This window comes from Amia ocellicauda, chromosome 3 (assembly GCF_036373705.1).
Source record: "Amia ocellicauda isolate fAmiCal2 chromosome 3, fAmiCal2.hap1, whole genome shotgun sequence".
Lineage (NCBI taxonomy): Eukaryota > Metazoa > Chordata > Actinopteri > Amiiformes > Amiidae > Amia > Amia ocellicauda.
Window position 1 is genome coordinate 34,730,727 of NC_089852.1, and position 67,238 is coordinate 34,797,964.

Genomic DNA, 67,238 nt, shown 5'->3' on the forward strand with positions numbered 1-67,238 from the left:
AAAATCTATACAATTTTCCCCAGCACTCACACTTTCTACAATCCCAGAAACATGTTCCTATAGTTCTGTAACCATAGGAACAGCTGACACTGTGAGGTCTCTTCAATATTTCAGCTACGAACGAAAAAACTGTGGGTCTTGCTGCGGGCGGCTCGAAAAAATGCTTAGCTAATATTATGGTTTAGGCAACTAAAAATAAAATAGTCTAGGTATGAAAATGAAGAAACCAGAAAGGATTTTGTTCTCTTTAAAATGAAAAACAGAGGCCTCTCCTTTAATAAGATCTGAGATGTCAGCTGTGAAATGATGATCTGGTGAATAATTTTAAGAAGACCAAAGGCAAAAACATTTACAATAAGAAAGCCTCATTATTTCTGCCTGACCTTTCTTAGGCTTAATAAGTCTTCCAAATATCCATTTAGCAAAAACATTTTCAATCTAAACTCCTCTGGGCGCAGTTAGTGTTCCTTCAGAAAGTAGGTTTACCAAGATAAAGAATATTCACACTTCACATCAGACGTTGAGCTGTGATATGTGCAGCAAATATAAGATGACATTCATCACAAATGCAACACTGAAAACTTTGGTGAAAGTATTTTAAAAGGTGCCAGTTTGCTTCACTAATAGTCAAAAATTGGAAATCCATTAACACATCTTTACAAACAAAGTGGTTCATTCCTCAGTTTCCTCTCACATTTCAGAAATTCCAAATGGGCACAGTCTAAGCATGGTCTTAAAGCTATAACACCTCAGTGAATAAGACATTTTATAGCCATTGGATTGTAAAACATTGGATTGTAAAACAGGTCCCAAGCAAGCTCCCTCCTGGATATACATTAAATCAGCTGGACTAAAAGACATGATGTCAGTGCAGCTGTATTTTGCAGTAATAAAAGTAAAAACCCAGCCTTTTCTGCTCAGAAATATATTGAATTTACAATGCTATCTGTAGTTGATTTTTCATTTATAATTTATAATTGAACATAAGTCCAATAGGTTTTTCAAAGCAAAACCCACATTGGCACAGCACTACAACATAAACAGTCCAGTGTATCCAGGATATCTTTTAACGGGTTCTCTGATTAATGTATGCAGTGTATCTGTACAGATTCATTTGTTTTCATCGAAGCGCTTGAGCTGGGGGTGGAATCTGGAATGCTGAAGCGATCTTGTGTTCTCTGTTACATTGTATAGCACTGAATGTATTTATATTGGGTCACTTACAGGCGAGACGACATGCCCGTTTATTCCTTTCTTTTATTTAGTCTTTAATATACATGCAACTTTCAGAGGCAGAAGGGTATTAGGAATTGAAAGTTGGCTGGGGCAATCTTGGAGATATTTCCATAGCATGTGATGTGACTTCCACATACACCCCTGGAAGCCAATATAGCAGATGATTCAGGATGCCAACCAAAACACCTCTTGTGCACTACTGAACTGTGGCATTAGATGCAAAGTTTCCAGAATCAGAAAAATCCTTTAATCATGATCTATGGGAAAACGTCTCACCAATGGGGAGACGAGTTCTTAATTAAGTGATAAACCCCAATCTGGAGTTGGCCTTCTGTGCAAAACTGGAATGGAATTACCTAACCTCATCCAGCACTCGAAAGTGTGTTACACTGGTAGTGTGTTTGCAGTGGCACGCTGGAGAAATATAGACAGAAGAGGACTGTATCTCCATTTGGCAAACATGCTTCTTGTGCTGTGGGCACCAACATAACAAGATATTATTATTATTATTATTATTATTATTATTATTATTATTATTATTATTATTATTATTATTATTATTTATTTCTTGGCAGATGCCCTTATCCAGGGTGACTTACAAAATATAAGCACAATACAAAATATTATTATTATTATTATTACATTACAGTAAACTGTGATTGACAACTAGTAGCTTGGAGTGAGTCCATTTCTGTGATTTAGAGACTAATGGAGGGGGAAAACTCCTTTGAGGTGCTTGCAGTGGGTTTGATAATAACTTTACTAAAAGTAGGTGTTGAAAAGTAATTATCCACAATGTTATTATTATTATTATTATTATTATTATTATTATTATTATTATTATTATTATTATTATTATTATTGCCAGCTAATACAAAGTATGATTTCATTGGAGTGTAAGGAAGGGTTGGCAAGCAGCCAATTGCTATCTTCCCTGCGTTGTTCTCAAATCTAATAGGCTTAGGGGGGGTTGTTCACCCTACAGACGATCTGCAACAGATTCTGCATTTCCCACCGCTGGCATGCCGCACAGGATTCACACCATCTGAGCTCCCTGTCAGTTCAAGAAGCGGCTGTATCCCTGTATGCCGTGTGCATGTGTGCTTGAGCTCATTCGGCTGCAGTCTCGCTGCCCCTTCCCTCGTAGGAGAGACGTTTCTCTAATGGACATGTTGGCTTGCTGAAAGGTGCCAGCTCAAGCTTTCCACAGCTCAGAGGATCTAGACCGCCGTGAGGCTCCTGCATCGCTGACCACTCACTCTAACTTCGTTTTCTTACCTGAAAACAACCAGAACAAAACTTTGCTTTTTATTCTTTTATTTGTGTCGGGTAATCTCTGCAAATGCTTTGGTCCTGCTAAGTTTGAATGTTTTTGAAAAACCACCAAACGCAAAGATGATTCAAGAGAATGCGCACAATAGGTAAGTTTGATATCCATATCTATGATCCGTGTGCACCCTACCTCCCGTTTGGCCATGTGTGTGTAGATGAATTCACATTATTGTTGGATGAATGTGATGTTGTGTGCGTCTGTCTACCCAAAGCACACGATAACTAAATCAACTAATCCAGCTTTTTCATGTTGTAGTCTTTGAATATTTGGGTTGCTCAAGTCTACTGCACTTCTGTGATGGGAACTCCAGGTTTGCGCAAATGTGCTTCTGTAGTTTTGAAAGGCAATGGTTGAACACCTGTTAGAATCCATTTCAGCACTGCTTGCGGACAGGTATTATCACTTTACCAAGCGATGTAATATCCTTGCAATGGGCAGAGCTTTCATTTCAGATGTTTTGAGAGTCTTTATGATTTCTGTTGTTTGATTGTTATATCGTGCATGTTAAAGCTATTTACAAATGTGATTGCATTTTAGTCCTGCTGCACATGCACGGATGCGCGCATGGTGTGCATGTCTGGCTAGCTCTGTATTATCATTGTTGCATTGGCTGTGTCATCATACCTGCACAAAGGGTCTTGGTTGGATGTTCGTGCTGAAGATGTGTTTGGCGATGAAGCACATCCAGTGCATCAATGAAAAACAGACTTGGCTTTGGGAAGGAAAAGGAGGACATAGAGAGAAGCAATATGCGCATCGGTTCCCCAGTCTTTATGGACCGGTGTTGCTTGCAGAATGTTTTTTCTAGGTAATCAATTAATTAATGGCTTAGTGAGGAGCCGGTTACCTTGACTACCTTGAGATATTTATGGATACTGTGCACTTTTATTTCATGAATTAAGCAAAACTTTAAAAGCTATGTAAGCAATGATTGTGTCGTTAAGGTAGTGTGCATTCAAACTTCATTAAGAAGTCCCCACTTTGTGCTCACTTAGTTATTTAGCCCATAGTATGTTTTATTGCTTGTTTAGTTTCAGTTTTACAACGCAAACCCAGCTGTCTGATGGAAGGAAATTTAAGGAAGTCTCCGTTGTGACAACTTTTGTCTAGACCAAAGGCACTTGACACTGTAATATGAAATCAATTGTAATCTCAGAGATTAGAGTTCTGCAGGTCAGGTCTGTTCTTTTGTAGCTGAAGGATTAGGATAACATATTATCATACTGGATTAAAGATCAAAATGCTTATATTTTATGTTGTGTTACTGTTGGTTTTGTAAATTTGTTTCAGTTAATCTATAGCCTACATAGCAGTATTGAGACATTTTGCATGCATTTATAGAATATATAGAATGAATCTGAAATGTGTGTGTGTTCACCTGTATTTGAGAAATTATGTATAATGTAAGTATGTAGCCTATATGTGTATTTTGAGATGCCCTTTTCGGTTATCCAAGGGGATTACTACACTTAATATGGTTTACCCTCTTTTCCTGGGATTATGGCGTCAATTACAAGGTTTTGCTCACTGGAGAAGAACATAAATTAGTTTGTGTTTGTTCTTCTGTTGCCCCAGAAAATAGACTGAATTAATAAATGTTCTATAGAGATTCACAGCCAGGTCACAGAATATTTGTATTGATCTGCACAGCTAGAGCAGTCAAGCTTATCCATAATGGAAATGATTCTCAGTTAATGTAAGGACATCTACACAGATCCTTTATAGAGAAAACATAGTGACCAATGAGAAAATTAATTCTAGAATGATATCCTGTCATGTTATAAAGTTCAAGCTCCTACACCAGCCCTGCTAGGCTCTGTCCAAATGATTGCTCAGTTACTTATTTAATTGAATCTTTAATGGAAATATTTTTGTAATTAGAAAGGTTGATTTGCTATTAGATTTTAAATCATAAGCAATTTCATAGTCCTTGTGAGATGTCAGATGTAGCTTGAAGTCACAGTCTTAAAAATACAGTAATTAAGTAGGTTACTAAAATACTTGTGTGAATTAATAAGGTACTCAAGTGGAGTAAAAATCCACAGCCTCACAGGTGCTCCAGGACCAGGGGTGAAACCCAGGGGTCAGACAATGGTTTGACATTTCGAAGTCTGAAGGTCAAGAGACTGTAGAGAAGATGGCTGTGCTTGCAACTGGCCATTGCAGGGAATTCGATTAATGGGCGTGAGGTGCAGTAATTACACAAAGCCATAAGCAGCCTGAATGTGGTAGCACATAAAAATAAGAATAATAAATTATGATTGTCGGCAACGAATGCATGACATTACTGAAGAGGATTTTATTATTTAATTCACTTATTAAAACAAAAGTAATGTCCTCAAGGCTCTGTTTTAATTTTGCAGTAGAGAAGTGTCTGTGCCTGGGGTTGCACTGATGTCCCACTGTCTGAAAGACAGGGAGAATAAATAATTCAAACCTTCTGTATTTATTTTATGTATGTATGTATGTATGTATGTATGTATGTATGTATGTGTGTATTGACTGTATTTAATTTGATTTGCTTTCCCAGCAATGTTTAAACTCTGCCTGCTTTCTTGAAGACACACTTATGCTCCATTTTCATTTGCACTACATCAAGATCAGAACCAGGACAACACATTTAATTTAGAAATGTGTTTAGAATTCAGATCACTTTAACAGCAAGTGAAGAAAGCATTTCCTTTGTTTCAGCAGAAACAATCTAAGTCTCCTGACCTCTTTTTTAATAAAACGCCATTGTTAGCAACTGCTAGTCAGACAACGTGGCTGTAAATGGAGGGGAGGGTCAGGGGAAACTACACAACATGGAATTGTTCATTTTGCACCCAGTCTTTTGATTCAGATTATCATCTTGTTGCAAGGAATAGTCATGTTTTGCAGAATCGGCAGGATCTAGAAATACAGAGAACAAACTTAAATTGTACGATTCCTGAATAGTTTCTGTAGCTCTGCCTGCAGTAACATTTCATTTATGAGATTTCAGACTGCGCTGAGGATTTTGTAAAGCTATGCCACTCTTTGTTTAGATGTATTATTGCATTGCATTGCCTTTATCTTCTGTTATGTCAAGAGCAGTAACATTGTGGAATCCACGAAATATGAATATGAGGTAAGTGCTGAAAATGACAAGAAATTCCTAACAGTACTTTGGCCTTAAAAGCTGTATTGTAAGTCCTGTAATGCCAACCAAATTTAATATTTTGTTGTTGACTTTCAACCAGTTTCAACTGTATTATACATAAATAGGGAGTGGCTGTGTAGAATCCATATCATCGTAATGTTTTCAGGAAAGACAGATGTCATACAATGCGATGATCCCTATCTTTGATAATTGTCATTCCCCAAAAAGTTGTGTCACTTTACTTCTTTTAATTATTACTTTTTTATTTATTTGTTTTCATGGTTACCTTGAGGGGTGAGGTAATATATATAAAAAAGTGAATATAATGTTCTTTATGTAGCTGACTAAGGCAGTGACTAACGCCACTGTAGAGACATTTCTGTAGGAGACTAGTGGTAAAAAACTGAAAGTTCACAGTTCAAAGCAAGTAACTTTTCTTCACTGTTACATAATCTCCCTTTGCTTTGGACTTCTGTAGAGACATAAATTCAGTCAATGTATATTTCTAACCCTAGTTAATGACTTATTATTATAGTTACAATTACTTTATGTTTCCTTGCATATCCAAAAAGGTAATTTGTCCACAAACTATTGTAAATAAAATACAACATTTTTTGAAGAATCATTTTGTTAACATTTATATTTGGGGTATTTTTTACACTGGGTTTCTTATTGCTCTCATTTTAACATCGACAAGAGAAAGATAGCATTTATATGTAGCAGAGAGCAGTTAAGCAATGTATATTTATTATACATATAAAACATTAAAGACATAAATATTTCCTAAGTACATTTGAATCATTCATATAAAATTATTTCCCTATTTATGTAGTCCCTTAAATCTCTTTTAACTGCATTCCTTTCCTACAAATGCACAAAGAAATACAGTGTAGCTTTATCTCTAAGCCATTAATTATGACTTTGATTTGACTCCCTGTCAATCTGCTTTAGTTTTTTCAGGGCTTCAACATTACCCTTGGTGCAGTGTTTCTTGCTTTATTATTATTATAAGCACTCGGTTAGACTAATTGCAGAACGCATTCTGTTAATGTGCCTGTTATTGCAGTATAGCGATATCCATCATAGAGGGGGGAATAAGTGGCTTAGTAAATTATTATTATATTTAATAATGCATGTTTGTTTTATGACTCTACTTCTTCAAGACCTGTACAATCTCCCTTAAAAAAATGCACAAAAGGTTCCATACATAATATTGCTCCCTGTCATCACACGTGTCAAATAATAAAAATATATATATATATATATATATATATATATTAGCAAATGTATGGGCAGATATTTATATTTATATTGTTATGTAATTCATGTGTAGTTGTGGGCATGAATTGTGGTTTAGTAACCCGAGTTTGCAATTTCAAAGGAATCAGCAAATGTTTTTCACAGGCCTTACACTTTACACATGGTGTTAGGACTTTGTGATTTAGCTCTCCGAAAAGACAGTGAGCCAGAGACTTCTTGGATCTGCAATTGTGAGGTCACTGCAATGCTGTGTTGTGCTCTCTTCATATTTTCCACCCAGATTATTGGAACTATTCATTCTGCAGATTACAACATATTTTCCTATTTTCTTTAGTTATTTTTCCACAGTTTTTTTTTTTCTGTAAGATTACTACATGTGTCTGTCATGTGTTGGCCGGCCAATACATATTATTTGTTTTTTTAAGTGGTTGTTTTTTAGTTGCTCCCTGTTCATTTTTGTGTAACCATTTGTGTCACTGTGTACAAGAACTGCTCTGCAGCTGAAAATCCAGGCTTTAAACTACATATAGTGAAGTAATAAAAAACAATATAGGGCTTCACATTTCAATAGCACATTGTTATTAATTGTTAAGTTGACAGCTCAGTATAAAATAGTTTTAATTATTTTAATTCTCAGTTGCAGTGCTCCTGGGCGGTGTGGGGTCATTCATTAGCTGGCAGTAATTGAATGTTAGACCTTCTCATATACTTATTTTCCAACAAATGTAATTAGCTGTGGCTAAATTAGTAGTTGTTTTATTTCAGTGGAGATGGCTGTCAAAGCACTTTGAAATAAAGAGGGATATGATAGCATCATCAGTGCAATATTGCAATCAGGGGTTAGCACTGAATTACACTGTGGAGTCTACACAAAGCTTTGTTTGTTTGGTTTTTTTTGTTTTGTTTAATTCTTTATGAAATAAAAGCCTGAAAATGAGGTTGCTTGTCTTGAGTTATTTGTATTTATCCATTTTGTAAGTATTATGTGTTACTATGCTTTCATGCAATTATTTTCCATATTCAAATCAATCAATTTATTTTATTTTGTGTTTTTGAAAATATCATAATAAGTACAATTTAGGAATTTGGCATTATTTCATTAAAAAAAGTTGCGGATGATTTGCAGTGGCTAAGAGGTTGAGACGAGTTGTGCAATTAGAACAGCACCCCCGCGCCTATTCATAATGTCAGAATTATCTCAGATGTCTCGATTTAAGATTTTTTTTCCTCCACTCCTCCAAAATTAAATTTGACCTTTGTTGTCACAGATCTCCCATGGCACATTCTTGACAACTCCTTGTTGAATTCTGATATTCAGCTTTTTTAAGGTGGCATTTCAAATGCCCTTACTAAGCAGGCCATATCCGATACTATAAAAGAAATTACATTATATTAATAAAACCAGGCTTTAGGAGAAGAACCCTTATCTGAGCATCGCCAATCGTATCATTATTGCAGATTTCATTTGATCTTATTTGAGGCTTTCGTACTCATATCCAGATGTAACTTTGAAAAGTTTGAGTTGAATTACTTATGCGTTTAGAAATGCAATAAATGATGGGCAAATTCATGCATATGTATAATTTATATTGTTGTAATTTTATCTACATGTAAAATCAATCCGTTGTCACATTTTCTGTTTATTCCAGCTCCTCTCTATTGTTGGTAGTGTTTTCTATTCCATATGGAGGTCTCTGTCACTACAGGCTGGCCTCTTATCAATGCTGGAAAGTAAAAACGCTCTGTAATTAAAAAAACCTTAGTAAAGAGACACAAAAGCTTTACTTCTGAGAGTGCAGCTTTTTTATCATCTGGAGCCGGGGGAGTGGTGTTACTCAGCAATAATATTTAGGTCAAAAGCATAAGAAAGAGGAACACATTTCAACATGTCTTATCAATAAAATAGGCTGATAAGACAAAACCCACAGTGTTGATGGAGGCTTCTGTTTGAGTAATGCCTGGACTGATCTCACTTCTTGTGAATTTTTGCAATTTTCTTAAAAATAAACAAGAGAGTGCAAAATGTATTTCAGAGATTTAAAGTTCCCATAACTATGCTGTCTTGTCAGTTACTAGAATAATTTACAATAACTTTAGATAAACAATTGAGATCAGGTTTTACTGTGGTGACAAGCTTTGAGAATGAAAATCTGCCTGTAGTTGTGTGTGTGTGTGTGTGTGTGTGTTTAACTCAATACTCTCAATCCACCTTCTCTGATGAGGAAACCTCCTCGTTCCCTTTGATTCAGCTCCAGACTCCCGCAGTCTGTGCTCATGGCCCCGGAGCCTGCCCTTTGCTCAGAGCTGCAGGCCCGGGGACCAAGACTCAGTGTGTGCTCCTGGCCGAACAGCCTCCTGGCTCCAGACTTCATGACTAAGCAAACACTCTGTGGCCTTGATAGGAAGTCTCTCTGCGTGTTGCTGGAGGAAAAGACAGAGAACGACAAGCTAAAAGAGTGATAGGAGAAAAAAATGATAAATGATAAATAGATACCTAAATAGGTAGATGGGCAAACAGACATATACATCCGTACATTTGTTTGAAAATATAAACGTATATGTGTTGTATGTTTTCCAGTTCGGCCGCCTATTCTACAACTTTGCTGGATTGTTTTGGGAGCGCTAGACCTACTTCCGAGTAACTTAGGTATCTGCAACCACCGTCAGCCCCACCTGCTGAGAAATTTAGCCTGGCAGAGTCTGCCTCGGCTCTATTTTTAAATGAAGGTCAATGATTTTTTTTTTTTTTTTTTTACCAGCTGTACAACCAGTGGGAAACAGGAATGCTACAGGGCTTTGAAGTACCTAGCCGTTTTTTGTGTTTGTTTGTTTCCGTGTTTATTTATATAATTGTGTTTTGGCTTGTTGTTGGTATGTTTGTTCGTTCAATTTTCAGATGTTCTTTGCTTTATTCCTGTTGAACAAAGAGGTACAACATTTTCTGGTCTAGCTTTTGGTATTAGAGCACAGGAAAACAGGGGAAATTACAAATGAGAGAAGACCGTTGGGCTTACCTGACTCATGCTGGGTATCTTGTGTCTCGGCCATGAATGTGATTGGGTAACTTGTTCCAGACTCCCAAAACTCTTTGTGTAAAGGGTGCCTCCTGTAAATTCTGTAAAGCACTTCCTTTTCGGGTCCACTTGTGTCCTCATTTTCGTGTGTTGGAAGTCAGCTGGGTTGACTCTTCCAGTTCCTCACAGAGTCTCGAACACTTCTACTCTTCTACTTCTACCCTTGTCACCATCTCCGTTCTAGACAGAAGAGATTCTCTGCCTTGGAAAATTAAAATCAAAGGGGACAGAGCTTTATTCTTCCACTGGGGTTGTTTGATTTTCCTCACACATGGACAGTGATAAACAAAATGCATTAATGACCCAAACACCGTCTGCTTTGCATTCCTTCTGAATTTCAATATGGACGAGCAGAAGAAGACAGCTCAGTGTAAACCTTGTGCGGCATGACACAGGACAGAGCTTTCTCCAGACATCATGTCCTCCTTGGCCCTCTGTGTTTACACAGGCTATGAAACTCTACAGTACACTTGTAAACCAGAGATTGATAGAAGGAATTAACTGTAAGAGCTATAATTTGAGGTGGGGAAAAAAATAAAATTAAAAAGGCTGAAGCCAACATATTGCAGACATCCATCAATAGCTGTGTTAACTTCATTACATCCATGTGATGGTTGGGATTATATCTAATAAGCTCAGAGTTATATTGATATAGATATAAATGATGTGCATCTGTCAGTCTAATAATGGCTCTGTGGAAGTTGTCTTCAGAACATCCCGAATATGCTGTGAATGAAAAATATGTATCTAACCTCTTATAGGGATGGACCATTTATACAAGCCCATAGGCTGCAGTGTGTTTGATAGTAGCTTCATATGAAGACAAAAAGGGAGATGTCAGTCTCATTTCATTCTTTTCTTTTTAAAACTGAGTTCTTTCAACAGAGTCAAATGTTTGAAGCCAGTGCCCCTTTGTGAATTATTCTTCAGGAAAATTAATGATGTATCTCCCTTTCATTCACATTCATGTGATTCATTAAACTGGGCAAAATTCGATTGCACTGGTAACAACCAGTTTGTTTTCTAGTGGGTTTTGACTGTGAGACGACGTGGAGGATGAATAGATAAATATCACCCAGTTTCACCATGCAGCCTGTTCCATTCAATCACCGTTTTCTCCACTTCTACTGTTTGGTGCCCTGGGCCAACACTTCCTACTTGCTCCCTGGTGTAACTGCGCTCTTTCCTGCTTAATCACAGGTAGTGTCGAGGAGATGAGACGAGGCCCTGCGCATCCTGCAATATGCCGAGAAGAAGGAACATTCTCACCACGCTGTTCATAGTGCTGCCCTGGACCATCCTGCTCAGCATCTGGCACCAGAACCCGGCCACTCGCTACCTCACGATCCTGCGCAGTAAGCATGTGAAAGGACAGAGAAACCTCGCAGTAGCCAGTAGGGTCAGAGGTGGAAGTCAGACTGAGGGCTGTTGTGTGTCTAACTGTACAGTCTTGTCTGAATGCTCCAGAAATGCCTCTGAGTGTTTGAAATAAAAAGGTCAGCAAAAAAACAAAAAAAATGTATTGGAAATAAATTAGCCGTCACACTGCATATAGCACAAAGGGGCGTCTCAAGCAGAAATCGGCAGTTTCTACTGAGCACCCTGACAGGAAAACCTTTTTTTTTAAAATGAGATTTGTAGTCCCCCTTTGTCATTTTTATCCAGCAAGTTAAAGACATAGCTGTTTGAGGAAACTGGAGTGTTTTGGTAGGTTTTGTGGGCGAATATTTAATCTGCTGATTTTAGGGACAGGAGGTAACTCTTCTCATGCTTAAATCAGATGTGCCCCATGCTTTTCTGTCCTGATGTGCTTCTGTCTCAAGTTCTGCTATGCTAATGCCACCCCAATCCAGCAGACAGGGATTTCAATGCAAGCAGCGCTCAGTGCTTACATTGAAATCCCTTTCTGCTGGATTGGGGTACCAGCCTGTCCCAGAGGCGGCTTCCCAATGGTGCCCATGGTCTGTGCTGGTCTCAGTGGGGTTGACTGTGCACTGAAGGGCTCATTAGAGTCTTTAATCTTACTCTGTAAAGCAAGATGTAATTTTACCAAGCTGCCAACGGAGACAATGATGATGATGATATTTTTATTAATATCATAAATGTTTTTACTCCTGCTCCTCTCCTTCCTCTGTGCAGAAGAGACATATGAGAACCGCAGCGCCAGGAGCCTCCAGCCGCTCGTCAACTCCACCCAGCCCCGAGAGGAGCATGCCCCGTGCGTCCACCAGCAGACAACCATCCCCCCACAGCCGCCGCCGCCCAGATATGTGTACTCCCGCCCACCTGGCTGGTCCCGGCTGCTGCCCACCATCTACATCATAACGCCCACCTACACGAGGCCAGTGCAGAAGGCAGAACTGACCCGGCTGGCCAACACCTTCCTGCACGTCCAGAACCTCTACTGGATCGTGGTGGAGGACTCGCCCCGGAGGACCAACCTGGTGGCCCTGGTGCTGGAGAGGAGCGGTCTGAACTTCACCCACATCCACGTGGAGAGCCCCAAGAGCGTCAGGATCGGCCTGGCCAAGTCATCCACCCACACGCCCCGGGGGACCCTGCAGAGGAACCTGGGGCTGCGCTGGCTGAGGGACAACCTAGTGCTCAACGACTCCCTGCAAGGGGTGGTGTACTTCGCCGACGACGACAACACCTACAGCCTGGAGCTGTTCGAAGAGGTATGCGTCCCACCAGCGACCAGAGGATTTATTAAAGTTATCTAACCGTAAATTGGGAATAGCAGAAGCATCTAGGGGGAGTTAATTTTAGAGCTCACATGGCACCTTGGAGTCCGTAGCCGAGAATATTATTACCAGAGTGACCTGTTTTCATAAGTAGACTGTTCTAGTTCAGCATTGGCCAGGAATGTTTAATAATGTCAGCCCAGTTTGTTAATTGTTTTAAGACAGTGATGTCACACTTTTCAGCAGTTTCTGAAACTCACCAAAAGGAGAGCGACTTCATTGACCTTCAGCAATCATCTTTATCGTTTGCCATGTAAATTGCAGACCATTCGTTGTTTTCGTTCCTTTAAATGATTTAAAAGTCATCAATGCTTGCAATAGAATATACATATGATGCCCCATCCCCCCAGCAGTGACAGGAAGCAGAGTCGAGTGTTGTGCGATGAAAACTGTGACAGTTGCGTTCTGTTTCTGTTTCCAGATGAGGTACACACAGAAGGTGTCTGTCTGGCCTGTGGCTTTCGTGGGGGGGCTGAGATACGAGGCCCCAAAAGTCAGCGGCGGGAAGGTGGTGGGCTGGAAAACCGTGTTCGACCCCAACCGTCCCTTTGCCATCGACATGGCCGGATTCGCCATCAACATCCGATTAGTGCTCATGAGGCCTCAGGCCAACTTCCAGCTGAACGGAGTCAAGGGTGGCTACCAGGAGACCAGTCTGCTGAAGGACCTGGTGACCATGGCCGAACTGGAACCCAAAGCTGCCAACTGCACCAAGGTCAGGCACCACCCCCCCTCCTCACTGAAGATGAATAGGCCTTTGTCCACTAAAGAATTATAGATATTTGGATCTCAAACATCAAAGTGTGGAGATATCTCACACTTTGAATACTGCATTAACTAATAAGCCTTAATGCCAGGCTTAACCCAAGGGAACCTTCGGTGTTTAAGATTAGATTCTACCGCTAATCAAAGTAATAATTAGAGGAGATACGTTGTTAATTCTTGCATTATTTTTAGTTTTCTGAATATCAAGGTTACCTATGGTACAGTTTTTGTAGGATAACGCTTACAAAAATGTAATATTATACACACTTAATCCATCCACCTGCAGACAGTTCACAGCCAATTTTCTACCACAAGATTAAATTAAATATATATATATATATATATATATATATATATATATAATGCTTTTTGTTACATTGTTTCGACTTAAGATGTTTTAAGATACATGAAGTGCTCAAATAGACCGATTTCATTTTGCCTTCACAATTCCAAAGACTCTGCATCATTCTTTAATTCAGACTCTTCCATCGCTTCATCCCTACAGACAGATAATTAACTTAAAGGATACAGTTATTCTGGAACAAAAACGTCAGAATCAAAATGAACTAAAGCTAGCAGTGACACATACCAGTGAACTGTAACAGCTGTTGCATTGTTGGAATTATTATTATTATTATTATTATTATTATTATTATTATTATTATTATTATTATTACAATTATTTCTAAAATGATGTATTCTTTGTTGTTCTATGTTCCACCTCTCATTTGGAATGCAGACAGGGGTCTAGTGCCTTCCAGATCACACTCTGAGCTGTTTAACACCCTAGCTGTGAATGCCTGTTTAATCAGGTATACATTAAACATGAAGCGTTGTTTCGTCGAGGCTGCAGGCCTACACTGACACAGCATTTTCAGGTCTAGTGAGCACCCAGTCCAATGCATATTAATCAAAGTTAAAGTCATCTCTATTGTAATGTACAGTGTGGTGTTACAATACCAAAAAGTAAAGTAATTATACCCAGGAGTTGCATGAAAACTTTGAATCTGGAGGGCATGACTTCATATTGAAAGCTGTATTCTGATATGACGAACATTGACATAAGTGCTTTACACTTACTATTTATTAAGTGTTGCACAGTTCATATTAATTAGAGGTATTTCAGCAACAGCACTGGCAACACAAAGGCTTTTGTGAACAGCAGAAGATCCCGGCGATATAAAGAGTTTAGAGCAGGTTAATTAAAAACCATTTAAGGCCATCTGCTGATCTGAGTTCTCCAATCAAAAACCAACTATATCCCATTTTAAACCTGTTTCAGTGAAGACAGAGGCTCTGGTTTGTGGGTGTGAGACTCAATCTTCCCTGAGAATTCAAGCCAACAACTGACGACATTTGGAGAGAAAAATAAAACAAAAAACATCCTGGCAATGTGAGCCAGATGCACACTTCCCTGTGCTGCCACACTTTCCTACTTTGATTATCTTACTCATCCGAGGTCGGGTCCTTTTTGTATCCTCTGTAGTATCTTCTTTCTTGGCCGTGCTGGAACCCGTGTGCGCTGGTTGACTTTGTCACTCCCTCTCAAGATTTCGGAAGCTAAAATTAGATCCCTACCCTATCGGGTGACAGAGCGGGGGACTGAGAGGCCTGTCCCTGTTTTCTCACCCTCTTGGTATAACATGGTAATCCAACATATCTCTAGGTATGGGGCAAAGCTTGAATACCGTTTTGAAGTCAAGGAGACCAAAAATTAAACACTCGTACATCCTAGCCACAGTAACGTTGCTAACTCTCCTTTGTTTTTGTGCAGGTACTGGTCTGGCACACCAGGACAGAAAAGCCCACGCTGGTGAACGAAGGCAGACAGGGGTTTACAGATGTGAAGGTGGAGGTGTAAAGCATGGAGACGTCAGCCTGTGAGTACCTCTGCTTCACAAAGGAAATAAACACTGTCAAGTTACATATACAGGGTAGAAGATTTGATCTAAACTGTTGGGAGACAAATGTTTGCATTTTTAAAGGGGCAGAAAATATAATTATGTATATATATATTTTTTATATATAAATTTTTTTGTTAAATGATCCGAATGAGGTGACAATCTGGCAATATATTTCTTCCCTGATCACGCTGTCCCGGCTCACCTCAGGTCGTATTTGTGATGGATGCCAGCCGTGGGGATGTGCTCAGTTTTGGGTGCCGCACCAGACACGGAGAGCGCTGCACCTCACCTCTGCCCAGCCGGGGCAGTGCCACAGGAGCAGAGGTCAGAGGTCAGAGCCAGACTTCACTGAGCTGTGCGCTTCCCTGCAGCTGAGAGATTCGCAGCGCCACGCAAGACTGAGCACACCGAACCATGGGGGAGAGGAGGAGGACGAGAACCGTAAGCCAAGCCGAGAAAGCAGCACTTCAGAGCTCGCAGAGAAAAAAGGGAACGGAAACTAAGAACTCTTTATCCGACTGAATGTAAAATCTCAGAGCACGTCAGTACTGTTCAACGGGTTCCCATGCATCTCTGCTTGCTCTGCGTGTTGCCCGTAACAGGAACTAAACACTAAACCCAATCTCTTGTTCTCCTGACAACGTTTTTCCCTCGGTACATTAAAAAAACACACTCACGTTATTTGTAATCTGTTTTGCATCAGCCGTTTTTGCAGCCTGCAATAAATCTTGTTTGAACCTGGGGAACACGTTTGAGGACAAACCTTCCCCGCTCGCCTTGCATTGCCGATACAGCAGGAACGCGGGTGTTTAGGCTGCAGAAGCGATGCCTGAGTCAGCATTTCTCCACCGTGTCGTTCTCTGGAGCCAGATGACATCATCGCATTAATTAGTACCAAATGATAAAGGGGCTACGAAGCTGATTGCTAAGAGGACATGAGACTGCGTTTCTAAAGCTTGGCTTATTAATCTTATCACTATATATGGACCTTATTTAAAAACAATATTTAAAAGACATCAAATAGACAACGCATAGTCACTTGGGCTCTCCAGCATATGGGGGGGGGCTCACAGCAGTTCACTCTGAGTTATTTTTTGTTTGTTTGTTTGTTTTTTAAAAACACAACAAGACCTCTCGTAGTGTCTTCGTGTAAGTTTACATGAGATTTAGTTTTAAAACAGAAGTCTTCCAAATACTTCCAGATGTCACATTTGAGGGGGATGTAAATAATGCCTGTGAGATTTAAAATATTTCCATTTGTCACAGATCCTCTTCCCTCCTGTGTTTGATTAAGCTTTATTGGAGAGCTTTCTCATCACTGAATTGATGTCACAGTTTGTCACAGTTCTCTGTAAAGAGTTCTGCAAAGTTATGTCCAGTGTTCATCTCATTGGAATATAAAAATGTAAAAATCGATACATTCCACATCAGTTTAATTTGATTTGGTTTTCTTGTTTGTGTGTTTATAGTCTCTCAGAGTAACTCATAATCAACAGCAGAGTATCAGACCGAGGATTGTGAGCACAAAGCCCGAACACCACAAACAGCTCCCTATGAACACCACACGATAAAGGCCTGTTAGCAGGAGTTAATAAAGAGACTCCTTAGAAATCCAAGGTCAGGAAAGCACAACGGAAACCGAAAACATGCAAAAAATACAAAAAACAAAAGAAAAACATTGCTCTAAAGAAGCTTTTGTATTTACTTACACAGTTAAAATTAAATTAATCTATATAGGTGTTGTAAATGGACTGAGAAAATACAACTGTGGAGCAAAACTACAAACACATACTATATATATATATACAGTGAGGGAAAAAAGTATTTGATCCCCTGCTGATTTTGTACGTTTGCCCACTGACAAAGAAATGATCAGTCTATAATTTTAATGGTAGGTGTATTTTAACAATGAGAGACAGAATAACAACAACAAAAAACAGAAAAATGCATTTAAAAAAAGTTATACATTGATTTGCATGTTAATGAGGGAAATAAGTATTTGATCCCCTATCAATCAGCAAGATTTCTGGCTCCCAGGTGTCTTTTATACAGGTAACGAGCTGAGATTAGGAGCATCTCTTAAAGGGAGTGCTCCTAATCTCAGCTCGTTACCTGTATAAAAGACACCTGTCCACAGAAGCAATCAATCAATCAGATTCCAAACTCTCCACCATGGCCAAGACGAAAGAGCTGTCCAAGGATGTCAGGGACAAGATTGTAGACCTACACAAGGCTGGAATGGGCTACAAGACCATCGCCAAGCAGCTTGGTGAGAAGGTGACAACAGTTGGTGCGATTATTCGCAAAAGGAAGAAACACAAAATAACTGTCAGTCTCCCTCGGTCTGGGGCTCCATGCAAGATCTCACCTCGTGGAGTTTCAATGATCATGAGAACGGTGAGGAATCAGACCAGAACTACACGGGAGCATCTTGTTAATGATCTCAAGGCAGCTGGGACCTTAGTCACCAAGAAAACAATTGGTAACACACTACGCCGTGAAGGACTGAAATCCTGCAGCGCCCGCAAGGTCCCCCTGCTCAAGAAAGCACATGTACAGGCCCGTCTGAAGTTTGCCAATGAACATCTGAATGATTCAGAGGAGAACTGGGTGAAAGTGTTGTGGTCAGATGAGACCAAAATCAAGCTCTTTGGCATCATCTCAACTCGCCATGTTTGGAGGAGGAGGAATGACCCCAAGAACACCATCCCCACCGTCAAACATTATGCTTTGGGGTGTTTTTCTGCTAAGGGGACAGGACAACTGCACCGCATCAAAGGGACGATGGACAGGGCCATGTACCGTCAAATCTTGGGTGAGAACCTCCTTCCCTCAGCCAGGGCATTGAAAATGGGTCGTGGATGGGTATTCCAGCATGACAATGAGCCAAAACACACAGCCAAGGCAACAAAGGAGTGGCTCAAGAAGAAGCACATTAAGGTCCTGGAGTGGCCTAGCCAGTCTCCAGACCTTAATCCCATAGAAAATCTGTGGAGGGAGCTGAAGGTTCGAGTTGCCAAACGTCAGCCTGGAAACCTTAATGACTTGGAGAGGATCTGCAAAGAGGAGTGGGACAAAATCCCTCCTGAGATGTGTGCAAACCTGGTGGCCAACTACAAGAAACGTCTGACCTCTGTGATTGCCAGCAAGGGTTTTGCCACCAAGTACTAAGTCGAAGGGGTCACATACTTATTTCCCTCATTAACATGCAAATCAATTTATAACTTTTTTGAAATGCGTTTTTCTGGATTTTTTTGTTGTTATTCTGTCTCTCACTGTTAACATACACCTACCATTAAAATTATAGACTGATCATTTCTTTGTCAGTGGGAAACGTACAAAATCAGCAGGGGATCAAATACTTTTTCCCCTCACTGTGTATATATATATATATATATATATATATATAGTTATTTTTTTTATCATTTATTGAAAATGGGCAGTTAAAGCTCTGTATGTATTAATTATGTTTATATTGGTTTTGTGTTATTTGTTGGTGTAGTTTGTTTGTTTTATTTTATTTATTTTTTTTATTTCCACTCATCCTCCAGTTGAATTGATGTGGAGCCTGGGGGGGTCCCATCTGAGCAGAGCAGGCCCTCACAATCTCTTACTCTTATATGGGGGTCTCTCACAGGAGTGAACTGCTATGTTCCCAGCTACAAGCACAGCACACCTTAGTGAAGCTAGATTAACAACCATTCAGTCCATGGTAAAGCAATGCACATGCATGGTATAAGCCTGGACAAATCATGGAAAATTGCAGCATTACCAAGCATACTGAATGTAGTAAATGTTTATAAGACTATGATACTCGTCTCTAAGAGAGTAAATTGCATGATGTTCTGTAGCGAGCTGGAAGCCCATTTCAGTTTTTCATATATAAACAGTAGGTGGCAGCAATAATACAGTTACTCCGTTACCATGTGGTAGAATATAATAGATGTTTTGCAGATGTTATTAGTGCGTATATACACTCACCTAAAGGATTATTAGGAACACCATACTAATACTGTGTTTGACCTCCTTTCGCCTTCAGAACTGCCTTAATTCTACGTGGCATTGATTCAACAAGGTGCTGAAAGCATTCTTTAGAAATGTTGGCCCATATTGATAGGATAGCATCTTGCAGTTGATGGAGATTTGTGGGATGCACATCCAGGGCACGAAGCTCCCGTTCCACCACATCCCAAAGATGCTCTATTGGGTTGAGATCTGGTGACTGTGGGAGCCAGTTTAGTACAGTGAACTCATTGTCATGTTCAAGAAACCAATTTGAAATGATTCGACCTTTGTGACATGGTGCATTATCCTGCTGGAAGTAGCCATCAGAGGATGGGTACATGGTGGTCATAAAGGGATGGACATGGTCAGAAACAATGCTCAGGTAGGTCGTGGCATTTAAACGATGCCCAATTGGCACTAAGGGGCCTAAAGTGTGCCAAGAAAACATCCCCCACACCATTACACCACCACCACCAGCCTGCACAGTGGTAACAAGGCATGATGGATCCATGTTCTCATTCTGTTTACGCCAAATTCTGACTCTACCATCTGAATGTCTCACCAGAAATCGAGACTCATCAGACCAGGCAACATTTTTCCAGTCTTCAACTGTCCAATTTTGGCGAGCTTGTGCAAATTGTAGCCTCTTTTTCCTATTTGTAGTGGAGATGAGTGGTACCCGGTGGGGTCTTCTGCTGTTGTAGCCCATCCGCCTCAAGGTTGTACGTGTTGTGGCTTCACAAATGCTTTGCTGCATACCTCGGTTGTAACGAGTGGTTATTTCAGTCAAAGTTGCTCTTCTATCAGCTTGAATCAGTCGGCCCATTCTCCTCTGACCTCTAGCATCAACAAGGCATTTTCGCCCACAGGACTGCCGCATACTGGATGTTTTTCCCTTTTCACACCATTCTTTGTAAACCCTAGAAATGGTTGTGCGTGAAAATCCCAGTAACTGAGCAGATTGTGAAATACTCAGACCGGCCCGTCTGGCACCAACAACCATGCCACGCTCAAAATTGCTTAAATCACCTTTCTTTCCCATTCAGACATTCAGTTTGGAGTTCAGGAGATTGTCTTGACCAGGACCACACCCCTAAATGCATTGAAGCAACTGCCATGTGATTGGTTGGTTAGATAATTGCATTAATGAGAAATTGAACAGGTGTTCCTAATAATCCTTTAGGTGAGTGTATATATATATATATATATATATATATATATACACACACACACACATATGCACAAGCATATGTCATTTGTATTTTTGAAAATATTTAAACAATTCATTGGGAAAATAAAGTGTCATTCATTGCATTATGATTCATTTAGCTATAATATATACTGTTAATTTATCAGTCTGGTGTGGCTTAATATCTGTCCATTAACCTGATTATAATAATTTCACATAGTTTAAAATGTAAAATATTACCATTACCTTATGTACCACACATATGCAATGGAATTACAGCAACATAGTAACTATCAATCATCATCGACTAACCTTGTTACTGGCAAGCAAAGAAAAATTATAATAAAGGAGCAATCAGGCATCACTTCCCTGCAAAGACAGAAAGGAGATTTTGTGAGACTCCATTATGATTTAAAGCAGGCACCGCATTCCAGGACCTGTCAATAACACACTTAATATTATCATTTAAAAGATGGGAGTGCTAATGCACACGTGTAAGAGGTGATGTTTTTATTTTTATTTATTTAATTTTATCCCTCCTACTTGTGCTGGGGCAGGAGTGGTGAATGCATCTCACACTTTTCCCCTGGACAGTGCACTGCCAAGCTGTCCCATGTCTCCACACGGAGAGCCCACTGCGCACACAGCCGAGCTGCAGCATTATGGGGAGGAGCTGACCACTGATCACAGCGTGGGCTCACAGGTGGCCAATAAAGCACAGGCATCAGTGTTGCATGACAATCCCAGGAAAGCCTAGCCAACTTAAGACCATCCCACACTGGTGGCACTTGGCTAGTTGCACATTTACTCCCACTTTAGAACCAGTGATGTCAGGACTCCTACCAGTTGAGCCACCCGGGAGTCCCGAGAACTTTCATTTTCAGGCCCGGCCCGGGTTTAGTGGGACTGGATGGCACGAGTCAATATACTGTCCCAGAGTAGTGACACCAGATCTACATTTTGCATTTGGGCTGTTGAAGAAACCGAGGGGCATGTTAGGGAACTGTATGTGTGTGCAAAGTGTTGGTGTTGTTGTATTCTTTGAAATGAACTGTTTTAATGATGAAGGAGATTATGCAATATGAAACTTTACAATTCTAGTGTTGCTAGCTGCCAAAAAGATTATTAAAAAAATATGCACACTGGATCTATAATGGGGTTTGCATTTTTGTGCCGTGGTGCATTGTAAATTCAATACTTTCTTTCTCTTCATTTTGTAATGTAACTTCAACATTTTAAACTTGGGGATTTTCAATTTATTTTCAAGGACATTTAAAAACATCAGACCATTTGTAACAATGTTCCCCTTATTCATTTCCTAAGGGTGTATTTTTCTCATCATTGATTTTTTAAAATTAATTTATTTGGTGAAATAAAGGAAATGCTGCTTGAAATTGCACAATCTCATTTCTGTGTATATTGTTATTTATGACATTGTCACTTGTGTAATAAAAGCTAACTTTTCAATTCTGTGACTTGATCACTCATTAGTTTTTTAATACTGAAGCTGATTGTGTCAGTAAGCATGAAACAATGTATTCAATCACTGTATGACTGTATTTATCAGAGTTTGGCAATCCAGTAGTTTGAAACCTAACCTACAGCAGAATGTCTCTCTGGGATCACCTTTAAAGTTATTCTACAGCAGTGAAGTAGTGCTGCCCCCTTGTGGATAGGAGAGAGCCTTGCAGAACAGAAAATGTAGTTCGTTTTGCTATTGAACAATGTCACTTGATGCAGGTGATTTACAACCTTGCTGGAAATTTCTATTACTGATCAAATTAAAAAACAAACATACTTGTAATTCCCTGCCATACAGTCAAGGAATCGTGATACACTCAGTAGGATCGATTCACTTTTATTCTTATTCTCTTATTGCCAGGTAACACAAACATGCACAGCTTGATCCTGCTGTAGCATCGAACTCCATTACAGAGATGTATCCTTCATGAGGGAGACTTCCACTGATTAAAAAACTTAAAATCCAGTTTGTTTCATTCAATTTACTCATCCTTGGAGCACATTTGTGCTTATTGGATTCTGTGTAGAAACTGAATTGCTGTTCTGTAGTTCCCTTATACTGTGTACAAAGGCAGGCACTATTCTGGCATTCACAGTAATTTATTTGAATTTCCTTTGTGTCTAACACATGTATACAGCCCAACACTGCATGAGACACTGCTGACAGAGGAGCAACAGCTCTTTGCGGCCTCAAAACACATTATTTAAACATCTTTCTCTGGACTAGAGCTGCACAGCAAAGAACTCAGATAACATTTACGCCATTCAGAGCAGTACTTCTGCCACTGGCATTGAAATGGTAACAATGAACCGTTATTCTCATGGTGCTAGAAGAGACTCTGATGGGAGCCCTGCCTGACTGATGCACTGGGGGGCTTCAACGGAGCAAAAACATGTATCGGTTGCATATAAAACAGTTTATCAACCATTAAATCAGTCCCAGCCATTGATTTACAGTCTGGTTTGAAAACATGTTGTTTTCTTGTGTGATCTTGGCTAACGCACACAACAACAACATTCTCTGACCAACACGTGAAACAAAAAGGCACTACTATTCATCCATAATATTACCTTATATTACAGGACTGTAAGCCTTTAAAAAGAAAAGCAGAAACAAACTGCCCTGGGAAAAATGTATACAAGCGTCATGGCAGACAAACCTGAAGCAAAGGACACAGAAGGGAAACACACCGGCAGGGGATATCGGTCTGTGATGAACGTAACCTTTAGAAAGTGATTGTCCCTTGTTCTTGGGATAATTTGATCTTGGCTTTTCAACTGAATAATTGAACATTGCTGCCAGCGAGGAGAATACAATTTTAAACTGTCCAATTGGGAGAAACAGAAGACTAATCACACAGGGCCCTTTATCATAGCAGGCCTGGTGGATTGAATTAACCTCCACATGACTGTAACAAGGAGAGACACAAAGACTTTACTCATTCACTCACTAGCTTCAAAGCAGGCGATTTCAGCATGAAAAATAAGTACATTTAAGTATACTTGAGTATGCCTAGTGTGTATATATATATATATATATTAGTGATGAGCTCCGTCCTGTGTTTTATTTGACACAGGCAGAGCTGTTGCTTTGTAATAGAAACTGAAACCCGCTGCAGGGTATAACTGTCGCCGGCAGAGGGCAGCAGAGACCACTGACAGTGTGCTGCCTCCGCGGGTGGATGTGGGTTTATTCTTGCGTGGAAGTCGTGCGGGAACTGATGCTAACGCTGAATTAAACCGGTCCGAGTAAGTTGTGAGTGCTGTAGGCGTATTCATAATACTATATACATGTAATAGTTGTTCTTAAGCATAAGTTATGCCAAGTTAGTTGTATAAATAATACCAATACTATCAATAATAATAATAATAATAATAATAATAGCACTAATACTGGGAAATATCTGGGATGAACACTGCCAGCTGATACGGATGGACTCACACCGGAGCCGCCGCCGCTGTGCGCGTCGCTCCGCGGGCCTGTGGGCGTGTGCTCGGGGGTGGGACTTACTGAGGAACCGGGGGAAGCGGCTGCTCACCCAGCGGGCTGCGATTCGTGCGCAACGCCGCCGTGGAGTCGCCGACGCAGGGCTGTAGCTGTGCTGTGTCGCCGGTCCCCGGTTCCAGAGCCGCGACGCGGGCGTGACTGGCGGGGGCAGCTCTGTGCGGGTGAGCGGACACTTTGTTGCAGGCGGTTCATCTGGGAAAGTGAACCCAACGCGCAGTGACGGCTCTGCGACCAGACGCCCGGTTGCGTTATTTGTGCTGCTGCTTAGCAGATCCAGTGTGCAGTCGTCAAGTTTTCACCGCCGCCCAAAACGCAGATGTGACATTGTTTGGGGGGTTAGTCACTGGATCCAGATGTGCTGGAGAGGAAGTCCAGCCCAGTGTCCTGCACTGGTTTTAACGGCAGTTCTCCTCTTTCCTAGCCAATCGGCCCCAGAGGGGAGTTGGTCTCTTTCTTTGGGCTGAAGTCGGTGATCTAGTCCAATACAAGTCATTTGAAATGTATACACTATTTAAGTTAGCTGGTTTACTGCACTTGTGTGTCATCTCAAAAAGTGGCAACATGTTGCTAGCTGCTATACAGTCAGTTGTTGTTGTTTTTTGTATCTGAATACTCTAAATTAATTTAAAAGTAAATAGAATATGTATTTATCTACTTCTTTATTGAACACTGGAGTTGTAGTGCCACTTTACAGGGTCTACAGTAGGCGAATATAAAGGACCCACAGTGCATATACGTTAATGCAAGAGGAACACACTTCATCAAACAATCCAAAGGAAAGGGGAAATGGCCCTTTGAAACAATCAGTGCAGGGAGTCTTGCTTTCCAAGGTGAGTGTGCAATACCCTTGCAGACAGGAGCAAGGCACATGGAGGTCACCGTGTGAAAACAGCGGGGGGAGGTGGAGGGGCAGGAGCTCGATGGCAAAACACTGGACTTCTGTGGCTTCAATAGGTGTTCCTCAGCCTTCAGTCTAGAATAAACCAACAACCACAGACTGGAGTACTAACTGATCCAACATTGTAGCAAAGAATCAATTCTCAAATGTGATGATAAAACTCATCATGCCAGTGAGTGGACAACAGGGAGGACCTTTTAGACTGAAGACACAGCACTGCAGAGATTGATTAATCCTGCGTAAACAGCACCTTTAATGACCGGGCCTTGTGGTGTTCATAAAGTGTGTCAATAGAGCACAGAAAACGGTTCACTGTGTGCTCTCTCTGTGTTGAAGGTGGTTTTATATTTTATTAAATGGATAGGGAAAAACATGTATGTATATAGTGTTTGGTACATTACTTTTAATTTGAACTTGGAATAGGGAAATCATGCAGATGTCTTTTGTGAAAGTAGTAGCGCTCATCTTACCAGTAGAGCCTATACCAGTTTTCCTGTAACTGAAGGCTGTTTTTTATAGTTGGCAAGTGGTTTAGCTGCCTCCTGGGCTGAGGAGATAAAGGAAGTCATGGTGTTTGTGGTATGGGGACAGTTTAGAGACCGTTTAGAAAGTCTTTCCTGTTTGCAAATGCTGCAGCTTCATTATTTAATACAAAGATTTGATCATTTTAGAAAAGAAGGCTCGGGAGGCATCACACTGGGATTTGGCTAGTCCCTGACTCCCAGTAGGTGCAGTTTGAAGGCCCCACAAATGTATGAGAAATGCATACAGATATTTATTGTCCTTTTGTCTTTACTGATTACTCCTTAGTAAAGTTTGTCTGCTTCCTTTCTTAAATTCTATTTTTTTGTATTGTAAAGTGCAATGGAAAATGTAATTTCTTGTGGTTCTTCTTTAACTGCAGAAAGATGTTTTCAGTTGAAAGGAAGACAACTCAGTACATCCTGCCTGCCGGCTCCCCTGCCTGTCTATCTTGGGCTGTTAAAATGAGGTCCTTGATGCTGGATGTGCATGTGACTGACCTAAATTAAGAACAAATCTCTTTCCATCTCTCTCATATGGAGAAGACCCAAGTAGTCACCTTGTATTGCAAAGAATCATTGCATGTCAACTTTCAGAATATATACATATTAGTTTCTGTATGGATGGAAAGACATTTCTGAGAAGATTGAACAGTCTTTTTTAAGAGGATCCATTTTCATTTGTTTTAGTTTCTAGTTAATGAGGCATGTTCATTTTCTTTCTGCTCCTAACTGTCAGAAGATCGAAACATTTTGCTTCAGTTTAATTTTCAAGTTAATGTGTCCCTTTACCTGTCTGTGATTGAATTACCTGACAAACAGGCAGATAGCTCTAGAACATGTTTTCCTCCCGGTGAGTTTGTGTGAATGTGCCGTGGGAGCTTAATAATCAACAGCGCTCTATTTACAGGTTTTGCGTTGCTGGGAAACCCAAAGCCATGACTTGACGGCTCGTCCCTCGGCTCGGTGTCTGGCAGGGGACAAAGCAGCAGCATGGACAGCGTGAAGGATCTATGCAGAGATGTGCACTGGAGGACATCCCTCGGTTTATGAGGTGCTCGGGTTCATCTGAAGAGCAAGTGGACCCTTTCCCCGTTTCATGAATGTTGCCCCGGATGGATCTCCCCTGACCCCCATGATGCACTGCTCTGGGTAAGCATGAGCTCTGATGGCCCCGCCACCGGAGAAGGGGATGGGGACAGAGAGCAATCCACCTCCCTGCAGCACACTGGACACAGACAGCATATGACATGTGAAGCACAAGATTTATATTAAACTATTAAGCCATTACATTTGGCCTTTGAAATAATCCAGAGTACTACTACATTATTTTATTTTTGGGGGCATTTATTTCTAGAGTAAAGTATGAGCCTGACCAGGGTACTAGAAAAACCATGCTTTTTAGTCATGCTGGCCTTGCTCCAGCTGTTCTTCATGGTGATGATGTACCGCCGCGGGTCGAGCCTTTCCTTCAGGCTTTTCTCTGGCGGCGCCGGGGGCAACTGGGATTATTCCAAAGCCAGAGATGTTTACACCAACCTGAGTTTCTTCACCCCCATGGAGAAGGAGCAGCAGCGCCTCTGCCCTCCCAAGTCCCCCTTGCTTGGTAAGTACCCATACGACTAAGCTCCTTCACAACGTGTGCTTACGCCTTATGAGACCATGAATAGGCCTGTATATTGATTATTCTGTACATAGAAACCCATAATGCAGTTGATTCTTGTTTTACTGATGGACTTGTCTTGTGTGACCTCTGTACTTTGTATTGGGAAAGCAGGGCAGTGTGTTTCTAAAACAATCATTACTAGGAAAGGTGTGTGTTTAGACTATAATCACAGTAATGACAAGCTAGCAAGAGCACGGGGAGCTGGGAACAAACGCACGAGCTGGAGGGCCTGTTTGTGTAGAAGTGTTGTAATGTGAATGTTGTCGGTAGAAGCTGGCGGAACCTGTTGAGCTGGCCTGTGTGGGAGGGTGGGGGTGTAGGGAGGGACTCATGAGCAACCATTCATGTCGACTGAGGTTCCCTGTCGTACTCATCTCTCTCGTGTGTCGGGCAGTGGGGCCGGTGCGTGTGAGTTTCCAGAGGGTGCCCCTGCTGAAGGGCATCGCGAAGAAGAACCCCCTCGTGACGTGGGGAGGGCTGTACACCCCCCCCCACTGCGAGGCCCGCTACAAGACGGCGATCATCATCCCCCACCGCAACCGCGAGACTCACCTGCGCCACCTGCTCTACCACCTGCACCCTTTCCTGCAGAGGCAGCAGCTACACTACCGCATCTATGTCATCCACCAGGTACTGCCCGTCCCGTGTGTCCCCTCCGGAGCTGTCCCGCTGGGGGGGTTCCTCGTGTGTCCTAATCGTGTGTCTTCCCTTTCCGACCGCCCCCTCCCCAGGCGGGAGACCAGATCTTCAACAGGGCGAAGCTGCTGAACGTGGGGGTGAGGGAGGCACTGAGGGACGAGGACTGGGACTGCCTTTTCCTGCACGACGTCGACCTCATCCCCGAGAACGACTACAACCTGTACGTCTGTGACGACACGTACCCCAAGCACTTCTCCAGCGCCATCAATAAGTTCGACTACAGGTATCGCAGGCCTACATTTTGCCCCGCCACCATTCCCGGCCAGCTCTATCCGTTAAGTGGCTTATTTGTGAAAAAGGCCCCAGTATGTCTGAAAGCTCAGCCCTGATATTTGTTTAACGCCGCACTCGTGACACCTGTTGTTTACTGTGTCCACTGCAACTGCCTGTCAGCCTGCTGTAGAGGGAGATTTCCCAGCAGACTTGGATAAAGCAGCCCGTGTCACCCACACTCGCAGTACAGCGAGTTGATACAGGTTGCTGTATCATTGCATGCTGGAGTGAGAAATGACACGCGTGCGCCTCGGACACCAAGATACCAAGAGAAGTGAGCATCTGCCAAGAGGACAATGCAGACAATGCACCATTCACAGCATTCAGTTTTTGTATTTGCTGTCAATACCGTAGGGGATTCTTTGTTGTTGTTCATAAACAGCTTTTTTTGCCCGTGCTCTTCTTGTGAGACGGGCTGGGTGTGAGGGAGAGCAGGGCGGGCCTCGTTCAGTGCTCCAGGGGTTATAATATTATCAAATAGCAACTGGTAAATATTGTTTTGTTTTATCTGAAAGAACAAACCAGAGGAGAGAAAAAAAGGAAAGCTATGATCTTCTGAAATCTTAGTGGGTTTAAAAAAGAAGTACTCATCTCTCCTAGGAGTGAGGATTGCAGTTTAATACAGTAGCACTAGTAGTGATGTACTGTTTGGATTTCCTGTATGATATGGATAAAAGGACTGTACACTGCTATGATCTTAGAGAGAAAAGTCATAGTGGTTACTCTTTAAACTTTGTATAGTTCAAGCCCCAATTACTCATTAACATCTCTTGCACCTGTGCCCAGCCCTACACTAAGGAATGTACGCACCGGGGATCAGAAACTTGATTGACCGGCTAGTCACTCGAAAGGCCACACAGGTTTTTAAGAATTACCACCATTTATATTTGCTGGTTTGAAAGTAAATTTAATTGCCACTTATTTCTGCCTGCTTCGACGAGCTAGTCAGTGGCTGTGTGAGCAGGGACGCCTAACAACCTGCACTGAGGTGGGGGGGCAGTTCTGTTGAGTTTTACACTGGAAAGTACATCTCCATGCCATTCACATCCCTGGAGGGGTGCATGGTTGAAAAACAATCTGTCGTTGATCCTGAGCTTTGCTGAGAACCTGAAGAAAAAAACCTATTCCGATGCCTACCTCTGCAGGCCAGGATTCACCCGCTCCTGTTTGTGTTACAGACTGCCTTACTGGTCATACTTTGGAGGGGTGTCAGCGATGACCCCTGAGCAGTACATGAAGATAAATGGTTTTCCAAATACCTACTGGGGCTGGGGAGGCGAGGATGATGACATTGCATACAGGTACACAAAAGCATGCTCAGAAAGCATCTGTCTGGAGAAGCTGTAGATTAAGACAAATTCTAAATGCACTTCACATTTATTAATGAGTTTTATGAATTCTGTGTGGGTTCTTTTTTTTTTTGCAGTTTTTAAACGTTTGTCTTACAGATTATTTAATATTTCATTAGATAAGCATGTATCTCTGCTTTTGTTGTTCCTCTGTTATTCCTGACAAATCTACCAGGCACACTGATTTGAGTATCCTTCTTAGTCCTAACAATTAAACCTGATCTACTTTAACAGACATCAGTGTCTCTGTGGTGAAGGCTTGTACTCATTTTCAACCGATAGGACAGTGTTTTGCATCAACAATTGCACTTTACTATTTAATGGAGCGAATGGTGGCCTTTTCTCATCTTATTTCTTTATTCTTTTCGCAGGGTGAGGTATGCCGGATTGAAAATGGTCAGGGTGCCACTACATATCGGACGCTACAAAATGGTCGTTCATCAGCAGGATAAAGGAAATGCGGAAAACAAAAAACGGTAAAAACAAATACATACACACACACACACACACACACAGGGAGCAATACAAAAAACACGGTCATCTGTAAAGTGGCCCTGAGGGAGTGGGGTTTACCCTTTTTGAAGTTCAGCAAACAATACACACTCCCTGACCTCTAGCTTCACGGTCACTTGATCTTTTCAGCACAAGGTGTGTATAAAGGCCAGCGTTGGTTTGTGGTTGGAGAGCTCTCCTTGCCACAGAGCACTTTGTTTTCAGTGTAGCATTCTTAAATTACAGGAACAAGATGGTGTCGGGCCCTTCTCATGTTTAATGGAAATTATAATGATAGGTATGCAAATGTTACAGGCAAATATAGTCATCTGTGATCAACAGGAGTGCGAGATCCAGGTCGTTTTTCTGCGTGTCTAACATCTTCACTCTATCACAGGTTTGACATGCTGGTAAAATCACCAAAACAATGGACAGAAGATGGTATGAACTCTTTGGAGTATAACTTAATTTCCAGACGGCTGCTGCACCTTTATACCAATGTTACGGTGGACATCGGGATGGGCCCCTCCACGTCGCCGGAGGGAAACGGCACCGCGAGCTGAGGGGTGCGGCCACAGGCGAGGAGAGGCGGTGGAGGGGGCAGCTGCAGAAGGAGGAGAGGGTTGAGGAGCCCCTCTCCGTCCGAGTTAAGGATGCAACTGAAAGCAGGCCCACAGTTACTTCACTACACAGTTTAAAATGTGAACCTTTGAAAAAGAACGCAACTAATGCGCGAATCAAGTGAAAAGCTGACTCGTGTGTTCAACGTTGAAGTACAAGAGATGAGCCCCTCTCGGGTCTCTGGAGTGAGTCCGTTGCTTCATGCAGCAGCTTGTATGGAGGATGGATAGTTTTGTTCCTGGGAGGAAGGAAGCCGAGCGATCTGTGAAACGATCAACTGTTCAAATGTGTCAGAGAATATATTTTATTGCTCTTATTCTCAAATGTTTCCTGCCATTACATAATGATCCAGTTCTGAAAGTTTGAAAAACCAAATGCTATTGTTGTTACCTAAACATTTTACATAATGGTTTTGCATATGAAGGCTGGATGGTGTAGCCTCCTCTTGGCTCTTCAGACAATGTTTGTTAAGGTACACTGCCTAAAAATGGGCATTTTAGTGGCACTTGACATTTTAGTGTCCTTAAAAATTAAAATTTAGATTTTTAATTTAGTTACAGCTTAATTTGATGTTACTATTTAGAAAAACATGTTGATAAAAAAAAAAAAAGCCATACAGTGTAGTCTAAAAACCTACCAACTTGGTCTAGCCTGTTAGGAGGGAGTACCGTTACAACAACCATACTGAGAGATGCGCTTTTGAGTGGTGTGTGTCATATAATAAGGTTTTTATCCTTGAAGAACTGCTGTCGACATGATTGTATTGGTTGACTATTTCTTGAGCACCTCTTATTGGTAAGCTAATGTACAGTAATAAGAAGTCGAAAATGGATGAAGGTTATTTATTTTCATTAATGGAAACTTTTTTTTGTGTGAAACCGCTGTGCCTTTGATTTGTACCATTTGATATTTTTATTGTAACAATGTATAGGTGTTGATTTGCACAGACGGAAAGCATGTTAGATTTTTGCTGCACAGCCTGCTAATACAAACTATTTTCCAAATCCTGATGTGCTTCTATTAGGTTCAGTCAGAAAGATGTAATCTGCAGTCATGGGCTCAGTGAAATAATAAAGGTACAGCCTGTGAGAAAATCAGAACATTTAGAAAACCTTTTTTTTTTTTTTTTTTTTTTTTAATATATATACATGGCCTAATATTTGTGACCGTACATCTGCCTCAGGGCCTGGAGTTGCTTTGCCCAGTTATCAAAATGTTTATCTTTTTAAGCAGACAAATCAATAGCATTAATGTCACCGGTCTCCAATCTAACTCTTTAATCACTTTGTCCACTTTTCAGCCTAGCTGTTTCACTGCCTGTAGCTAAGTGGGTGACCTTTACATTTTGACAATAAACACACATTGGCAAAGCACTATGTGTGGGAGGGTATACTTATTTTTTAAAGGTTTTTTTGTTTTCAAACTTACATGATGATGTGATTGCAAACCTGATTCAATACTAGAAGCAACCACAGAATAATGGTAATTACAAGTGAGTTTTGGAGGAACTGACACTCTCAAGAAACAAGAGAACTCATTAAGAAAATAATAGTTAAGTCCCCAAATCAAATGTTAATTACACTGAGCTGTACAAAACAATAAAGAAATGTTTACCTGAATATGTAAGAAAGATGAATAACCTAATTATAGAAAGCATTGGGAATATGAAGGAATCATTTCCCCGAAAAATTATAATGGCACAACAATCAAAAACATGCAATTATCAGAAAAGTGGAACAATTCTACTGAATCCTATATAGTAGTGATGACAACAGGAAAGAAGAGATCTGAATGAACATAAGTGTGTGTGTGTGTGTATATATATGAGAGAGAGAGAGAGAGATAAAGAGACCAACCAGTCTCTACAGTAAATAGGCTACTTTTTATAGTCTCACTACAGAAATCATATGTAAAACAAAAGAAACGCAGGATCAGTAAACACTCCGTCTCCCATACGGGCAGTGCTCCGGTGTCACTATTCAGGTCCCTGTCACTGTATATGGGTCACTCCTGCTTCTGACCACAAGATAACCTCAGGTTAAGCAAAACTCATACAGCCAGAGCACGGTGGGAAAGATGAAATGATTGAAGAGCTAGAAGGTTGACACCAGCTCTTTATGTCCTCCCTGTTTTGTAAAAGACAGTTATATACTGTGTTACTACACCCTCTTCAGCATTATTTGGCAGTGTTACGCACAGCTCCTGTGCATAGAAATCACACTGTATTCCTACATTGCACACATCGTTTGAAAGCTTATTCTCTTGGCTGCCAGCGCGTTTCATTCTCAAACACATGCAATTTACAGTGTCCGTGTCACCCACCGTCATTCAGAGCCCGGGGGGTAAACGCGCAGTCTGCTGGGGTGGGGGGTCTCATTCAGACAGTCACAGATCACTCAGTTTCAATTGGAAATAAGCTTGTTTTGATTAATCCAGTATATATTATTTGATGTTCTATCAAACAGTTATGTAAAATCGTTGTGTATTAGTACACTGTAAACAGTTTTCCATCTTGATATTTTGAGCTCTCTACGAGTGTGTGTTGCTTCTGCCAAAACGTGGATGGTCTTGTTTTGATTAGTAGACTGCCTGGTTCCAGAATGTCATAATTGTCAATATTTTCTGAGATTTTTTTTCCTACCAAGTATCCCCATTTCAGAATGCAGAGGGGTATAAAAACCACATCAGAGACTGCTTCACATCGTTAGAAAGCCAAGAGTCTCAGCTTTCAGGGGATACCAAACACTTGGCAAACACCACAACAGTGTAGAGTACACATGGGATTAAAGAGAACCGCACGGATTTGGTGCCCTTTTAAGGGTACCAGAGGGGTTTGTCAGATTAAGCAGTTAAATTTTATTAAAGAAATCATGGAATAGTTTTGTTTATCTCCAATTGTTTATTTGTTCTATATGCTTTAATTAGAGTACAGTGAGACATTAAACTGCATACATTTAAATAAAAACTGGACAAATTGAGGTGTTCTAAAACTTTTGACCAGTAGTGTATCTGTCCCTGTGTTTATAAGTTTGTGAATGCCAGGAACAAGTTGGTAGACTACGACTCCCGTGTTGACATTTATAGCCACATTAAATGTAAGCGTAAAACCAAATTGAATGGCACAATCTTCTGTAGGAATGGAGTGCTGGGCACCATCCCAGCCTGCAGCCCCAGGGAATTCGCTTGTGGTTGTGTGTGTGAATTGTTTTGCCAGGCTGTGGAGCAGTTCCACAGCCTGAATTATTCTGCACCTACAGGACAGACTTGTCTTCCCTTTCAAGGATACAAATCTCAGCGAGTTGAACAAATGTGTAGAAGGTACTTAAATTGTATTTGCATATATATATATATATATATATATCCATCTTTAATTATTCTAACATGGGATTTATTTCTGATTTGGTTAAATTTATCTTGTATCCTGACAGCACATACAAGTCATTAATTACCTGCGATTAATTAATTATATTAGGTGCAAGATTCTTAAACTCCACAAGGTGGAGCCACAGCACAACAAACTACAGTAGTTGTCTGTCCTTCAGATTGAAAGATGTTGCAAAACTGCAGTTATATTAAATGTCTGTCATGCATTTTACATCCAAGCCAACTTTCAGAGAATCAAATCCAAAAATGCGGAGGAGATGTTCAGAACTGTAAATTCTTGTATTAATAAAATAATATATGAAATCACAGCTGTAGGAGGATGAGTATGAGAAGAAGCAACTAGAAACACAGTAGGGAAGGGGGGGGGGAACAACAACTTTACTTGCCATTTTTATAAAGGAGTGAGGAAAGTCAGTCACACAGACCATGTCTATACACAATGTCACAGTAGGAAGTAGAACTGTGAGTCACAACTTAACTAATTACATTCAAAAAACAGCTACAGTAAAATTTCATTTTTCCCCCCTCAAGCTCACAATCTCATATTTCGCAAACATGTTTACCAGGAACTTAATTTGCATAAAAACAAATCCAATAGCTGGAATAACATCTATAACATATATCCTGATGCTGGCAAGGTTACAGATCACATCAGAGAACACATTCTAACTGCCATAACAGCACTTGTCAGTTTTCTATAGGCATTAATTAAAATGCAGCTTAGCAAGGACAGTTTATTGTAGGCATGTGAATGAAAATATATCAATAAGAATAAAAAATGATGAAGACCACAACAACAGCTTTGGCTATGGGGAAAAAAAACATCTGCCCTGGTAGTTTTGCACCCACCGTATCAATCTCCCAAACATGCACCTCATAATTGCACTTAAGTGTGTAATGGGGACAGCATTATACAATCTTAACTGCTATAAGTGGCTTGTGGTCTGGGTTCAGAACCATCAAACGAAAATAATTAATAATAAAAAGACTCTGAAGACAGTTCAGTATAGCCAGGCAGAGGAGGGTACTCACTATGAAAAGTCCTGCCCCTCCTCAGATTGTGGGATTTGGGGCGAGTGTCCACAGCAGGGCAGGCCCGTCTCTATCACAGGACCGGGCAGTGTTCGCTCCCCTGGGCATGGCTGGCTCCGAGTCCGAGTGTGCCCTGGCTTGCCACCTCCTCCCAGCGCAGGAGAGCAATCTGTATTGGGAGCCAGGGGGCTGTCCTCAGGGCTAGTGCTGCGGGCGGCCGAGGTCCACGGTGATGTTGATGTACAGGGCTGGCCTCTCCACTGTCAGCGTCTTGTACAGGCAGGAGCTCAGGCCGTCCCTCTTCCAGACGCGTGGCGTACGGCTCAGCAGACGCATGCTGGGATCCCGACCGGGAAGGAGGCCCCACCGCCCACCGGAGCGAAAGGCAAGAGCAACAGAAAAAAGAGTGAGCAATCACAGGCCGCCATGTCCACAGGGTGTACTGGTCCTATACTTGTCCAGTGGTGGTCTACACCTCCCCCAGTGCACCCTGGGCCCTCTCTGCCCTGTAGTACTCACTCACCGGTCTTTGTTCACTTCGTTGCCGTTGTCCCTGGTGTGGAAGATCATGGTGTAGCGCGCCACTTCAGGAGGCGGTCGCACAATCTTAAACTTCTGCAGCTCAACCCTGAGGGAAAGGGATATTTGCACATGGAACGGGAAACGACAAGACAATCAATTCCTTCTTAATTCGCGTTCATAAACAGGTAATTATCTCAACCTCCTCCGAGTCACAACAACACGACTTTCTACTCCAGAGGGAAAGGAATATCAACAGGATATGGTGACTTTCAGGTAAGGGCAACAGACAGCATATAGATCAGGTGACATCTTTAACAGGGTCAGCCTTTTGCAATTGTGTCTAAAAGATCAACAGCAGGAGGATCTGGAGTGTAAATGTTTGGGGTCAGTAATCAGTGATCTGTAAACTGTAACACCTCCTGCAAACAACAAACGAGTCGCTCCCTGTTTTTAGTTTCGCTCAGGATTTCCAAATAACACTAGTTAAACATTTCCTTTTCCTAGCTTCACCTTTCCCATGAAAGTCAAAGGTGGCTGCATTGCGACATTACAGTCCCTTAAGCGTCTGGAACAGGGAGAGGACAAGCCAAGCACTTTCACAGCATTCCCTCTCTGAAGCACTTCGGGACACACCAAGCACCTGGTGCACAGAAGTTGGACTGTAAAAGACAGCCCTGCCTCTTCAGGACAGTTCACCCTGGACACTGTTCCTTCCTCCCTCATCTGTAACCTGTGACCTCAGGGCACAACAAGGAACCCAAAAGCGGCAGTCATCTTCCAGACACACGTCTCTGGGCTTTAGCTCACCGGATGCGCAGGTCGTCGTCCTCGCCTCCCCAGCCCCAGTACGTGTTCGAGAAACCGTTCACTCTGAAGAACTGTTCCTTGCTCATGGCCGTCACCCCTCCAAAATAGCCTTTGTAGCGCAACCTGGGAGACAAACCAGAACAACGCCATCCATTGTCATGTTCTCACTACACTCGGCACTGTAGTTTCTAATGCAATTCTCCAGTGTCTGTATCGGAGATTCTGATTGGTTGTTCAGAGCAAATGGAAGGTTGCAACATTTTACAACAATGATAATAGTAAGGAAGGGAATCATTAACGTGCTGCTGGAAAAAGTAAACTGTTTCAAATGGTAAAAAAAAGTCTTAGTCTTATAGTAGCATATATTAACTGACTCAATAAAACTTTAAATCAAACATTATTTTCAGTGTTTTTGCCATTGTGTTCGCAGTGCCACACAGACTCCATTTATAATTTCAAACCTGCTGTGCCCCCGTTCCCAGAGCAGCCCCGGACTCCTCCACCCTCACCTGTACCCTGTGGCATTCCTCCCCACCACCAGGTGCCTGGGCTGGCTGTCACACCGGTACAGGTTGCGGTCATTCTCCGGGACCAGGTCCACATCATGGAAGATGAAGCACTGCCAGTCATAGTCCTTCAGGGCCTCCAGGTAACCCACATTCAGCAGCTTGGCTCGGTTAAAGGTCACATTCCCCGCCTTCCACAAAAGCACAGATGACAACTTCAGACAACAACAAAGCGCTGGGGTAGCTGGTCAAACAATCAAACATTCTCGGGTCAACGGGACAACAAACCTTAGCACAGACCTCTTAACAAAATAAACAAAAGGCTAGACGCACCTCGCTAACTATTAGACAAATAAAGCATACATAAAAATAAAAAAAAGCATTTTCTAATGTTCACTGCTTTCAATGACATTTCAGCAGACCTGCAGGTTTTATAACCCCATCATAACAAGTGCTGTAGGGCCCTGGGGGGGGGTAGCTCTGGTGTGGACAAGATGCCATACCTGGTGGATGACGTAGATGGCGTAGTGGAGCTGCTGCCTCTGCAGGAAGGGGTGCAGGTGGTGCAGCAGGTAGAGCAGGTGCTTCTCGCGGTTGCGGTGGGGGATGAGGACGGCCACGCTCTGCCGAGCCTCGCAGCCCAGCGGCCGGTACTGCCCCTCCGACACCTGCCTGTTCTCCTGCTCCACCTCGGCCAGCGTCAGAGAGGGTTTGAACGACAGCGCCAATGCTCCCCCTGCCCACAGACAAACATGCAAAAACACAAGAGTCATACACAGCACGCATCACTTCCTGCATCCATGGGTCAGTGTGGAACACCAATTCAACTGAGTAGCCAAATTTCATTCCTCAGTAGATTTTTTCATAACATTTATAAAGGAGCTCTTTTCCCCCCACACAAGATTCTGCATAGTGTGCAATAATAGCTCCAGGTGAAAAGCTAAGACAGAACAAAAGAGCACATACGGAGCAGTGGGGATTGTTGTGGACAGGGCTGCAGAGGGGTCGGGGATGGAGAGAAGGGAGCCAGCTGGATTGCCTTTGGCCTGGCCCCCTCAGAGGTCCCGATTCCCCCCTTGATGACATCATGTGCCTCCTGTTGCCTATCCCGGAGTTTCGGCAATTCATGCGCATCGCGGACAATGTCGCTGAAGTTGTTTAGAGTGGTGATCCAGGTCAGCAGAGTCACACAGAGCAGCAGCACAATCAAAAACTTGACCTTGCGAGAGAGATTACAGAAAGTAGGGCACAAGCCCATGATAGGAACAGTCCGAAAGGCCCGAGCGTAAATGCACAGCAGCAGCAGTTAGGACAAGGAGATGGCTGTCAGGGTAGATGACATCCGGTTGTCTTTTACAGTACAGTCAACACAAAGAAGTGCTGGCTACTGAACATCTGAGCCGCAAGGCTGTTTTAAAGGGTATACGCAAGGAAGAGAGGGGGTCTCCAGGCTGTAGTGACCCGAAGAGTGTCAGTGCACAACGCTTCAGAGCAGCTCCTCCCAAACCCAGACAGATCAAAGGCTTCACTGCCGATTCCGGAGACACGAAGCCAGGGCTGGTCTAGGAACATCGCAGCTCATTCTTCAAGGCTGAAACACAAAAGGGAAAGGAGAATACCACATGGGAAAAAGTTCCACTACACTACACATCACAGTGTTGGCAATTTCTGCCTCTTTAGTTGGCACCTGCTTCTTTTAGACCTTTGGCTTCACGCGTTTGTCTCCATATTTAATATTTTTATAATTTTCTTAATGTTTACAAGTGCATTGTGTATTTCACTAGTTTTACTCACACATTCCTTGGTGGGTCAATCAAAGGCCATGAATGGGAAGACAGGGATCAAACCCCCAACCCTAGTTACATCAGCCCTATTCTAAGGCCAGCTAAGCCATGAAGATGAAATGCTACTTTATCCATTTTATCAAATCAAGCTACACCCAAGTAGCTTTGTTTTGTTTTGTATTCCCCACCTCAAGAAATTCAAATGAAGCCAGTCATGTTAAACTGTGATCAAGGTACAGTGACCCAGGTGTCTTTGGTTTTCTTTGCCTTTCCGCCTTGCCCCTCTCTCTTCTCGGTTCCCCTTTTATTCTTCGGTTTCAGCTTGGCACACATTAAGAGGCACTGACTTTCAACAGTGTATGAAATGCCTCTTCAGACAAAATGACCATCTATCATCACTTGTTCTGTAAAAACATCCCTCCCAGAGGTGCACACGGAGCTTTTCCAGGATAAATTATAATTTATTTAGTAATTTGAGAACTCAATTGCATTCAAGGAACAGACAAAAAACAAAAGAAAAAAGCAGAGTCAGTAATGATTCCACCACTAGAGTATAGCTGTCTTTTTCCACTTTAGGATGATAAATAGGGCCCTATTAATCACAGTTATCAAGTGCAAGCCCAGATATTTTCTGATTAATGTTATCATACATTTTTCCTCTCAAATGAGTAATTTTTGTATTCAGTTTTGATATATATATACACACATTTGTATACAATGAAATACAATCTAGCTCCCCGATTTCACAGATCCTCTTACAGATTACCTCGCTACACTGCAAACCTATCAGTGACTGAGCAAATGGCCTAGTGGTCACAAAGGCTTCTTTATTGGAGGGTGACAGTGCCAGGATGTAGGAGCCTTACCTTCACCCGGTGGCAGGGGGCCAGGCAGGAACATGAGATGGTAGTAGCACAACCCACAAACATGAACACTTCTTTCATCCCACCAAAGAACAAGAAGTAATACGGAGTATGAAATTGGGTACATTTGTTGTTTTATATTCCTTCAGTCTCGCAGCTTTTATTTGTTTAGGTGTGTGATGGAGCAAGGCCCACGCCTTAAACCTGAATCACCTTACTGTTGACATGGGTAGGGGGTTAATATTGTTTGGAATGTTATTTCCTTCGTTTATAGTTTAGATTCAGGTTATAATTGAATATCACCTTTTATTATAAGCGTGTTATGCATTATGTATTTGGGGGTTATATGATGTTAGGTATTTTTGTGTCACCCCTATTTTTCGAATGGTTTGGATCTAGGGGGCTAAGCTGCCCAAAGTACAAAAGCTGGATCAAGGGCTTTAGTAATGGAGAGCTGGGTGGAGGTTAGCCCCTGCCCATTTGTGGTCCTGGTTTCAGGATACTTGTATTTTGTTTGTTATGTGTGCAATTATTTATCCTGTGTGTTTGCAGTTACTACTTATTTACTTCCTGTATGTTTAATTTTAGTCCGAAAGACAAATGTCATCGTTTTTGGAGAATTGCCGCCCTTGTTCTTGTGTGTCAGACGCTGGGACCGCTACAAGGTGTATCCCACAGTGTAAGTGTCAGTTTTCACTAATCAGGACAACTCTACACAGATATCCCAGGACACAAACTGCCCAGGGGGCTTCAGGGCCATTTTAGAAAGGTTATTAGTCTCTGTGCAGACAACAAAAATCCAGTGACAGCCCCTTTCATTCAGCAGATTGTCTAATACCTTACATTACACATTAGGCAAGTGCCAAGAATTGATAGTCTTGTTATTTTAAAACTAAGAAAATTAAGGTGTCATGTAGGACAGTCAAAGAACAACTTCTTTGCAACGCTGATTGCAATCAAAATCTCGGTGAACTGAGGAGTATGAAATCTGCTTGCAAGCAAACTAATCATGCAGTGGAAAGAGTCTGCAAGACTAATCTGGCCGTTTTTAAATAATTTTTCAAAACCTATTTGGCAAATATGTAATATGGATTTCTTTAATAAATTATATAGCTTACCCTTACATCCCTTTAAAATCCTTGCTATACACCATTATTTAGAATAGATGTAAATATTGACTTTGATTTCTGATTTGCTAGAGAAGCCCCTGACGGTTCAATTTCAACAAAAGTTAAAAAAACAAAAATGGTTAAGATATTTCACGACACAATAAAAATAACACCAGTTTCCAGTTAACTCAATTCAAACTCACCTGTTCATAATCTTCTAAAACATTGTTAGTATCAATAAGTACTGTAAGTACTTTATAAGTACTGTGGTTATGTTGCAGTGGTACAAATTGTGTGCCAAATGATAAAACAAATTAAATATCTGATAAGTGTAAGAGTATTTTAAACGCATTTGTAGTTAGGTTTGATCATCCTAGTAATGTTTTAACACATGCACATGTACATGTACAACTTAAACTTAAGTAATCTGCAAAACAAACATCCATATCTGATTCTCCATCTGCTGATCTCTAAAGATGTAGACCTAGCAAAACTCACAAACCATTTTGCCATTTAGTTCAACCTCAAACCTCAATAGTCCCCTGAACTGGGAAGCCAGCATTATTAGGGCTGGCTCAATGTGTTGTATTTATCCCTTTAATGCCTTGGAGTTTGTGTTTCACAGTTGCAAAGACAAACGGGTACCTGAAGCTGAAAATGATTCCCAATCTCATTGGGATATTTTTTTTAATAATAGTGAGGCTGCATATGCAATTACACACTGTATTTATATCGCAAACTGTTTTATCCCCGTTTTTTGACTTTCCTGCTTGTAATGATGAATGACCGATACATCATTCACACAATTACGGTTTAAACATTAAAATGACAACATTAATACGTTTGTTTTCTATGACGTGGTATGGAAAAAACTTTGGTCTAGAAAATGCATGGTCTCAACTTCTATTAATTTTCATTATTTCATATGTACTATCTTGTGTGACAATAAAAGGTGTTATGTGTCAGTTTAATCTTTTAATTTTCCTTTACGCGTTGTTCTGTCGGAAGTCCTATAAAAACACGCAATCTGCAACGAAGCGGATGTCTGAGGAAACGGCATGTTATAACGGCTTACCTCGGCTCACGCTGACATCAGCCTCCTTGTACACAAATGCTACGTTGACGCTTTTTCGGTATCTTTGTCTGCGACGTGAAGCTCCACCTGCCACGCCATTGGTTAAGCGATATCTTGTCCATGACGTAACCTCCAGCTGTCGTGCCATTGGTTAAGCGGTATCCCCCGTCTGTGACGTAAAGCCGTATCTGCAACTCCATTGGTTAAACGGCACTACAATGCCCTGCCTACATCTGCATTATTTCCGGGTTCCAATAAAACGTGTGGCTCCGTCCAATCACAGCACACAAATATATCACATTGCCCTGGTACTGTCTGTGTTGTTCAAGCAGAGGAATTTTCTGTTTTTGGACCATTTCAAATAGGTTTTTATCTGTAGACACAACAAGTAATCTAGGAGGAGCCATGGTTATAAATATGGAACTTCGAGACTAGATTTAAATACAAAGTTGATTACCCCCGACTAGCTAATACATAGCGAAAGGCTAACACTAGTCTAACTATAGGTACAGTTCACATTCTTATTTTTGTATTATTTATTAACAACTGCTGTAGCAATGGTCAATGTTATTATTATTAATCTCTTGTGATTTAAAGTTGTTGTTTTTTTCGTGAGGATTGTATTAATTAAACGGGGGCGCTAGCTCCGCCTGGCGCTTGTTTATCGTAACAGTATATTGATTGTGCAAAAGTTACCTGTAATACATCAGCTGCTCGGAACAGATACGAAAACTCGCTGCTTGGTTGTCAAAATTAAAGTTTGCAGCCTCAGGTTTCTCTGAAGATAGCGATGATACTCTATTGAATACAATTCCTAAGACTCACTTATTGTTATAGCTGAAATTAGTAATACCCCAAAGCTACAGCAATTGTAGAACTGTTCTGCAAGAGAAAAATACGAATATGACAACATGCTGAAGAGCCGCACATCAGATGAAATGCAGTGAATCAAATCAACATGGAATTGAATGTAGCTCTTTATTTGAACACTGTGCTGTACAATATATACATAGGATGGAATTGTAATGAACATGGAATTGAATGTAGCGCTTTATTTGAACACTATACTGTACAATATATACATATGATGGAATTGTAATGCTGTATTGTTTTAAGCAAGGAGAGATGGTGATTTGAGTTGAGTTGTTGAGGGGTTAGGAGAAAACCCAACCCCTACCTCCAAAGAGAAGTCTGCAGGTCATCTTCTCCTCTGCTGGAGTGTGGCGGCTCTAGGCATTCCCCCTGAAGAAACACTGAGCCAGGCAGCAGACAATGGGTCTGCCAGAGGTGGGCTGTCTGTGTGGGGCCTCTGGTTTCTGCTCTTCGGGAGGTCTTGCCGTCCCGATTGGCAAGGCAGATTGCAACGTTGAAGTGAATTCTGCCTTAGGAGCTGAGAATAAATATATTACATGAAATTAATTGACGTACATTGATGCATATGAAAAATGAAAAATGAAATCAGAAATTCTATTACTTATTGCTATTACTTCTAAAATACAGGACCTGGGGTTACTGACTGAAGATAAGTGGATGGGATTGGGAGCGGTCAAGATGAATGGACCCTGGATACCCCCCCTTGTCATACACAGCTCAATATCTCTGATTTCAAGTAAGGTTGAAATCAGTTTGTTTTTGATAAGGATAAGTAAACTAGTAGATAAGACAAATAGATAGGCAAACAAAAAAAGACAAGACTCCTGTACCTCCTGTCCCGGGGAGCTGCAGCAGGAGGCCGCTGAGCCAGGGGTAGGTGTCCCGCACTTCCCACAGAGCGTTGCAGAACTCCCGGCAGCTGGGTTCTCCTCGGCTCAGCACAGCGTCCAGCAGCTCTGTCACCCTATGCCCCGGGGAGGGCAGGCTCTTGATGCACCGGTACTGCTGGGTTGTGAGCAGGTCCCTGGAGTGGCTCTTCTGCAGGATGTAGCTGGGGTCGTTTTGGAAACAGTCGATCAGCTCACACTTCCAGGAGCGGACCCAGGCACAGGCTCTACCCTCACTGCTCCACGGCTCCATTGTTAGTTTCTTCTCTTAGAAAAGGGCTATCTTCCAAAGCAGAGAGATCCTATGTAAATATATATAGTATATAGATGGATAAAGATCAAACAAAACTACACAGTTACAGCTTTGAAATGTACAACTCAGTTTTACTATGTACAGTGCATCCGGAAAGTATTCACAGCGCTTCACTTTTTCCACATTTTGTTATGTTACAGCCTTATTCCAAAATGGATTAAATTCATTATTTTCCTCAAAATTCTACAAACAAACCCCATAATGACAACGTGAAAGAAGTTTGTTTGAAATCTTTGCAAATGTATTAAAAATAAAAAACAAAAAAAGCACATGTACATAAGTATTCACAGCCTTTGCTCAATACTTTGTTGAAGCACCTTTGGCACCAATTACAGCCTCAAGTCTTTTTGAGTATGATGCTACAAGCTTGGCACACCTATTTTTGGGCAGTTTCTCCCATTCTTCTTTGCAGGACCTCTCAAGCTCCATCAGGTTGGATGGGGAGCGTCAGTGCACAGCCATTTTCAGATCTCTCCAGAGATGTTCAAATCGGGTTCAAGTCTGGGCTCTGGCTGGGCCACTCAAGGACATTCACAGAGTTGTCCTGTAGCCACTCCTTTGTTATCTTGGCTGTGTGCTTAGGGTCATTGTCCTGTTGGAAGATGAACCTTCGCCCCAGTCTGAGGTCCAGAGCGCTCTGGAGCAGGTTTTCATCAAGGATGTCTCTGTACATTGCTGCATTCATCTTTCCCTCGATCCTGACTAGTCTCCCAGTTCCTGCCACAGAAAAACATCTGCGCAGCATGATGCTGCCACCACCATGCTTCACTGTAGGGATGGTATTGGCCAGGTGATGAGCGGTGCCTGGTTTCCTCCAGACATGATGCTTGCCATTCAGGGCAAAGAGTTCAATCTTTGTTTCTCATGGTCTGAGAGTCCTTCAGGTGCCTTTTGGCAAACTCCAGGTGGGCTGTCACGTGCCTTTTACTGAGGAGTGGCTTCCGTCTGGCCACTCTACCATACAGGCCTGATTGGTGGAGTGCTGCAGAGATGGTTGTTCTTCTGGAAGGTTCTCCTCTCTCCACAGAGACATGCTGGAGCTCTGTCAGAGTGACCATCAAGTTCTTGGTCACCTCCCTGACTAAGGCCCTTTGCCCCCGATCGCTCAGTTTGGCCGGCGGCCAGCTCTAAGAAGAGTCCTGGTGGTTCCAAACTTCTTCCATTTACGGATGATGGAGGCCATTGTGCTCATTGGGACCTTCAATGCTGTTAACTGTGGGACCTTATATAGACAGGTGTGTGCCTTTCCAAATCATGTCCAATCAACTGAATTTACCACAGGTGGACTCCAATCAAGTTGTAGAAACATCTCAAGGATGATCAGTTGAAACAGGATGCACCTGAGCTCAATTTTGAGCGTCATGTTTTTTATTTTTAATACATTTGCAAAGATTTCAAACAAACTTTTTCACATTGTCATTATGGGGTATTGTTTGTAGAATTTTGAGGAAAATAATGAATTTAATCCATTTTGGAATAAGGCTGTAAAATAACAAAATGTGGAAAAAGTGAAGCGCTGTGAATACTCTCCGGATGCACTGTATACCTGTGATTTGGTTTAAAGTCGGCAAATAAAGGGTTAGTCTAAGAGCTTGTAGGCTGACATGATTAAACCGTTTCATTTTGTTCTTAAACCCTCTATTGTGTTTAATAAATTCTAGGTATATCTACCTGTAAAATACAGAAAAACTACAAATCCTTCTAACATTTCTGGTGAAAATGCTGATGGATTTTTCTAGGTGCATTTCAGACAGGATTTTCAGTAGTCTAGTTACATCAAAGCAAACAATGGTCTTCCCCTCTGCTGCAGAAATTCTAAGGTGCCTTTGACAAAAGTACATTGGCAAAAAAAATTAATTGCCTTATGTAACAACAAATTGATTATGCTTCTCAAAAAACACAAGCAGCTACATCATTAATTGAAATTTTGCTTTACTGTGTCCAGGTAGACTTTCACTACAATGGGAGTATCTTAACATTTGTAATCCACCCCCCACTCCAGACAAACAACTGGATATAAATGCACCATAGGCATGAAGGAGATAGCAGCCCTCTAAACCACAACAATTACACCGTGTAACATTTTTTAATTTATTTTTTATTTTTTGTTCCTGGGTAGTAATTGTTATTTGCCAATTGCTTATGCCTCAAAAGTATAGAAAATGGCTATTACTCACCACAAACTTTGCTTTTGTGAGCAGGACATTGATATTTTGAAATTTACCTATTTGTAACGAGAACACGGGTGAATTTGTCTTTTCGTTCACATAAAGTCAGAAAAAAAACATATGAATCCAAATTAACATGTATTTATACTAAAGTAATAAAAAATTACTACAAAAGATTTAGAAGCGAGTAGTTTTTCTAGATTAACGATTATACTGTAAATACATCTAAATCTTTTGTAGTCATTTTTTATGACAGGAACAAAAATTGTGTTACATAGTGTTATTCAAATATACAAAGAATAGGAAGATGAAAGAAGTTCATCAGCATGTTTCCCCAAACTCTTCCAGCGAATAGACTAAACTAAAAGGGACTAACAAAAAGTCCTAGGAAGCACAATTCTGTCTGCAATTTATTTTTTGTTTTAAAAGACCAATAATTAAGTCACAATTATATGCACCATTTAAAAATGTAAACCTCAGAACTATATCAGTGATGTAAGTACAGCAGCTATACATCAGGTGGTCTTAGAAGGTCTGAAGATATCATAGTAGGTATTGTTGAAACTCACCACTGTGGTTGATTAGTCAACAAGAATCCTTCAGCACAGCTGGTGGTTCTAGAAAACTTCAGGACATAAAGAGCTCTCTTTCTTTATATCACTAAGACAGTGGCGGCAGGAAACGCATTGACACCTGAAGCGCTAGGGGATTTTGACATTTTTCAAAAAGCTTGTAAATCTACCCAATTTGTTTTTAATGTTTTACTTACATGTATATATCATGGCAAGATGTCTGTGTAATCATCCTCTGACATTACAGAGTGCATAACCGCGTAAAGTGTTATGACTGACGACACTGTCAGAACCAGCAAATATAGCTCTCTCAGTCAAAAATACATTAATTAACGTATGTCATCCCACTCACCGAATCCTGCATATCAAAGGTGAATGACACCTTCCCATTGTAATGAAAACAAACAAAATCGAAAAAGATGGTCATCTCAGCAGATTTTAATTAAAAAATACTAATAAAAAAGATATTACACACTGTCACAGTTAGTTATTGTTTTAAATATACAATAAAACAGAAACATCCAATATAAAGAAAAATCTAAATAGTCCCAATGTCCCATGCAAGATCTGACAAGATCTATAACTAGGATCCATAGTTGGCCTCGTCGAAAGCCTTGCGGGCTCTTTTCAGTTCCTCATTCATGGTCAGCAGATCCTTGACCCTAGCAAACTTCCTGGGATCCTTTCTGATGAGAAAAACAATGTCTTCTACTTGGACACGCCCCTGCCGCCCAATCGACATGGCTTTGTGTGTCTGTGGATCGAATACAGAACAAATCATTTAACCTGGAAACTTCTTACATTACAAATCCAGTTTAATACTCACTGCTATGGCGAGATATACATGCAATAAGATATTAAAATCACTGCATGGAGGACTGATCCGTTTCAGGGTTTACCAATTACAGGCTCCTTTACAATTACACAGCCAAAGCAGAAAAACATATGCCATACTAAATGTACACCATTTTAATTAAATATGATTTAAGGTCTTTGCAAACAGTGTCAAACAAGTGTGAAGCATGAATTAACCAGTCCTTGTTCATGGCTTGCATACATGAGGCAGTAGCTTTTAAAACCTGTGAGTCCTACAAGGTGGTGACATGCAAGTGTTTGAGCTCTCAACAGCAGAATAATTAATTGCAAATCACAATTAAAGGCGATGTACAGGACATATACATTTGACAAGATTTTAAACATTTTAATGCTTCATCTTACTCACCCCATTAAAGGCAATTGACACAGAAAATCATGCTAGTATGGTGGAATACAACTATATTTTAGAAAATGTTATGAACTGGTTATGAATGGTTTTATTCAAAAGGTCATGCAACTGAAGTGTGAAAATAAAGTAAGTGTTTGGAAAACATACCATTTCCGTGATGAACTCTATCACAAGGTCTTCCAAAATATCCACAGACTCTGTGTAAGGGTTCTGGTCATCGCCAAAGCCATACATCATGCAGCGCACTGTGAGAATGGGGTGGGAGGAGTGACAATAATCAAGGAGATAAATCAGCAGCAGCAGAAAACTTAAACTCACACTAAGCAAAAAAAGGACAGAACCATAGGCATCAGGTGTGGTGTTATGTTATAATGTATGGTGTACAGTCAGGAAATTATAGAAGGGGATTTTATTAGTGAAGTACAACAACGTAACTGCACATTTCACGTGAAGTCAAAACCACAACAAGGCATGGAAACTTATAAAATTTGAGAAGAAAAAAATATGGTTTATCTGGTTATCATTTAACCACAATAAAGACATAAAAACCAACAACAGTCAAAGGCCCCAGACTTAAAAAAAAAGACATTAAATAATGCATCACTACTTGACATCCCAATTGAGAATGTCTGCAAAGGACATGTATTCTTAGGGTTGTGATTTCCAAGAAGAACTAGGGACAAAATGACTCACGTTCTTTGGAGAAGAGACGCTTTCTTTTCCCATGACCACCCTCTGCTCCGTTCCCACCTTCTTCAACGTCTTCTTCAAACTGAAAAACACATGAATAGATATGCATATATTACACTTTCAGATCTCTCCAGAGATGTTCAAATCGGGTTCAAGTCTGGGCTCTGGCTGGGCCACTCAAGGACATTCACAGAGTTGTCCTGTAGCCACTCCTTTGTTATCTTGGCTGTGTGCTTAGGGTCATTGTCCTGTTGGAAGATGAACCTTCGCCCCAGTCTGAGGTCCAGAGCGCTCTGGAGCAGGTTTTCATCAAGGATGTCTCTGTACATTGCTGCATTCATCTTTCCCTCGATCCTGAATAGTCTCCCAGTTCCTGCCGCTGAAAAACATCTGCGCAGCATGATGCTGCCACCACCATGCTTCACTGTAGGGATGGTATTGGCCAGGTGATGAGCGGTGCCTGGTTTCCTCCAGACATGACGCTTGCCATTCAGGGCAAAGAGTTCAATCTTTGTTTCTCATGGTCTGAGAGTCCTTCAGGTGCCTTTTGGCAAACTCCAGGCGGGCTGTCACGTGCCTTTTACTGAGGAGTGGCTTCCGTCTGGCCACTCTACCATACAGGCCTGATTGGTGGAGTGCTGCAGAGATGGTTGTTCTTCTGGAAGGTTCTCCTCTCTCCACAGAGACATGCTGGAGCTCTGTCAGAGGAAGAGTCCTGGTGGTTCCAAATGTATTCCATTTACGGATGATGCAGGCCACTGTGCTCATTGGGACCTTCAATGCTGCAGAATTTTTTCTGTACCCTTGCTCAGATCTGTGCCTCGAAACAATCCTGTCTCGGAGGTCTACAGACAATTCCTTGGACTTCATGGCTTGGTTTGTGCTCTGACATGCCCTGTTAACTGTGGGACCTTATATAGACAGGTGTGTGCCTTTCCAAATCATGTCCAATCAACTGAATTTACCACAGGTGGACTCCAATCAAGTTGTAGAAACATTTCAAGGATGATCAGTGGAAACAGGATGCACCTGAGCTCAATTTTGAGTGTCCTGGCAAAGGCTGTGAATACTTATGTGCTATTTTTGTTTTTTATTTTTAATACATTTGCAAAGATTTCAAACAAACTTCTTTCACGTTGTCATTATGGGGTTTGTTTGTAGAATTTTGAGGAAAATAATGAATTTAATCAATTTTGGAATAAGGCTGTAACATAACAAAATGTGGAAAAAGTGAAGCGCTGTGAATACTTTCCGGATGCACTGTATACCTGTGATTTGGTTTAAAGTCGGCAAATAAAGGGTTAGTCTAAGAGCTTGTAGGCTGACATGATTAAACCGTTTCATTTTGTTCTTAAACCCTCTATTGTGTTTAATAAAATTCTAGGTATATCTACCTGTAAAATACAGAAAAACTACAAATCCTTCTAACATTTCTGGTGAAAATGCTGATGGATTTTTCTAGGTGTATTTCAGACAGGATTTTCAGTAGTCTAGTTACATCAAAGCAAACAATGGTCTTCCCCTCTGCTGCAGAAATTCTAAGGTGCCTTTGACAAAAGTGAAGAGCTGTGAATACTTTCTGGATGCACTGTATTTGAAGTGAAAAGTTATGTCTAACTTAGGACAAAAAAACAAAACAGATTGCAGATGAAGAGTTTGTGGAAGAAATCAAGAGTGAAAATGCAATGCCAAGCAAAGCAAAGCAAAGCAAAAGGAAACATATTGTCGAGGCCTGCATCCAGCAGTAGATCAATATAGTGATAGTGATGTGTATATATACACGTCATTTTATTTTTTGAGATCCTGTCTTAAAACCTTCAGTGTTCAGTTGTTGTTGTAGCTGCAGATACAAAAGGAGATGATACGCTTTATTTCAATACACTGCAGTGGCAGCCCAGCAACACAAATGTCACCGCACTAATGTGTCCTGTTTGGCCACGGCCGAATGACCCTCTCATGAAAGAGGCGAAAATGTCCCCTGAGCTATAGCTTTTACACAACGGGATAAAAAAAAAAAACAATAATAACTGATCGAGCTACTTACACCAGGGTCGTCCTCCTCATCCGCCATTCTGGCTCCAGCTGAGGCAGCAATGGTAGCGACTGTTGTGAACCTTAGTAAACACACTGTAAAACCACCACGATCGGGATTTGCACGCCAAATACAACTGTCAAACAACGAGTGAAAAATAAATATTTAATTTGACAAAAACAGAACAGTAATCTCAATTATCTAGCAAGAAGAAACAAATAGGGTATCCAACTTGATCAAGGACTTCCGGTGGCGTGGATCACGTGCCCTTACACTACAATTGGTCTGTACCATTACTAACCCGGCCATCATTAATGACCTTTTCAAAATATAGGTTTATTCTGGATTTTGTATTATAAATGATAAAATGTATAAATTATGATGTTTCAGTTCACACGAAGTCGTGAAAATTATTACAACCTTAAGGTTGAATGGAGTGGCGAATGGAGCTCACCCCCTTCGTACTCCGGTTGGTTTAATCGGTGTTGGAGTCATTGGTCGCGTTCTTGTAGCGCAGATTTTCGCAGTTCTGCGCAGATCTGCAGAATTACACCGCTACCATTGGTGGAGCAGCGCAGATCCATGCAGAACTGCGGACATCTGCACTATACGAACACGACCATCATGTATACCTGTGTAAGTAATTTTATTAATGTCTTATAAAACTAAATTATATTAAAACTATCAATAATTTCACCGCTCTCACTCACTGAGAGTAAGTGGTAATCTACCTTTGTAACATCAGTATTGTTTCTGCAGGCTCACATATTTGGACTCATCTGTGAGATAAATACACCGATCAGCCATAACATAATGACCACCTGCCTAATATTGTGTAGGTCCCCCTTTTGCCACCAAAACAGCCCTGACCCGTCGAGGCATGGACTCCACTAGACCTCTGAAGGTGTGCTGTGGTATCTGGCACCAAGACCTTAGCAGCAGATCCTTTAAGTCCTGTAAGTTGTGAGGTGGGGCCTCCATGGATCGGACTTGTTTGTCCAGCATATCCCACAGATGCTCGATTGGATTGAGATCTGGGGAATTTGGAGGCCAAGTCAACACCTTGATCTTGTGATTCATCAGACCAGGCCACCTTCTTCCATTGCTCCGTGGTCCAGTTCTGATGCTCACGTGCCCATTGTAGGTGCTTTCGGCAGTGGACAGGGGTCAGCATGGGCACCCTGACTGGTCTGCGGCTACGCAGCCCCATACGCAACAAACTGCGATGCACTGTGTGTTCTGACACCTTTCTATCAGAACCAGCATTCACTTTTTCAGCAATTTGAGCTACAGTAGCTCGTCTGTTGGATCGGACCACACGGGCCAGCCTTCACTCCCCACATGTTCACTTGCTGCCTAATATATCCCACCCACTGACAAGTGCCATGATAACGAGATTATCAGTGTTATTCACTTCACCTGTCAGTGGTCATAATGTTATAGCTGATCGGTGTATAATGTGACTGATTGTATATTTTTTCCTTTATATATTTTATATTGCCTGTGAAATATTATATTTCCATATACGAATGTAGTGTATAAATGCTTTTGCAACACTGCAAATTTGTAAGTTATGCCAATAAGGCACCTGAAATTGAAAATGAATGACAAAATCGGATGAGAAAAGTAGCAAATAAAGCTACAATTAAGGGGGTTCATGCTGACCTTGAAGTATTTAAATATGGGGTTTGTGCTGCTAGGGGGCGTCAGCGAGAAGCTTTTTGAGGAATCATGACGTAACCATGAGGTCACTGGAAAGAACTCTTCCAAATAGGTATGAGTTATTTTAGACAGTGAAACAGTGTGTTAAAATACATATCCTCTCACTAGAGAATATACTGTCAGTTGAGAATACCATACTTTCAAAATGGGGATTATTAGCCTTATTTTACAATAGTCAGAAAGATATAGATAAATGTGTAGTGTAGATTGATCTGATAGGTCTTTTCACCTGTTTCACACATTGTGGAAATGTGTGAAATGATTTTAATATACATGGATCTCAATACATATGTTAATTATTATTTGTATTACTATTACTTGTCATGAGCTGAATTTAAGTAGAGAAATACAAGTGTGTTGTTCCAACAAAGTTATTTAATTGGTTGTAAAAGAAATACACTTGACATCAATGTGTTAAAGTTATAATTGAAAGAAGACAAGAGGGCATCTGTTAAATAAGTATTAACTGTCTTGTCAATTACATGACATTAGATTTACATCCATCCAACATATTATACAAGGTTCCCAACATTAACACAAGTGCATTAGCCTCTATAATTGATTCTACATAATGATGTAGCGCCTATACTGTATTACAATATCACCTAACTAGAAAAAAAGTTGCAGGGATAACCCCTGCGGTTAATGATCCTACATTATTATAGAACAAGAAAACAGTATGGAGGGTCTTCAATGACATGAAAGCACAGATAAAGTTAAAATGGCTCACAGTGTTTCTTCACAGATGAAGTCTAAAAGAATTCTACATGTCAACACCTTCCATTGTTAAACAATGAGCACAGTGTTCCTGTGTGAACACCTGCAGTATAATACAACAGAACTCATTCAATGGCAGTTTCCAGAGCTTTCTGCTTCTAAGCCATCTGCACAAATGTAAGCCACATAAAATGTCTGAATGTCTGGATTTATATAATCTCCAGCTATGTTTCTTCCAAAACATGACTGTTAATGAAGTGATATGCTTGATTATAATTTACACCAGTGATGTAATTTCTATCCCCTTACATGCATACACTGTCAAAAAGTTTACACATGCACTGATATTTTATATACAATTCTCGGTCTTGACACACAGATCCACATCTGATGAGCTAACGACACATATGATGTGTTTGAAAAACTTCTGAGGATTAGTACTGGTTATCATTACTGTAAGTTAAATATTTCCCTTAATTCCTTTTTGATGTGGGAGAAAAAGGAAGTATATTTAACACAAAAAACGTGATTTGTGCCCCAAAATACATTTCAAATTCCAGAATCATATATTTGTTCAGAACAGGTGATTGGAAATCCATGTTAATTTCCTGAACACACCACTACAATTCTAGAGGGTTGACTTTATATTGACAAGCTGTGTGATATCTGGTCAAGAGTTTGTGTTTTTTTTTTTTGCGAATTATTGGCAGATCTGCAAAATTAAATTACAAAATACAAAAAAAGAACATACAGTATGTACAATCACATGAATGCCTTTGGAGCCATTGTAAAGCATATTTATCAATCACAGTCATCTTAGCTCTGTATATGACATACCAGGATTAGTATAATTGTTATGTATTGTTATTATCCCTTTAAAAGCATGTGAATTATAAACTACACTGAGACTTTTTATTTTTTGGTCTGGTTGTGATGGTGGCTTTTTCAGTAACACTCTGTGCTTGCAGCACTTTTCTCTAAGTTTAATAGAATGCAGTTTTAAGCATCAGGGATGCTAACAGGCTTAAAAGGCCTACACATGTACAGGTATATCATACAGTATAGCAGTCCTCCACAGGGTCCAGATAAACCTTGTTTGATGCAGAGACTATAATGTATTTAGTTTCAAGTCACAAGTGTGATGCTAAGAATGCACACTTGCTCAGAGACAGAATAATGCGAAGGCCTGAGGATTCAAACTCAGTATTAGCAGCAGAACCATCCTATTTTCAGAACATTCCACTTTTTTCCTAAAACCCCCTGGGGACTGGGGACAAGTCCTTGCCTTCTTGTTTTATTAAGAGTTGCTAGGGTTCTCTGTGAACATATTGGCCACAAAGTTGATGGAGTTTGCAGAAGGGAAGGAAGCAGTTTCTTCAGAGTTGTGGGCCTCCTCCCTTTTACTGGCACTGATGGACTCCTGCGAGGAGTTGTTGCTGGCTGTCCTGGAGCTGGGTTGGCTCCCTGCCTCACTGTTCTGCAGGGGTTGCAGGGCCTTGCACCTCAACATGCTGTCGTCGCTGTTCTTGCACTCCAGGGAGTTCTTTCCCCTGCTGTTCTTCACGGGCACCGAGTTCTTCCTGGACTCCTCGAAGCTCAGGGAGAGTGTGACCGTGCCGCTGCCGAAGCTCACCTTCTGCTTGCAGCCCCTCTGCCGCCCAGAGGGGGAGGGTGCCTCCTCTCCGTCGCTTTTGAAGCTGATGGAGGAGGAGGGTGTAGAGACGGAGGAGCCACCCACACTGGTGGATCTCTTCCGTGAGACAGTGCTGCGCCGCAGTGTTGCCCGGGCAGCCACCTTGAAGGCATGGGCGGCTGTACTGCAGCGGACCTCTTCGATAGTGTTCCGGGAGGGCTTGAAGAGGATTATGTACACCTTGTTGAAGAAGATGCAGGCCAGCAGTCCAAAGCTGGAGGCCAGGATGGCAATGACCTCCACAGCTGACACGAACTTGCCATAGGTGCTTACATAGGCGGGGATGAAGGAGATCCAGACGATGAAGAAGATGAGCATGCTGAAGGTGATGAACTTGGCTTCATTGAAGTTCTCGGGCAGCTTGCGGGACTTGAAGGCGAAGAAGAAGCAGACAGCCGCCAGCAAGCAGGTGTAGCCAATGAGGAAGCCCAGTGCCATGAGGGAGCCCTCGTTGCAGGTGATGAAGATGATCTCATCCATGTCGTGGTTACTGTAGCTCTCAGGAGGGGCGTTGTACAGCCAGACCACACAGATCATGATCTGGACGAAGGTGCACATGAACACCAAGAGGAACTGAAGGTTCAGCCCCCACCATTTGCGATGAAGGCTGGTGGGTATCTTGGCTTCAAAGACTAGCAGCACCCTGTTGGTCTTGACTAGGATGCAGGAAATGCACAGGACAAAGCTGATCCCAAAGGCAGGCTGGCGCAGCCGGCAGGTCCAGTCCTGGGGTTCACCGATGAACATCAGGGAGCTGGAGAAGCAGCAGACAAGTGAGAACAGCAGGAGGTAGGAGAGTTCCCTGTTTGTGGCCTTCACTATGGGCGTGTTTCGGAACTTCACAAACACTCCCAAAACAAAGGAGGTCAGGAAAATCCCCAGGGCAGCAAACAGGGTAAGAGCAATGCCAAAGGGCTCCATCCAGGAAAGGAACTCGATTTCTTTCAGAAGGCAGGATGTGTGGTTTTCATTGGACCATGAGTTATTGGGACACTTAGTGCAAACACTTGCATCTGAAAAAAAAAGAACGTGTGAAAGTGTGTTATACAGATTAGACAATATATGAAATTTACTTTAATTAAGAAAGAATAATTGGAAACACAAGGGTTTATTTAACATATTTGGATTTGCATTGTATTACGAACACACCCTTCATTCTTGTGTTATAGAACAAGCTGAAGAAGTGCCACGGTGACTGTACACTGACTCACCTTTGTGATCACTGAACTCCCCATCAGAGCACTCTTTACACTCAAAGCAACACGTGGGCATGCCATCGATTATCCCTTTCCTGGTCCCTGGTTCACAGTCCTCACTGCAGTTAGAGGTAGGCACCTAAATGAGGAAAGGAAACTAAAGTTAAAAAACAAAGAAAATAATAATACTGCTGGATTGTTGAGTGCATGCGACACTTTCACTATGAACGTCAGAAAACATCACATCAACTGCAGGATGGACATGTGAAGACTGCACTTGTATTATAAGGCTTTAACACTATTGAAGCCTCAAAGCAATCAAAATCAGATTTTATGTAGACCAGAAAAGTGGATGTCTGTAAATAATGTACTTGGGACATCCTGTTATTCAACTTTAATTAACAGGCATTTGTGTTACTCCTAAGCACCACGGCCTAATGGAAGGCTGCTTACTTCTTTATGGTATCCATTCCACAGTATCTTAGTCTTGTCGATGAAGAGCCGAGGTCCCTTCTTCACATGCATATTGTAGTGACCGATCTCCTCGAAGACGATGGAGTCATCTTCTGAGGAGCGGTGCCAGTTCACAATGGTGTAGTTCCCCAGGAGGTCACCGCTCTCGTCAAAATCTACCTGCTCCCCAATACTGTTTGTGAAGTTCAAGTGTCTGAGCTGTTTAAGAACCTAAAGAAAACCATACATTTATTGTTCTTAATTGTAGGTGTTATTTACAGCACTTTACACTCCAATTCAACACAGAAACATCTCTGTTGGGTTTAAAAAAATTGTGGGTTTAGACTCATTGACTCCTTATAAAAGCACTCCTTACCTGCCAGGCTTCCACTTTCTTGATGTCAGCACAGGAGCCATTGGTGAAAAGACCCTTCCCAGGCGTGCAGGTGAGGATATCCTGCAGCGCGTGGGCAATGGAGTAGACGGCAACATACACGTTGTAGGAGATGCGTAAGTGTGTGTAGTCCAGGTAGGGCGTCTCTACGCTGTTGATATCCTCCTCTCCAGTGCAGGGGCGTCTGGAGTTCATGGCTGCACCTCCCCTCACTAGATGTCTCGGTCTGTCTTCCAGGTAGCAGTTGAAGGTCTCCTCCCAGAACTCCCTGACAAACTCATTTTGCGATGACATCTTGGGCTGGACTTGCTGCAAGAAGCTCTTGAACCCAGGAATTCGTCCAGCTCTGAGGGCGAGCCCGATGGTGCCACCCACCACATGGAAGAACTCGGGCTTGGCAATGAGAGAGGAGCTGGCCCAGGCCTCGCTGGCCAACCAGATGCGGTCAGTGATGTTACGCCTCACCACCTCTTTGATAAGCGGCTCCATGTCTGGCCCACTGGCAAACACTGCAATCACCTTGGCCGAGGAGTTCTCGATACGGTCCACCAGCTGCTGGATGCGCTCCTCCTCAAAGTACTGGGAGATCAGCTCATTCAGGTGGATGCAGATGTCCCGGTCCTCCATCTCCTTCTCAAACTTCTCAATGGCGGGCCGCCCGTAGAAGTCATCCGACGCCACAGCGATGACCCAGTTCCATTGGAAGAAGTCAATGATCTCTGCCATGGCCGTGGCCTGGTGCTCGTCTGAGGGAATGGTCCTCATGAATGACTTGTACTGGTTCTTATTGCTGAGCAGGCGGCTTGAGGAGGCGTAGCTGACCTTGACCCAGGGAGAAAGTCACTTAAAGTTTAAGTACTTTGGATGAAGCAGAAAAGCAGCACACTTTACCACTGAAGCCTCTGGAGCTTTAAATTTGACTCAGAAATTGTTCATCCTGAATACAGAATTGAATGCCACAAATTATGTTACTGTAAACAAGAAACTATTTGTACCACATCAGACAAAAAAGTCATATTTTATTAATAAAAACTCTTCTTCATCCTCTATGACATTAACTCCACATACTATAGATCACCCTCATTTATTTTATTGACAAACAACTGCCTGTTTTTTCTTTGACCCTGCATATTTCCTTAAAAGGTGCCCACTCTAACAGGAAAGTGCAACAAATCAGAAATTAATTCCAGATGCATTACAATGAACAAAGCTTTCTTGAGGCTTGTGGAGTGGTCTGCTCTGGGGTTGTCTGGTTAGAAATCCCACATCTGTCACTGAAGCTAACAGCAACCATGGGGAAATGGTTACCTCTTTCAGTGCCTCCATCGTACCTCGATACAAAGTATAAGTCTGTAAGTTTCAAGTAAATATGGCTTTTACTTTTGCACTGACTCTATAACTGCTGAGACTACTTCCGTTGAATTGCCAGTTTCTGAGCTGGGGCCTATGAGTCAATTGGCCCGAGAGGAGTGCCAAGCTGGCTGCATTTTCCCAAGTATGGTTATTTCTGACAGGGCCATGCCACTGTAGCCGGTGAGGGTCAGAGTTACCCACTCAGGATTCAAACCACGCCGCACAGACACTTCTCCTCCGCAGCTCCACACAGTACAGTGATAAACCCATTGTGCCAAAAAAACAGGTCTCCCGACGTGGGAGACTTATCACTGTACTGATTTGACAGACAGGTTATGTCACCTGTAATGAGCTCAGGTACACTAAGAGTCCCGTTACACTACCTACTCACCTGCGGGATGTAGAAGAGGCCCAGCAGGTTGGCCACAGCAGTGGACACACCCGAGCCGGTTGCCCCCACCACAGCGATGGTGGAGGGGATGTGCTCGGAGCAGTTGCAGAACTCGTCCAGGTTGAGTGAGTCAATCTTGTTCTGCACCACGAAGCTGAGCGTGGCCTCCAGGGCCTTGGACACGGTGTTGCAGGTGTCAAAGATACGGTAGCCCAACGTGATGTTAGGCAGCAGGGAGCTGCTGTTGTTGATCTCCTCGATCGCGAAGATCATGGCCTGCAGCCAGCGGAACCCCCGGAAGTTGTACCTGCAAATGAAAATAGCACCATATTAATATTGCCGCATTAGACATTAGACATCTATAGGTAAAGCAATGTTTGAAGTGCTCTTGGAATGACTGATTAAAGTGTAATTGAGAAAGAGAGATGAGACAGAGGGAGCCAGAGGGAGTGAGAGAGAGTGAGAGGGAGCCAGAGATACAGATCGAGAAAGATGTGCAAGTAAACAGACCAAAGGATTCCTAGAAATTTCACCAACAAAAACCCACTCCAGTAAGCAGAGTGAAGCCTGTTACCTCACACACTCCGTGGATTCGGGCCGTGTTGCTAGGTCCTGGTCCTTCGCTGTGACTCCGAAGTGAATGGGGAAGAGCCCCCCCAGGATGATGTCTCCCTTCTTCTGCGCCCTCTGGTGTGGCCCATAGGTGGAGATAACGCAGCTGGACCCCAGCAGGACAAGATAGTGCAGATAAAACCTCATTGTAGTTCAGTGCAGGAGTGTCAGGGATCTCAGGAAACGCAGAGATTGCTGCTCACGGGTCTGGCTCCAGGGCTGTTCTGACTGGCTTCCTTGTCCATACTGCTCTTGAAGTTCCACCAAAGATGAGTCAATCTTGTAGGGGATCCCGTGCAGCATCTTCAGCTCATGCCCACTCCACACCCCCTCTGCCAAGTCACACTGGCCATGTCTCACATCCAGACCATCATCAGTAGGGTCACCTAATGGAACAGCCAAACATCACCCACTAGAAAACGACCATCCAATCATCATTTGAATTAAACAATTGGAGGGAAAACATCATATAGCTATTGAGTTATATAGATATAGATATATAGATATGTATACAGTGAGGGAAAAAAGTATTTGATCCCCTGCTGATTTTGTACGTTACCCACTGACAAAGAAATGATCAGTCTATACTTTTAATGGTAGGTGTATTTTAACAGTGAGAGACAGAATAACAACAAAACAATCCAGAAAAACGCATTTCAAAAAAGTTATAAATTGATTTGCATGTTAATGAGTGAAATAAGTATTTGATCCCCTATCAATCAGCAAGATTTCAGGCTCCCAGGTGTCTTTTATACAGGTAACGAGCTGAGATTAGGAGCATCTCTTAAAGGGAGTGCTCCTAATCTCAGCTCATTACCTGTATAAAAGACACCTGTCCACAGAAGCAATCAATCAATCAGATTCCAAACTCTCCACCATGGCCAAGACCAAAGAGCTGTCCAAGGATGTCAGGGACAAGATTGTAGACCTACACAAGGCTGGAATGGGCTACAAGACCATCGCCAAGCAGCTTGGTGAGAAGGTGACAACAGTTGGTGCGATTATTTGCAAATGAAAAAAACACAAAATAACTGTCAGTCTCCCTCGGTCTGGGGCTCCATGAAAGATCTCACCTCGTGGAGTTTCAATGATCATGAGAACGGTGAGGAATCAGCCCAGAACTACACGGGAGGATCTTGTTAATGATCTCAAGGCAGCTGGGACCATAGTCACCAAGAAAACAATTGGCAACACACTACGCCGTGAAGGACTGAAATCCTGCAGCGCCCGCAAGGCCCCCCTGCTCAAGAAAGCACATGTACAGGCCCGTCTGAAGTTTGCCAATGAACATCTGAATGATTCAGAGGAGAACTGGGCGAAAGTGTTGTGGTCAGATGAGACCAAAATCGAGCTCTTTGGCATCAACTCAACTCGCCGTGTTTGGAGGAGGAGGAATGACCCCAAGAACACCATCCCCACCATCAAACATGGAGGTGGAAACATTATGCTTTGGGGGTGTTTTTCTGCTAAGGGGACAGGACAACTGCACCGCATCAAAGGGACGATGGACGGGGCCATGTACCGTCAAATCTTGGGTGAGAACCTCCTTCCCTCAGCCAGGGCATTGAAAATGGGTCGTGGATGGGTATTCCAGCATGACAATGACCCAAAACACACAGCCAAGGCAACAAAGGAGTGGCTCAAGAAGAAGCACATTAAGGTCCTGGAGTGGCCTAGCCAGTCTCCAGACCTTAATCCCATAGACAATCTGTGGAGGGAGCTGAAGGTTCAAGTTGCCAAAACGTCAGCCTGGAAACCTTAATGACTTGGAGAGGATCTGCAAAGAAACGTCTGACCTCTGTGATTGCCAACAAGGGTTTTGCCACCAAGTACTAAGTCGAAGGGGTCAAATACTTATTTCCCTCATTAACATGCAAATCAATTTATAACTTTTTTGAAATGCGTTTTTCTGGATTTTTGTGTTGTTATTCTGTCTCTCACTGTTAAAATACACCTACCATTAAAATTATAGACTGATCATTTCTTTGTCAGTGGGCAAACGTACAAAATCAGCAGGGGATCAAATACTTTTTTCCTTCACTGTATACATTGTATATTCTCAACTGGGAAAAGTTTACATAAAGCTATATCTGTGCCTCCTGTATTTATGGGGATTATAGATAAATATAGATAGATAGATTATTATAAGGCACAGTAATTTCATTCATATGAATGCCACAACAGTAGGTTTTGAACTTGAACAGCCAAGCTGACGCCCCTGTCTCCGCCATGCCATGGCCCAGTGCTGTCCACAGGCTGAAGGTGATCTTTCACACTCCAACAGGCTGCTCACATCGCACCTCCTCACCCACCCCGCCCGCAGCCAGCCCACTCCGTCACCTGGGCAATGGCCTGATTCATGCCTGGCTACGTCTCATTGACCTGCACACAGGGACTAATTGCACTGGAAAAATGCAGGGGCAGGAGCGTGCTAATGAACTGAGCCTGGCTGCTCAAGATGCTGGAAAAAAGATCGAACACAGATTGTACAAAGAGATGCTTATTTACTGACACCTTCACTGCCGACCATCAATCAAACCCTGCAAGGGTGCACCAAAATGCACGCAGTATGATATTGACAGCAAATATTGAATCTAAAACAAACTTTAGTAGAATGCAAAACATTTCCAAACTTGAAGGGCTTGTCATAGGTTTCAACATTCAGCAGCACATGGGAGATGAGAGGGATTTTGGGGAACGTAAGAAAGGTTCCAGTTGGGTGAAGACCCTTCTTTCCATTTTGCTAATTTCCTTTCTAGTAGCTTATCAATGCCAGAATACCATCCTGAAATATCTCTCTCTACATAGCATATTTGCATAGTAAAAAAGTAAAAAAATAAATAGCTTTTATTGTCCATCTTTGGGTGCTCATTGTTGACCTTAAAATAGCTAATTGAGTTGTCAATTTCAATGAGGTTTCAGAATAGTTTAATCAAATCCCTTTTCCACTATTCAACATTAAAGAGGTCAAGTTCCGTTAACCTGTGTCTGCTTGACTTTTCTTAAAACCAGAAATCATTCGGGTTGTTATTCTAGTCTGTCGCACGTGGGCTTTTGGTGTATATTCCTCGGTATAAAACAAACCCTCAACTATTGCAGGGTAAACCTTACTATGCACACTATTATTGTCTGAGTAGCAAATGGCAGCCAGTGGAATTAAGAAATTGCAGCAGAAAATGATGCCGGAAATCCATTACAGCAGGAGGTGGAGCTGCCCTTCAGATACTCACTAGGGACCTGTGGCACCGCCAGTCTCTCTGAGCTCTGAGAAAGGTTACAAACGAGAGGAGGCCATTTGACCCATCGTGATCGTTTGGTGTACATTAATAACTATTTTTTCTTTGACATCCTTACATGAACTATGATAGATGGCCTGTAGTGGAGGGGGTGGAGGTCTCATTTCTTTATGAAATTCACTGTTATCTTGACTTTAGCACGGTTACTGAAGAGTGTGTAACAAAGTTTTCAGTAGTCAAGGGAGTCCATGTGCAAAGTGCTCTCCTCCACTCAGTGTGTGCTCGTGCTGTGTGAAGAGCTGTTGCCTCTGAAATGGCATTCATATCTTAAATGCTTACTGTACAGCTCTTCTTGCAGACTAGACAGATAGATAGATGCAACAAGTGCAAGGTATGGATAGGTGTATTATATAGATACAGTTATATAGAAATATCAAAATATGAATGGCAGATAGATAGATAGAATTTTGATAAAGTCTGAAGGGTGGCTTTTAAAAAGTACACAATCACAAAACCCCGCTGACTTTGAGCTTAAGTTTTCAGTCCTAACCTCAACCTAAGCTAATAAAAATCAAAACGTTGGCATTGAATATCTAAATATACGAGGCAGCTAAGTTTATTGTGACGCCATGCAAAACTACTAATAGTTAATGTACAACATAAGATTGATGAGGAGTGAACATGCGTCAAATGATTAATCGGATCAATGTGTCACTGTTACACATGTACTCTAATCAACCGATGGCATTGCCCTGTTAAGATTGCAGATGAGTGCTCAAACTAAGTGTCTGGATGCCTTTAGTGATGGATCCATCCATAAACAGTACAGATACAAACCTGTGCCTTTATATTCTAGGAACCAAAACAAGCATTACTACAAACAAACTACAAACGGCGTTACATTATTAATATTAATATTAGTATAATAATAATAATAATAATAATAATAATATTAATAATAATAATAATAAACTCACTTGGTTTTTCAACAGTACCTTATGTGCCGATTTTCTATTCACTGATTGACACGTGAAGAACAAAAAATAGCATTAAAACCTACCAAGAGAAACAAATACCTGTTATTTCAATAAAACTAACAATATAGCCGTACAGATTATTTTAACACTACTGTTTTTTTTGTTTTTGTTTTTTTCAAGGAATTACCAAAAATATGTGTAAAAAGTATTTTAATACAATATAACCGCTCAAAGTTCTAGTGTGACTGACAATAAATATATAGGTTATAGAATATATATATATATATATATATATATATATATATATATATATATATATATTTAAATTGAGCAAAACGCATTTATATTGGAAAGACAAACTAAATCTGCAGCCTATACAATTATATCGTTTGATCAAAAGGTAACAAATATGTCTATATCAATCTGTAAAAAAATCTTACCTTGATAAAATGCTTCCAAACTTTTTAAAAATGTTTAATAATGTTCGACAATCCTAGTTGCTAGAATATTTTCGAGAAATTAAATCCATTCTTCTAAGGCACTGGGAACATTTCATTTTCGGTCACTTTCACCTAACCCCTGTCCCTCTCATGGATCTCCAGTGTAATTTCGTTCACCCTGAGGATTAATTCATCTCACGACTCTCTAACCTCGGTTACACATTAACTGCGCAGAGGCTGCTGGTTTGGTGCCGCACTCAGCCGAGGAGAGGGCGCTTTGGACATCCGCTGATGCTGCAGCACTAAAGTTACACATCTGCTGTCGGTGACAAGTTGCCAGTCCCTGAAGGAGTGCACTTCCCCAGAAACTGCATTAGCCTGCTGAGGGAGCTAGGTCCTTGTAAAAAGTGCCCAAACATTTGTCAAGCGACCATACATAAAAACACACACAAGACAATACAAAACCATACATTCTGGTTCATCAACATTGTATTTGCCTTAAGCTGTGTTAAAAAATAAATAATAATACTAACTCAAAATGTGGTCATTCTCTGTGGATTTTAAAACAAAATGCATTTGTCCCTTCTTGAATACAAATGGCTTTGTTTAGTTTTTTGTGCGAATATAAACATTACATAGCCAAGACCCACATTATACAGTTTTCTAAGGTTTACAACAGCAGGATTTGCAGTTGATGAGGTATAAATGCCTTGGACTCAGTTCTGAAATATATTTCTACTGCACTAGTTGATATGGCACGTGCCTCACAAAACTGAGTAATGTGCCTCAAGCCAGTGCCTCATTATCTGGAAGCTTGACATTGCCTCTTGCTGGAGCTGATATGAATTCATTTGTTTGTTTATGTGTTTATATACTTGAGTATCTGTTTAGTTATTCATCTATTATTATTTTTTTCCTGCAAGACAGGCACATGAAAGTACTATGTCAACTAACCTGACATCTCCTGAACCAAAAATACCCTAGTCTTAGTCACACACACACACACACAGAAACACCTTCCCACTCTCCTACAGGAAATCTGTACTATTCCAGTGACAGAATTTGGGCTATAAACAGGTAAGACCGATAGTCCTCCTAAGCCAGACACAGAAGCCCCTGCCTGCTATCCTCTTCCATTTTTCTGTGGTCTGTCAAGCTGCTAGTTCTGAGGGCAAACATTTATGTAAGGCCTTGTTTTGTGCACCTGCCCAGCACACAGCCTGCATGATCTCAATTAGATTAAGACCATGATTCACAAAGGGTCTCACTCCAAAATTACATTTAATTCTAAGGGATCATTAATCTAATAAGTAATAATAAGTAAAACAGACTGCTGCCCAATCCTCTGATGGAAAGGCTCATCAGGAGAATCAAAGACAGGAAGGCTGGTCATAACTGTCCAGGAACACAGAACACAGAACACATGATCTCTCTAATGTCCTGCAAATCTTAATTAAGCATAATTAAGCATGTGAATCGAATCCAAAGATCAATGGAAATTCTGGAAAACTTCAAATATTAGTTTGTTTGTTTTTTTACCAAGATTATGAAAGTCTAACCTAGAAAGAATGTTCTTCGTTACTTCATTATTTAATCAACCCACTTTTCTGTCTGTGTAATTAAAGATGGTTGAAATCTTTGTAAGAGGGGAAGGGGTCAACTGAAGCAGACTGATGTAGTGCCCGGTCAGTGCCTCGTCTGGGCTGCCCAGCTTGGATTCTGTTCCAGCAATTGGAAAAACTTGAACTTGACAGGATGTTGACATCTCCTCAACTGGAGAGGAAATGTGAGTGTTTGCAATTGTGTGGCTTGATCTCCTCATATCTTTATTGCCTTGTTGACTAAACAGAACCTGCGTGGGAGGGGGGTGGGACATAACACTTCCCTCCAGAAACAGGCCTCACTGTGCCCATGTGACAGCCCCCCAGTGGAGATGCCTACTGGGCTGGAGGGGGACAGCTGGCTGCTCTGTGTGTCTGTCTAAGTGGATCATTACATTTAGAAAAAGTCTGAGAATAAACTCTATTTACAGTGACCTGTCAGACTTGACTTTGGGCTGTATCAGTGTTTTCTTTTTTTGTTTGCGTCACTGGAGTTTGAATAGTCAAGGAATCCACAATATAGCTGAGAAAAAAAAAATGTCCAAGATGGTTGAATATGCCACAGAGGTCGAGTAGTGTTATACAGCCCTGTTTTTAGTTGTGCAGCCATTTTGTACACCCGATTGGCATATTAGTCATTCCCAGTGTGTTATTTTAGTACTTGTGGAAATTAGTATCCATGCTTGAGTGAGGCCTGGGGGGGTGGCCGCACCCCTGCCCTTTCTGTTCAACACCATAAACTGGTGAGAACAGCCTGTTTCTGGTTCAGACCTCATTACAACACTTTGCAACTAAAGCACACACCACATTATACACATGCAGCCCGCAGGCGCTGCCATGCCATTGAAAACTCCACCAGCGATTCCAGTAATGGTGACTCCGGTCCTGAAGCAGCCAGGCTGTGCAACACGTCAACTCCCTCTCCCCCGCCAGGAGCAAGCTTTCAAATGCTGCTTCTCATTCAATCAGGAAGGTTATTTAGCTTCTTCACAAAGCCAATCAAAATCAAATACAAACACACACAAGCAGGCAAACCAATCTGAAGCACATGTACAAAGGCGCACACATACACACGTTCATGTTTTGATAATCATGTCCCATATCATATTCATTGTGGCTGCATGACAACAATATCAATATATCCTTTCTTTTCGGAAAGAACCTGGCAGCTTTTCAGATTTAGACTGTTTGGCATTTTATCCCAGACTTTGAAACAGAGGGAGCCGAGGGAGAGCCTGGGGAGGCAGTTACCTTACCTGGGGTGTGCACGGTCAACTCACTCATCCCCCGGGGAGTGGCACAGGAAGGGGGTGTCCTGAAATAACTGGAATTTTAAAAATTACCTTTACCCATTTAACACTGGAAAGCAACACGTTTAATTCACAAACAATATCCACATTATGGAAAGGGACGTGAATTAAGTCTTGGATTACAGTATCTGTCAAATCCATATATATATATATATCCATAAACAAATAAAAGATTGTACAACTGAACGGAAAAAAGAACAACAGAATATCTATTTGCGTTACCCAAGTAACAGTATTTATTGATGCCCGTTTCCCTCGCTGCACTAACGCTAAGTGATGATGAAGCGGATGTTAGTGGGTATTTACTTATCCATTACGCTGGGGGTATCACCACTTACCTCTGCACATCGTCATGGCTACCTGTGCATCCATGGACAGCCATTAGCAACTGCAGGTGCCAGGAGCAAATGCACAAAGTGGAGCTCCTCTTAGTTACAGCAGATTAATTCATGACAGCAGCTCCATCAGTCTTTAAATATGTTTCTACTCCATTCTTGCAATGCTAGAGAACCAACTCGGAACAATAACTATCCCTTTTGCAGACTAGAAGTTACCAACTGATTCAGGGAACTCAGTGAATGTCCAACTAACAGACCAGATGACGGGATGGCTAAGGCACTAG

The 67,238-nt window shown here is 41.7% G+C and overlaps 5 protein-coding genes across 10 annotated transcripts; 2 read left to right on the forward strand and 3 right to left on the reverse strand.

Moving 5' to 3' along the window:
- The first annotated feature begins 2,271 nt into the window (after positions 1 to 2,271).
- On the forward strand, positions 2,272 to 17,285 carry LOC136746560 (galactosylgalactosylxylosylprotein 3-beta-glucuronosyltransferase 1). The gene is made up of 6 exons (XM_066699139.1): positions 2,272 to 2,657; positions 11,225 to 11,379; positions 12,164 to 12,702; positions 13,190 to 13,483; positions 15,308 to 15,413; positions 15,645 to 17,285. The coding sequence occupies exons 2-5, from the start codon at positions 11,268 to 11,270 to the stop codon at positions 15,392 to 15,394; spliced, it is 1,032 nt and encodes a 343-aa protein (XP_066555236.1). The 5' UTR covers positions 2,272 to 2,657; positions 11,225 to 11,267; the 3' UTR covers positions 15,395 to 15,413; positions 15,645 to 17,285.
- A 6,597-nt stretch (positions 17,286 to 23,882) lies between these two features.
- Positions 23,883 to 32,298, forward strand: LOC136746562 (beta-1,4-galactosyltransferase 3). 5 transcript variants are annotated; one of them, XM_066699145.1, is made up of 8 exons: positions 23,974 to 24,321; positions 26,490 to 26,731; positions 27,043 to 27,185; positions 27,640 to 27,875; positions 27,977 to 28,167; positions 29,396 to 29,518; positions 29,938 to 30,042; positions 30,456 to 32,298. In XM_066699145.1, exons 2-8 carry the CDS (start codon positions 26,679 to 26,681, stop codon positions 30,619 to 30,621), a joined length of 1,017 nt encoding a protein of 338 aa, XP_066555242.1. In that variant the 5' UTR covers positions 23,974 to 24,321; positions 26,490 to 26,678; the 3' UTR covers positions 30,622 to 32,298. The 5 variants fall into 5 exon arrangements, with proteins under 5 accessions (XP_066555240.1, XP_066555238.1, XP_066555242.1 ...); XM_066699146.1 differs by having other exon boundaries at positions 27,055 to 27,185; XM_066699143.1 differs by lacking the exon at positions 23,974 to 24,321 and adding an exon at positions 23,883 to 23,901 and having other exon boundaries at positions 26,490 to 27,185.
- A 2,120-nt stretch (positions 32,299 to 34,418) lies between these two features.
- b4galt4 (UDP-Gal:betaGlcNAc beta 1,4- galactosyltransferase, polypeptide 4) lies at positions 34,419 to 41,856 on the reverse strand. The gene is made up of 7 exons (XM_066699140.1): positions 41,762 to 41,856; positions 37,897 to 38,521; positions 37,434 to 37,666; positions 36,934 to 37,121; positions 36,425 to 36,547; positions 35,619 to 35,723; positions 34,419 to 35,432 (listed from the first exon to the last, which is right to left on the reverse strand). Exons 2-7 carry the CDS (start codon positions 38,186 to 38,188, stop codon positions 35,297 to 35,299), a joined length of 1,077 nt encoding a protein of 358 aa, XP_066555237.1. The 5' UTR covers positions 38,189 to 38,521; positions 41,762 to 41,856; the 3' UTR covers positions 34,419 to 35,296.
- Positions 41,857 to 46,996: 5,140 nt separating this feature from the next.
- Positions 46,997 to 50,792, reverse strand: taf13 (TATA-box binding protein associated factor 13). The gene is made up of 4 exons (XM_066699147.1): positions 50,534 to 50,792; positions 48,493 to 48,571; positions 47,947 to 48,044; positions 46,997 to 47,328 (listed from the first exon to the last, which is right to left on the reverse strand). The coding sequence occupies exons 1-4, from the start codon at positions 50,558 to 50,560 to the stop codon at positions 47,158 to 47,160; spliced, it is 375 nt and encodes a 124-aa protein (XP_066555244.1). The 5' UTR covers positions 50,561 to 50,792; the 3' UTR covers positions 46,997 to 47,157.
- A 1,851-nt stretch (positions 50,793 to 52,643) lies between these two features.
- casr (calcium-sensing receptor) lies at positions 52,644 to 59,434 on the reverse strand. Of its 2 annotated transcripts, XM_066699149.1 has the most exons (6): positions 59,015 to 59,434; positions 58,441 to 58,747; positions 56,679 to 57,518; positions 56,303 to 56,533; positions 55,865 to 55,988; positions 52,644 to 55,666 (listed from the first exon to the last, which is right to left on the reverse strand). In XM_066699149.1, the coding sequence occupies exons 1-6, from the start codon at positions 59,197 to 59,199 to the stop codon at positions 54,258 to 54,260; spliced, it is 3,096 nt and encodes a 1,031-aa protein (XP_066555246.1). In that variant the 5' UTR covers positions 59,200 to 59,434; the 3' UTR covers positions 52,644 to 54,257. The 2 variants fall into 2 exon arrangements, with proteins under 2 accessions (XP_066555246.1, XP_066555245.1); XM_066699148.1 differs by lacking the exon at positions 59,015 to 59,434 and having other exon boundaries at positions 58,441 to 58,740.
- Between the last annotated feature and the right edge of the window lie 7,804 nt (positions 59,435 to 67,238).

Excerpts from the sequence above, each read along its gene's own strand:
- LOC136746560 (XM_066699139.1), top strand. The coding sequence starts at position 11,268 with ATGCCGAGAAGAAGGAACATTCTCACCACGCTGTTCATAGTGCTGCCC. Across the intron at positions 11,380-12,163 it reads CTACCTCACGATCCTGCGCA|AAGAGACATATGAGAACCGC; the intron begins GTAAGCATGTGA and ends TCCTCTGTGCAG. Across the intron at positions 12,703-13,189 it reads GCCTGGAGCTGTTCGAAGAG|ATGAGGTACACACAGAAGGT; the intron begins GTATGCGTCCCA and ends TTCTGTTTCCAG.
- LOC136746562 (XM_066699143.1), top strand. The coding sequence starts at position 26,945 with ATGAGCCTGACCAGGGTACTAGAAAAACCATGCTTTTTAGTCATGCTG. Across the intron at positions 28,168-29,395 it reads ATCAATAAGTTCGACTACAG|ACTGCCTTACTGGTCATACT; the intron begins GTATCGCAGGCC and ends TTTGTGTTACAG. Across the intron at positions 30,043-30,455 it reads AATGCGGAAAACAAAAAACG|GTTTGACATGCTGGTAAAAT; the intron begins GTAAAAACAAAT and ends ACTCTATCACAG.
- b4galt4 (XM_066699140.1), bottom strand. The coding sequence starts at position 38,188 with ATGGGCTTGTGCCCTACTTTCTGTAATCTCTCTCGCAAGGTCAAGTTT. Across the intron at positions 37,122-37,433 it reads CCATCTACGTCATCCACCAG|GCGGGGAATGTGACCTTTAA; the intron begins GTATGGCATCTT and ends CTTTTGTGGAAG. Across the intron at positions 35,433-35,618 it reads AACGAAGTGAACAAAGACCG|CATGCGTCTGCTGAGCCGTA; the intron begins GTGAGTGAGTAC and ends TCGGGATCCCAG.
- taf13 (XM_066699147.1), bottom strand. The coding sequence starts at position 50,560 with ATGGCGGATGAGGAGGACGACCCTGGT. Across the intron at positions 48,572-50,533 it reads ATGAGGAGGACGACCCTGGT|TTTGAAGAAGACGTTGAAGA; the intron begins GTAAGTAGCTCG and ends TGTGTTTTTCAG. Across the intron at positions 47,329-47,946 it reads TAGAGTTCATCACGGAAATG|ACACACAAAGCCATGTCGAT; the intron begins GTATGTTTTCCA and ends TTCGATCCACAG.
- casr (XM_066699149.1), bottom strand. The coding sequence starts at position 59,199 with ATGAGGTTTTATCTGCACTATCTTGTCCTGCTGGGGTCCAGCTGCGTT. Across the intron at positions 57,519-58,440 it reads GCCTCTTCTACATCCCGCAG|GTCAGCTACGCCTCCTCAAG; the intron begins GTGAGTAGGTAG and ends CCCTGGGTCAAG. Across the intron at positions 56,534-56,678 it reads AGAAAGTGGAAGCCTGGCAG|GTTCTTAAACAGCTCAGACA; the intron begins GTAAGGAGTGCT and ends GGTTTTCTTTAG.